The sequence below is a fragment of the Ranitomeya imitator genome, chromosome 10 (genome assembly GCF_032444005.1).
Source record: "Ranitomeya imitator isolate aRanImi1 chromosome 10, aRanImi1.pri, whole genome shotgun sequence".
NCBI classification, from domain to species: Eukaryota; Metazoa; Chordata; class Amphibia; order Anura; family Dendrobatidae; genus Ranitomeya; species Ranitomeya imitator.
This window is the reverse complement of record NC_091291.1, coordinates 72750602-72822146: the sequence shown is the minus strand read 5'-3', so window position 1 is coordinate 72822146 and position 71545 is coordinate 72750602. Positions and strand designations below refer to the sequence as shown.

At 46.6% G+C, this 71545-nt stretch overlaps 1 protein-coding gene across 1 annotated transcript; it reads right to left on the bottom strand.

The window, feature by feature from the left end:
• Window positions 1-37620: 37620 nt before the first annotated feature.
• Window positions 37621-69531, bottom strand: TTC36 (tetratricopeptide repeat domain 36). Its single transcript, XM_069740958.1, has 3 exons — window positions 69348-69531; window positions 55796-55984; window positions 37621-39372 (listed from the first exon to the last, which is right to left on the bottom strand). Exons 1-3 carry the CDS (start codon window positions 69457-69459, stop codon window positions 39110-39112), a joined length of 564 nt encoding a protein of 187 aa, XP_069597059.1. The 5' UTR covers window positions 69460-69531; the 3' UTR covers window positions 37621-39109.
• Between the last annotated feature and the right edge of the window lie 2014 nt (window positions 69532-71545).

Sequence of the window (71545 nt, the reverse complement as noted above, 5' to 3'; positions counted from 1 at the left end):
CTACGTTTTGTCTTTTCATCTTACTCACAGTCATTATATGTGGGGGGCTGCCTTTTCCTTTGGGGAATTTCTCTGGGGCAAGTCAGGCCTATTTTTCTATCTTCAGGCTAGCTAGTTTCTTAGGCTGTGCCGAGTTGCCTAGGTAGTTGTTAGGCGCAATCCACAGCCGCTTTTAGTTGTGTTTAGGATAGGATCAGGTGTGCAGTCTACAGAGTTTCCACGTCTCAGAGCTCGTTCTTGTATTTTTGGGTATTTGTCAGATCACTGTGTGCGCTCTGATCGCTAAGCACACTGTGTTTCTGGATTGCCTTCATAACACCTGTCATTAGCATACATAACAGTACAAGGAGCCAAACTAATGATTCTCAATAGAGGGAAAGAAAAAGTTCTGACATCATTTTTTTTTTTTTTCTGCTCTGTGTTCACTTTTTTTTTTCCCCTAGACATTTGGGTGATTCTGGACACAGGTGTGGACATGGATATTCAGGGTCTGTGCTCTTCAATGGATAATCTCGTTATAAATGTACAAAAAATTCAAGATACTATTGATCAGAAATCTATGTTAGAACCAAGAATTCCTATTCCTGATTTGTTTTTTGGAGATAGAACTAAGTTTCTAAGTTTCAAAAATAATTGTAAGCTATTTCTGGCCTTGAAACCTCATTCTTCTGGTAATCCTATTCAACAGGTTTTGATTATTATTTCTTTTTTGCGCGGCGACCCTCAAGACTGGGCATTTTCTCTTGCGCCAGGAGACCCTGCATTGAGTAGTGTCGATGCGTTTTTCCTGGCGCTCGGATTGCTGTATGATGAGCCTAATTCAGTGGATCAGGCTGAGAAAAATTTGCTGGCTTTGTGCCAGGGTCAGGATGATATAGAAGTATATTGTCAGAAATTTAGGAAATGGTCAGTACTCACTCAGTGGAATGAATCTGCACTGGCAGCTTTGTTCAGAAAGGGTCTCTCTGAGGCTCTTAAGGATGTCATGGTGGGATTTCCTATGCCTGCTGGTTTGAATGAGTCTTTGTCTTTGGCCATTCAGATCGGTCGACGCTTGCGCGAGCGTAAATCTGTGCACCATTTGGCGGTACTGCCTGAGGTTAAACCTGAGCCTATGCAGTGCGATAGGACTATGACTAGAGTTGAACGGCAGGAATACAGACGTCTGAATGGTCTGTGTTTCTACTGTGGTGATTCCACTCATGCTATTTCTGATTGTCCTAAGCGCACTAAGCGGTCCGCTAGGTCTGCCGTCATTGGTACTGTACAGTCCAAATTCCTTCTGTCCATTACCTTGATATGCTCTTTGTCGTCGTTTTCTGTCATGGCGTTTGTGGATTCGGGCACTGCCCTGAATCTGATGGATTTGGATTATGCTAAACGTTGTGGGTTTTTCTTGGAGCCTTTGCGGTGTCCTATTCCATTGAGAGGAATTGATGCTACACCTTTGGCCAAGAATAAACCTCAATACTGGGCCCAGCTGACCATGTGCATGGCTCCTGCACATCAGGAAGTTATTCGCTTTCTGGTGTTGCATAATCTGCATGATGTGGTCGTGTTGGGGTTGCCATGGCTACAAACCCATAATCCAGTATTGGATTGGAATTCCATGTCGGTATCCAGCTGGGGTTGTCAGGGGGTACATGGTGATGTTCCATTTTTGTCGATTTCGTCATCCACCCCTTCTGAGGTCCCAGAGTTCTTGTCTGATTATCAGGATGTATTTGAAGAGCCCAAGTCCGATGCTCTACCTCCGCATAGGGATTGTGATTGTGCTATCAATTTGATTCCTGGTAGTAAATTCCCTAAAGGTCGATTATTTAATTTATCCGTGCCCGAACACGCCGCTATGCGCAGTTATGTGAAGGAATCCCTGGAGAAGGGACATATTCGCCCATCGTCATCACCACTGGGAGCAGGGTTCTTCTTTGTAGCCAAGAAGGATGGTTCGCTGAGACCGTGTATTGATTACCGCCTTCTTAATAAGATCACTAGTACAGCCAAGAAGCAACGAAGAGTGGTGGTGGTGGGAGACTCACTACTGAGAGGCACAGAAGCAGCCATCTGCAGACCGGACATAACTGCAAGAGAAGTATGCTGCCTTCCAGGTGCGATGATCAAGGATGTGACCGATAGGATACCAAAGCTCTTCAGCTCCAAAGACGTCCACCCATTTCTTCTGATACATGTTGGCACCAATGACACGGCAAGGAAGGACCTACCGACAATCTGCAAGGACTTTGAAGAGTTGGGGAAGAAAGTAAAGGAACTGGATGCACAGGTAGTTTTTTCTTCTATCCTTCCAGTAGATGGGCATGGCACCAGGAGATGGAACAGGATCCTTGATGCAAACAACTGGCTAAGACGATGGTGCAGACAACAAGGATTTGGATTCCTGGACCACGGTGTGAATTACTGGTATGATGGACTCCTCGCCAGAGACGGACTACACCTCAACAAACCTGGGAAACACACATTCGCCAGAAGACTCGCTACACTCATCAGGAGGGCGTTAAACTAGAAGAAGAGGGGACGGGAAGAAAAACATTAGACTCGAACAAAGACGACCCAGGAAAACATACTCAGAAGGGAGGTAAGAACATTTCTAAAACAATCCACAGTGAGGAGATTGGAACAAAACAAAATCCTCTAAACTGCATGCTCGCAAACGCCAGAAGCCTGACAAACAAGATGGAAGAACTAGAAGCAGAAATATCTACAGGTAACTTTGACATAGTGGGAATAACCGAGACATGGTTAGATGAAAGCTATGACTGGGCAGTTAACTTACAGGGTTACAGTCTGTTTAGAAAGGATCGTAAAAATCGGAGAGGAGGAGGGGTTTGTCTCTATGTAAAGTCTTGTCTAAAGTCCACTTTAAGGGAGGATATTAGCGAAGGGAATGAGGATGTCGAGTCCATATGGGTTGAAATTCATGGAGGGAAAAATGGTAACAAAATTCTCATTGGGGTCTGTTACAAACCCCCAAATATAACAGAAACCATGGAAAGTCTACTTCTAAAGCAGATAGATGAAGCTGCAACCCATAATGAGGTCCTGGTTATGGGGGACTTTAACTACCCGGATATTAACTGGGAAACAGAAACCTGTGAAACCCATAAAGGCAACAGGTTTCTGCTAATAACCAAGAAAAATTATCTTTCACAATTGGTGCAGAATCCAACCAGAGGAGCAGCACTTTTAGACCTAATACTATCTAATAGACCTGACAGAATAACAAATCTGCAGGTGGTTGGGCATTTACGAAATAGCGACCACAATATTGTGCAGTTTCACCTGTCTTTCACTAGGGGGACTTGTCAGGGAGTCACAAAAACATTGAACTTTAGGAAGGCAAAGTTTGACCAGCTTAGAGATGCCCTTAATCTGGTAGACTGGGACAATATCCTCAGAAATAAGAATACAGATAATAAATGGGAAATGTTTAAGAACATCCTAAATAGGCAGTGTAAGCGGTTTATACCTTGTGGGAATAAAAGGACTAGAAATAGGAAAAACCCAATGTGGCTAAACAAAGAAGTAAGACAGGCAATTAACAGTAAAAAGAAAGCATTTGCACTACTAAAGCAGGATAGCACCATTGAAGCTCTAAAAAACTATAGGGTGAAAAATACTTTATCTAAAAAACTAATTAAAGCTGCCAAAAAAGAAACAGAGAAGCACATTGCTAAGGAGAGTAAAACTAATCCCAAACTGTTCTTCAACTATATCAATAGTAAAAGAATAAAAACTGAAAATGTAGGCCCCTTAAAAAATAGTGAGGAAAGAATGGTTGTAGATGACGAGGAAAAAGCTAACATATTAAACACCTTCTTCTCCACGGTATTCACGGTGGAAAATGAAATGCTAGGTGAAATCCCAAGAAACAATGAAAACCCTATATTAAGGGTCACCAATCTAACCCAAGAAGAGGTGCGAAACCGGCTAAATAAGATTAAAATAGATAAATCTCCGGGTCCGGATGGCATACACCCACGAGTACTAAGAGAACTAAGTAATGTAATAGATAAACCATTATTTCTTATTTTTAGTGACTCTATAGCGACAGGGTCTGTTCAGCAGGACTGGCGCATAGCAAATGTGGTGCCAATATTCAAAAAGGGCTCTAAAAGTGAACCTGGAAATTATAGGCCAGTAAGTCTAACCTCTATTGTTGGTAAAATATTTGAAGGGTTTCTGAGGGATGTTATTCTGGATTATCTCAATGAGAATAACTGTTTAACTCCATATCAGCATGGGTTTATGAGAAATCGCTCCTGTCAAACCAATCTAATCAGTTTTTATGAAGAGGTAAGCTATAGGCTGGACCACGGTGAGTCATTGGACGTGGTATATCTCGATTTTTCCAAAGCGTTTGATACCGTGCCGCACAAGAGGTTGGTACACAAAATGAGAATGCTTGGTCTGGGGGAAAATGTGTGTAAATGGGTTAGTAACTGGCTTAGTGATAGAAAGCAGAGGGTGGTTATAAATGGTATAGTCTCTAACTGGGTCGCTGTGACCAGTGGGGTACCGCAGGGGTCGGTATTGGGACCTGTTCTCTTCAACATATTCATTAATGATCTGGTAGAAGGTTTACACAGTAAAATATCGATATTTGCAGATGATACAAAACTATGTAAAGCAGTTAATACAAGAGAAGATAGTATTCTGCTACAGATGGATCTGGATAAGTTGGAAACTTGGGCTGAAAGGTGGCAGATGAGGTTTAACAATGATAAATGTAAGGTTATACACATGGGAAGAGGGAATCAATATCACCATTACACACTGAACGGGAAACCACTGGGTAAATCTGACAGGGAGAAGGACTTGGGGATCCTAGTTAATGATAAACTTACCTGGAGCAGCCAGTGCCAGGCAGCAGCTGCCAAGGCAAACAGGATCATGGGGTGCATTAAAAGAGGTCTGGATACACATGATGAGAGCATTATACTGCCTCTGTACAAATCCCTAGTTAGACCGCACATGGAGTACTGTGTCCAGTTTTGGGCACCGGTGCTCAGGAAGGATATAATGGAACTAGAGAGAGTACAAAGGAGGGCAACAAAATTAATAAAGGGGATGGGAGAACTACAATACCCAGATAGATTAGCGAAATTAGGATTATTTAGTCTAGAAAAAAGACGACTGAGGGGCGATCTAATAACCATGTATAAGTATATAAGGGGACAATACAAATATCTCGCTGAGGATCTGTTTATACCAAGGAAGGTGACGGGCACAAGGGGGCATTCTTTGCGTCTGGAGGAGAGAATGTTTTTCCACCAACATAGAAGAGGATTCTTTACTGTTAGGGCAGTGAGAATCTGGAATTGCTTGCCTGAGGAGGTGGTGATGGCGAACTCAGTCGAGGGGTTCAAAAGAGGCCTGGATGTCTTCCTGGAGCAGAACAATATTGTATCATACAATTATTAGGTTCTGTAGAAGGACGTAGATCTGGGTATTTATTATGATGGAATATAGGCTGAACTGGATGGACAAATGTCTTTTTTCGGCCTTACTTACTATGTTACTATGTTACTATGTTACTGTTAAATTTCAGTATCCCTTGCCATTGTTATCTGACTTGTTTGCTCGGATTAAGGGGGCTAGTTGGTTCACTAAGATAGATCTTCGTGGTGCGTATAATCTGGTGAGAATCAGGCAAGGAGATGAATGGAAAACTGCATTCAATACGCCCGAGGGTCATTTTGAGTATCTAGTGATGCCGTTCGGACTTGCCAATGCTCCATCTGTGTTTCAGTCTTTTATGCATGACATCTTCCGTGAGTATCTGGATAAATTCCTGATTGTTTACTTGGATGACATTTTGATCTTCTCAGATGATTGGGAGTCTCATGTGAAGCAGGTCAGAATGGTTTTTCAGGTCCTGCGTGCTAACTCTTTGTTTGTGAAGGGATCAAAGTGTCTCTTCGGTGTGCAGAAAGTTTCATTTTTGGGGTTCATCTTTACCCCTTCTACTATCGAGATGGATCCAGTTAAGGTCCAAGCCATCCAGGATTGGATTCAGCCGACATCTCTGAAAAGTCTGCAAAAGTTCCTGGGCTTTGCTAATTTTTATCGTCGCTTCATCTGTAATTTTTCTAGCATTGCCAAACCATTGACCGATTTGACCAAGAAGGGTGCTGATTTGGTTAATTGGTCTTCTGCTGCTGTGGAAGCTTTTCAGGAGTTGAAGCGTCGTTTTTGTTCTGCCCCTGTGTTGTGTCAGCCAGATGTTTCTCTTCCGTTCCAGGTCGAGGTTGATGCTTCTGAGATTGGAGCAGGGGCGGTTTTGTCACAGAGAGGTTCTGATTGCTCAGTGATGAAACCATGTGCTTTCTTTTCCAGGAAGTTTTCGCCCGCTGAGCGTAATTATGATGTGGGCAATCGAGAGTTGCTGGCCATGAAGTGGGCATTCGAGGAGTGGCGTCATTGGCTTGAAGGAGCTAAGCATCGCGTGGTGGTATTGACTGATCATAAGAACTTGACTTATCTCGAGTCTGCCAAGCGCTTGAATCCTAGACAGGCCCGTTGGTCGTTATTTTTTGCCCGCTTCGACTTTGTGATTTCGTACCTTCCGGGCTCTAAAAATGTGAAGGCGGATGCTCTGTCTAGGAGTTTTGTGCCCGACTCTCCGGGTTTATCTGAGCCAGCGGGTATCCTCAAGGAAGGAGTCATTGTGTCTGCCATCTCCCCTGATTTGCGGCGGGTGCTGCAAAAATTTCAGGCGAATAAACCTGATCGTTGTCCAGCAGAGAAACTGTTCGTCCCTGATAGGTGGACTAATAAACTTATCTCTGAACTTCATTGTTCGGTGTTGGCTGGTCATCCTGGAATCTTTGGTACCAGAGAGTTAGTGGCTAGATCCTTCTGGTGGCCATCTCTGTCACGGGATGTACGTACTTTTGTGCAGTCCTGTGGGATTTGTGCTAGGGCTAAGCCCTGCTGTTCTCGTGCCAGTGGGTTGCTTTTGCCCTTGCCGGTCCCAAAGAGGCCTTGGACACATATTTCGATGGATTTCATTTCTGACCTTCCCGTTTCTCAAAAGATGTCAGTCATTTGGGTGGTCTGTGATCGCTTTTCTAAAATGGTCCATCTGGTGCCCTTGGCTAAATTGCCTTCCTCCTCTGATTTGGTACCTTTGTTCTTTCAGCATGTGGTTCGGTTGCATGGCATTCCTGAGAATATTGTTTCTGACAGAGGTTCCCAGTTTGTTTCAAGGTTTTGGCGAGCCTTTTGTGGTAGGATGGGCATTGACGTATCCTTTTCCTCGGCTTTCCATCCTCAGACTAATGGCCAGACCGAACGAACCAATCAGACCTTGGAAACATATCTGAGATGTTTTGTTTCTGCAGACCAGGATGATTGGGTGTCCTTTTTGCCGTTGGCTGAGTTCGCCCTTAATAATCGGGCCAGCTCGGGTACCTTGGTTTCTCCATTTTTTTGCAATTCTGGGTTCCATCCTCGTTTCTCTTCAGGACAGGTTGAGTCTTCGGACTGTCCTGGTGTGGATTCTGTGGTGGATAGGTTGCAGCAGATCTGGACTCAGGTAGTGGACAATTTGATCTTGTCCCAGGAGAAAGCTCAACTTTTCGCTAATCGCAGACGCCGTGTGGGTCCCCGACTTCGTGTTGGGGATCTGGTTTGGTTATCTTCTCGTCATATTCCTATGAAGGTTTCCTCTCCTAAATTTAAACCTCGTTTTATTGGTCCGTATAGGATTTCTGAGGTTCTCAATCCTGTGTCTTTTCGTTTGACCCTCCCAGACTCCTTTTCCATACATAATGTATTCCATAGGTCGTTGTTGTGGAGATACGTGGCACCTATGGTTCCATCTGTTGAGCCTCCTGCCCCGGTTTTGGTGGAGGGGGAATTGGAGTATATTGTGGAGAAGATTTTGGATTCTCGTGTTTCTAGACGGAAACTCCAGTATCTGGTTAAATGGAAGGGTTATGCTCAGGAAGATAATTCCTGGGTTTTTGCCTCTGATGTTCATGCTTCCGATCTTGTTCGTGCCTTTCATGCGGCTCATCCTGGTCGGCCTGGGGGCTCTGGTGAGGGTTCGGTGACCCCTCCTCAAGGGGGGGGTACTGTTGTGAATTCTGTGGCTGAATTCACTCCTGTGGTCACAAGTGGTACTGCAGCTTCTGAGCTTCCTCCCTCAGGTGTTCTGGTGAGCTCGTTAACTGCTTCATTACTTAACTCCGCCTGATGCTGCTATCCTTGCTCCTTGTCAATGTTTCAGTGTTGGATCTGAGCTTCTCCTGATTGTTCCTGTGACCTGCTGCTCTGTATAGCTAAGTGCTTTTTGTTTTTTTTGTTGCTTTTTTTCTGTCCAGCTTGTCTTTTGTTTTGCTGGAAGCTCTGAGACGCAAAGGGTGTACCGCCGTGCCGTTAGTTCGGCACGGTGGGGTTTTTTTGCCCCCTTTGCGTGGTTTTGCTTTAGGGTTTTTTGTAGACTGCAAAGTTCGCTTTACTGTCCTCGCTCTGTCCTAGAATATCGGGCCCCACTTTGCTGAATCTATTTCATCCCTACGTTTTGTCTTTTCATCTTACTCACAGTCATTATATGTGGGGGGCTGCCTTTTCCTTTGGGGAATTTCTCTGGGGCAAGTCAGGCCTATTTTTCTATCTTCAGGCTAGCTAGTTTCTTAGGCTGTGCCGAGTTGCCTAGGTAGTTGTTAGGCGCAATCCACAGCCGCTTTTAGTTGTGTTTAGGATAGGATCAGGTGTGCAGTCTACAGAGTTTCCACGTCTCAGAGCTCGTTCTTGTATTTTTGGGTATTTGTCAGATCACTGTGTGCGCTCTGATCGCTAAGCACACTGTGTTTCTGGATTGCCTTCATAACACCTGTCATTAGCATACATAACAGTACAAGGAGCCAAACTAATGATTCTCAATAGAGGGAAAGAAAAAGTTCTGACATCATTTTTTTTTTTTCTGCTCTGTGTTCACTTTTTTTTTTCCCCTAGACATTTGGGTGATTCTGGACACAGGTGTGGACATGGATATTCAGGGTCTGTGCTCTTCAATGGATAATCTCGTTATAAATGTACAAAAAATTCAAGATACTATTGATCAGAAATCTATGTTAGAACCAAGAATTCCTATTCCTGATTTGTTTTTTGGAGATAGAACTAAGTTTCTAAGTTTCAAAAATAATTGTAAGCTATTTCTGGCCTTGAAACCTCATTCTTCTGGTAATCCTATTCAACAGGTTTTGATTATTATTTCTTTTTTGCGCGGCGACCCTCAAGACTGGGCATTTTCTCTTGCGCCAGGAGACCCTGCATTGAGTAGTGTCGATGCGTTTTTCCTGGCGCTCGGATTGCTGTACGATGAGCCTAATTCAGTGGATCAGGCTGAGAAAAATTTGCTGGCTTTGTGCCAGGGTCAGGATGATATAGAAGTATATTGTCAGAAATTTAGGAAATGGTCAGTACTCACTCAGTGGAATGAATCTGCGCTGCCAGCTTTGTTCAGAAAGGGTCTCTCTGAGGCTCTTAAGGATGTCATGGTGGGATTTCCTATGCCTGCTGGTTTGAATGAGTCTTTGTCTTTGGCCATTCAGATCGGTCGACGCTTGCGCGAGCGTAAATCTGTGCACCATTTGGCGGTACTGCCTGAGGTTAAACCTGAGCCTATGCAGTGCGATAGGACTATGACTAGAGTTGAACGGCAGGAATACAGACGTCTGAATGGTCTGTGTTTCTACTGTGGTGATTCCACTCATGCTATTTCTGATTGTCCTAAGCGCACTAAGCGGTCCGCTAGGTCTGCCGTCATTGGTACTGTACAGTCCAAATTCCTTCTGTCCATTACCTTGATATGCTCTTTGTCGTCGTTTTCTGTCATGGCGTTTGTGGATTCGGGCGCTGCCCTGAATCTGATGGATTTGGATTATGCTAAACGTTGTGGGTTTTTCTTGGAGCCTTTGCGGTGTCCTATTCCATTGAGAGGAATTGATGCTACACCTTTGGCCAAGAATAAACCTCAATACTGGGCCCAGCTGACCATGTGCATGGCTCCTGCACATCAGGAAGTTATTCGCTTTCTGGTGTTGCATAATCTGCATGATGTGGTCGTGTTGGGGTTGCCATGGCTACAAACCCATAATCCAGTATTGGATTGGAATTCCATGTCGGTATCCAGCTGGGGTTGTCAGGGGGTACATGGTGATGTTCCATTTTTGTCGATTTCGTCATCCACCCCTTCTGAGGTCCCAGAGTTCTTGTCTGATTATCAGGATGTATTTGAAGAGCCCAAGTCCGATGCTCTACCTCCGCATAGGGATTGTGATTGTGCTATCAATTTGATTCCTGGTAGTAAATTCCCTAAAGGTCGATTATTTAATTTATCCGTGCCCGAACACGCCGCTATGCGCAGTTATGTGAAGGAATCCCTGGAGAAGGGACATATTCGCCCATCGTCATCACCACTGGGAGCAGGGTTCTTCTTTGTAGCCAAGAAGGATGGTTCGCTGAGACCGTGTATTGATTACCGCCTTCTTAATAAGATCACTGTTAAATTTCAGTATCCCTTGCCATTGTTATCTGACTTGTTTGCTCGGATTAAGGGGGCTAGTTGGTTCACTAAGATAGATCTTCGTGGTGCGTATAATCTGGTGAGAATCAGGCAAGGAGATGAATGGAAAACTGCATTCAATACGCCCGAGGGTCATTTTGAGTATCTAGTGATGCCGTTCGGACTTGCCAATGCTCCATCTGTGTTTCAGTCTTTTATGCATGACATCTTCCGTGAGTATCTGGATAAATTCCTGATTGTTTACTTGGATGACATTTTGATCTTCTCAGATGATTGGGAGTCTCATGTGAAGCAGGTCAGAATGGTTTTTCAGGTCCTGCGTGCTAACTCTTTGTTTGTGAAGGGATCAAAGTGTCTCTTCGGTGTGCAGAAAGTTTCATTTTTGGGGTTCATCTTTACCCCTTCTACTATCGAGATGGATCCAGTTAAGGTCCAAGCCATCCAGGATTGGATTCAGCCGACATCTCTGAAAAGTCTGCAAAAGTTCCTGGGCTTTGCTAATTTTTATCGTCGCTTCATCTGTAATTTTTCTAGCATTGCCAAACCATTGACCGATTTGACCAAGAAGGGTGCTGATTTGGTTAATTGGTCTTCTGCTGCTGTGGAAGCTTTTCAGGAGTTGAAGCGTCGTTTTTGTTCTGCCCCTGTGTTGTGTCAGCCAGATGTTTCTCTTCCGTTCCAGGTCGAGGTTGATGCTTCTGAGATTGGAGCAGGGGCGGTTTTGTCACAGAGAGGTTCTGATTGCTCAGTGATGAAACCATGTGCTTTCTTTTCCAGGAAGTTTTCGCCCGCTGAGCGTAATTATGATGTGGGCAATCGAGAGTTGCTGGCCATGAAGTGGGCATTCGAGGAGTGGCGTCATTGGCTTGAAGGAGCTAAGCATCGCGTGGTGGTATTGACTGATCATAAGAACTTGACTTATCTCGAGTCTGCCAAGCGCTTGAATCCTAGACAGGCCCGTTGGTCGTTATTTTTTGCCCACTTCGACTTTGTGATTTCGTACCTTCCGGGCTCTAAAAATGTGAAGGCGGATGCTCTGTCTAGGAGTTTTGTGCCCGACTCTCCGGGTTTATCTGAGCCAGCGGGTATCCTCAAGGAAGGAGTCATTGTGTCTGCCATCTCCCCTGATTTGCGGCGGGTGCTGCAAAAATTTCAGGCGAATAAACCTGATCGTTGTCCAGCAGAGAAACTGTTCGTCCCTGATAGGTGGACTAATAAACTTATCTCTGAACTTCATTGTTCGGTGTTGGCTGGTCATCCTGGAATCTTTGGTACCAGGGAGTTAGTGGCTAGATCCTTCTGGTGGCCATCTCTGTCACGGGATGTACGTACTTTTGTGCAGTCCTGTGGGATTTGTGCTAGGGCTAAGCCCTGCTGTTCTCGTGCCAGTGGGTTGCTTTTGCCCTTGCCGGTCCCAAAGAGGCCTTGGACACATATTTCGATGGATTTCATTTCTGACCTTCCCGTTTCTCAAAAGATGTCAGTCATTTGGGTGGTCTGTGATCGCTTTTCTAAAATGGTCCATCTGGTGCCCTTGGCTAAATTGCCTTCCTCCTCTGATTTGGTACCTTTGTTCTTTCAGCATGTGGTTCGGTTGCATGGCATTCCTGAGAATATTGTTTCTGACAAAGGTTCCCAGTTTGTTTCAAGGTTTTGGCGAGGCTTTTGTGGTAGGATGGGCATTGACCTATCCTTTTCCTCGGCTTTCCATCCTCAGACTAATGGCCAGACCGAACGAACCAATCAGACCTTGGAAACATATCTGAGATGTTTTGTTTCTGCAGACCAGGATGATTGGGTGTCCTTTTTGCCGTTGGCTGAGTTCGCCCTTAATAATCGGGCCAGCTCGGCTACCTTGGTTTCTCCATTTTTTTGCAATTCTGGGTTCCATCCTCGTTTCTCTTCAGGACAGGTTGAGTCTTCGGACTGTCCTGGTGTGGATTCTGTGGTGGATAGGTTGCAGCAGATCTGGACTCAGGTAGTGGACAATTTGATCTTGTCCCAGGAGAAAGCTCAACTTTTCGCTAATCGCAGACGCCGTGTGGGTCCCCGACTTCATGTTGGGGATCTGGTTTGGTTATCTTCTCGTCATATTCCTATGAAGGTTTCCTCTCCTAAATTTAAACCTCGTTTTATTGGTCCGTATAGGATTTCTGAGGTTCTCAATCCTGTGTCTTTTCGTTTGACCCTCCCAGACTCCTTTTCCATACATAATGTATTCCATAGGTCGTTGTTGCGGAGATACGTGGCACCTATGGTTCCATCTGTTGAGCCTCCTGCCCCGGTTTTGGTGGAGGGGGAATTGGAGTATATTGTGGAGAAGATTTTGGATTCTCGTGTTTCTAGACGGAAACTCCAGTATCTGGTTAAATGGAAGGGTTATGCTCAGGAAGATAATTCCTGGGTTTTTGCCTCTGATGTTCATGCTTCCGATCTTGTTCGTGCCTTTCATGCGGCTCATCCTGGTCGGCCTGGGGGCTCTGGTGAGGGTTCGGTGACCCCTCCTCAAGGGGGGGGTACTGTTGTGAATTCTGTGGCTGAATTCACTCCTGTGGTCACAAGTGGTACTGCAGCTTCTGAGCTTCCTCCCTCAGGTGTTCTGGTGAGCTCGTTAACTGCTTCATTACTTAACTCCGCCTGATGCTGCTATCCTGCTCCTTGTCAATGTTTCAGTGTTGGATCTGAGCTTCTCCTGATTGTTCCTGTGACCTGCTGCTCTGTATAGCTAAGTGCTTTTTGTTTTTTTTGTTGCTTTTTTTCTGTCCAGCTTGTCTTTTGTTTTGCTGGAAGCTCTGAGACGCAAAGGGTGTACCGCCGTGCCGTTAGTTCGGCACGGTGGTTTTTTTTTGCCCCCTTTGCGTGGTTTTGCTTTAGGGTTTTTTGTAGACTGCAAAGTTCGCTTTACTGTCCTCGCTCTGTCCTAGAATATCGGGCCCCACTTTGCTGAATCTATTTCATCCCTACGTTTTGTCTTTTCATCTTACTCACAGTCATTATATGTGGGGGGCTGCCTTTTCCTTTGGGGAATTTCTCTGGGGCAAGTCAGGCCTATTTTTCTATCTTCAGGCTAGCTAGTTTCTTAGGCTGTGCCGAGTTGCCTAAGTAGTTGTTAGGCGCAATCCACAGCCGCTTTTAGTTGTGTTTAGGATAGGATCAGGTGTGCAGTCTACAGAGTTTCCACGTCTCAGAGCTCGTTCTTGTATTTTTGGGTATTTGTCAGATCACTGTGTGCGCTCTGATTGCTAAGCACACTGTGTTTCTGGATTGCCTTCATAACACCTGTCATTAGCATACATAACAGTACAAGGAGCCAAACTAATGATTCTCAATAGAGGGAAAGAAAAAGTTCTGACATCATTTTTTTTTTTTTTCTGCTCTGTGTTCACTTTTTTTTTTCCCCTAGACATTTGGGTGATTCTGGACACAGGTGTGGACATGGATATTCAGGGTCTGTGCTCTTCAATGGATAATCTCGTTATAAATGTACAAAAAATTCAAGATACTATTGATCAGAAATCTATGTTAGAACCAAGAATTCCTATTCCTGATTTGTTTTTTGGAGATAGAACTAAGTTTCTAAGTTTCAAAAATAATTGTAAGCTATTTCTGGCCTTGAAACCTCATTCTTCTGGTAATCCTATTCAACAGGTTTTGATTATTATTTCTTTTTTGCGCGGCGACCCTCAAGACTGGGCATTTTCTCTTGCGCCAGGAGACCCTGCATTGAGTAGTGTCGATGCGTTTTTCCTGGCGCTCGGATTGCTGTACGATGAGCCTAATTCAGTGGATCAGGCTGAGAAAAATTTGCTGGCTTTGTGCCAGGGTCAGGATGATATAGAAGTATATTGTCAGAAATTTAGGAAATGGTCAGTACTCACTCAGTGGAATGAATCTGCGCTGGCAGCTTTGTTCAGAAAGGGTCTCTCTGAGGCTCTTAAGGATGTCATGGTGGGATTTCCTATGCCTGCTGGTTTGAATGAGTCTTTGTCTTTGGCCATTCAGATCGGTCGACGCTTGCGCGAGCGTAAATCTGTGCACCATTTGGCGGTACTGCCTGAGGTTAAACCTGAGCCTATGCAGTGCGATAGGACTATGACTAGAGTTGAACGGCAGGAATACAGACGTCTGAATGGTCTGTGTTTCTACTGTGGTGATTCCACTCATGCTATTTCTGATTGTCCTAAGCGCACTAAGCGGTCCGCTAGGTCTGCCGTCATTGGTACTGTACAGTCCAAATTCCTTCTGTCCATTACCTTGATATGCTCTTTGTCGTCGTTTTCTGTCATGGCGTTTGTGGATTCGGGCGCTGCCCTGAATCTGATGGATTTGGATTATGCTAAACGTTGTGGGTTTTTCTTGGAGCCTTTGCGGTGTCCTATTCCATTGAGAGGAATTGATGCTACACCTTTGGCCAAGAATAAACCTCAATACTGGGCCCAGCTGACCATGTGCATGGCTCCTGCACATCAGGAAGTTATTCGCTTTCTGGTGTTGCATAATCTGCATGATGTGGTCGTGTTGGGGTTGCCATGGCTACAAACCCATAATCCAGTATTGGATTGGAATTCCATGTCGGTATCCAGCTGGGGTTGTCAGGGGGTACATGGTGATGTTCCATTTTTGTCGATTTCGTCATCCACCCCTTCTGAGGTCCCAGAGTTCTTGTCTGATTATCAGGATGTATTTGAAGAGCCCAAGTCCGATGCTCTACCTCCGCATAGGGATTGTGATTGTGCTATCAATTTGATTCCTGGTAGTAAATTCCCTAAAGGTCGATTATTTAATTTATCCGTGCCCGAACACGCCGCTATGCGCAGTTATGTGAAGGAATCCCTGGAGAAGGGACATATTCGCCCATCGTCATCACCACTGGGAGCAGGGTTCTTCTTTGTAGCCAAGAAGTATGGTTCGCTGAGACCGTGTATTGATTACCGCCTTCTTAATAAGATCACTGTTAAATTTCAGTATCCCTTGCCATTGTTATCTGACTTGTTTGCTCGGATTAAGGGGGCTAGTTGGTTCACTAAGATAGATCTTCGTGGTGCGTATAATCTGGTGAGAATCAGGCAAGGAGATGAATGGAAAACTGCATTCAATACGCCCGAGGGTCATTTTGAGTATCTAGTGATGCCGTTCGGACTTGCCAATGCTCCATCTGTGTTTCAGTCTTTTATGCATGACATCTTCCGTGAGTATCTGGATAAATTCCTGATTGTTTACTTGGATGACATTTTGATCTTCTCAGATGATTGGGAGTCTCATGTGAAGCAGGTCAGAATGGTTTTTCAGGTCCTGCGTGCTAACTCTTTGTTTGTGAAGGGATCAAAGTGTCTCTTCGGTGTGCAGAAAGTTTCATTTTTGGGGTTCATCTTTACCCCTTCTACTATCGAGATGGATCCAGTTAAGGTCCAAGCCATCCAGGATTGGATTCAGCCGACATCTCTGAAAAGTCTGCAAAAGTTCCTGGGCTTTGCTAATTTTTATCGTCGCTTCATCTGTAATTTTTCTAGCATTGCCAAACCATTGACCGATTTGACCAAGAAGGGTGCTGATTTGGTTAATTGGTCTTCTGCTGCTGTGGAAGCTTTTCAGGAGTTGAAGCGTCGTTTTTGTTCTGCCCCTGTGTTGTGTCAGCCAGATGTTTCTCTTCCGTTCCAGGTCGAGGTTGATGCTTCTGAGATTGGAGCAGGGGCGGTTTTGTCACAGAGAGGTTCTGATTGCTCAGTGATGAAACCATGTGCTTTCTTTTCCAGGAAGTTTTCGCCCGCTGAGCGTAATTATGATGTGGGCAATCGAGAGTTGCTGGCCATGAAGTGGGCATTCGAGGAGTGGCGTCATTGGCTTGAAGGAGCTAAGCATCGCGTGGTGGTATTGACTGATCATAAGAACTTGACTTATCTCGAGTCTGCCAAGCGCTTGAATCCTAGACAGGCCCGTTGGTCGTTATTTTTGCCCGCTTCGACTTTGTGATTTCGTACCTTCCGGGCTCTAAAAATGTGAAGGCGGATGCTCTGTCTAGGAGTTTTGTGCCCGACTCTCCGGGTTTATCTGAGCCAGCGGGTATCCTCAAGGAAGGAGTCATTGTGTCTGCCATCTCCCCTGATTTGCGGCGGGTGCTGCAAAAATTTCAGGCGAATAAACCTGATCGTTGTCCAGCAGAGAAACTGTTCGTCCCTGATAGGTGGACTAATAAACTTATCTCTGAACTTCATTGTTCGGTGTTGGCTGGTCATCCTGGAATCTTTGGTACCAGAGAGTTAGTGGCTAGATCCTTCTGGTGGCCATCTCTGTCACGGGATGTACGTACTTTTGTGCAGTCCTGTGGGATTTGTGCTAGGGCTAAGCCCTGCTGTTCTCGTGCCAGTGGGTTGCTTTTGCCCTTGCCGGTCCCAAAGAGGCCTTGGACACATATTTCGATGGATTTCATTTCTGACCTTCCTGTTTCTCAAAATATGTCAGTCATTTGGGTGGTCTGTGATCGCTTTTCTAAAATGGTCCATCTGGTGCCCTTGGCTAAATTGCCTTCCTCCTCTGATTTGGTACCTTTGTTCTTTCAGCATGTGGTTCGGTTGCATGGCATTCCTGAGAATATTGTTTCTGACAGAGGTTCCCAGTTTGTTTCAAGGTTTTGGCGAGCCTTTTGTGGTAGGATGGGCATTGACCTATCCTTTTCCTCGGCTTTCCATCCTCAGACTAATGGCCAGACCGAACGAACCAATCAGACCTTGGAAACATATCTGAGATGTTTTGTTTCTGCAGACCAGGATGATTGGGTGTCCTTTTTGCCGTTGGCTGAGTTCGCCCTTAATAATCGGGCCAGCTCGGCTACCTTGGTTTCTCCATTTTTTTGCAATTCTGGGTTCCATCCTCGTTTCTCTTCAGGACAGGTTGAGTCTTCGGACTGTCCTGGTGTGGATTCTATGGTGGATAGGTTGCAGCAGATCTGGACTCAGGTAGTGGACAATTTGATCTTGTCCCAGGAGAAAGCTCAACTTTTCGCTAATCGCAGACGCCGTGTGGGTCCCCGACTTCGTGTTGGGGATCTGGTTTGGTTATCTTCTCGTCATATTCCTATGAAGGTTTCCTCTTCTAAATTTAGACCTCGTTTTATTGGTCCGTATAGGATTTCTGAGGTTCTCAATCCTGTGTCTTTTCGTTTGACCCTCCCAGACTCCTTTTCCATACATAATGTATTCCATAGGTCGTTGTTGCGGAGATACGTGGCACCTATGGTTCCATCTGTTGAGCCTCCTGCCCCGGTTTTGGTGGAGGGGGAATTGGAGTATATTGTGGAGAAGATTTTGGATTCTCGTGTTTCTAGACGGAAACTCCAGTATCTGGTTAAATGGAAGGGTTATGCTCAGGAAGATAATTCCTGGGTTTTTGCCTCTGATGTTCATGCTTCCGATCTTGTTCGTGCCTTTCATGCGGCTCATCCTGGTCGGCCTGGGGGCTCTGGTGAGGGTTCGGTGACCCCTCCTCAAGGGGGGGTACTGTTGTGAATTCTGTGGCTGAATTCACTCCTGTGGTCACAAGTGGTACTGCAGCTTCTGAGCTTCCTCCCTCAGGTGTTCTGGTGAGCTCGTTAACTGCTTCATTACTTAACTCCGCCTGATGCTGCTATCCTTGCTCCTTGTCAATGTTTCAGTGTTGGATCTGAGCTTCTCCTGATTGTTCCTGTGACCTGCTGCTCTGTATAGCTAAGTGCTTTTTGTTTTTTTTGTTGCTTTTTTTCTGTCCAGCTTGTCTTTTGTTTTGCTGGAAGCTCTGAGACGCAAAGGGTGTACCGCCGTGCCGTTAGTTCGGCACGGTGGGTTTTTTTTGCCCCCTTTGCGTGGTTTTGCTTAAGGGTTTTTTGTAGACTGCAAAGTTCGCTTTACTGTCCTCGCTCTGTCCTAGAATATCGGGCCCCACTTTGCTGAATCTATTTCATCCCTACGTTTTGTCTTTTCATCTTACAGTCATTATATGTGGGGGGCTGCCTTTTCCTTTGGGGAATTTCTCTGGGGCAAGTCAGGCCTATTTTTCTATCTTCAGGCTAGCTAGTTTCTTAGGCTGTGCCGAGTTGCCTAAGTAGTTGTTAGGCGCAATCCACAGCCGCTTTTAGTTGTGTTTAGGATAGGATCAGGTGTGCAGTCTACAGAGTTTCCACGTCTCAGAGCTCGTTCTTGTATTTTTGGGTATTTGTCAGATCACTGTGTGCGCTCTGATCGCTAAGCACACTGTGTTTCTGGATTGCCTTCATAACACCTGTCATTAGCATACATAACACCGAAGGTGTCGGCTGACAGGTTGCACCTCAGGCCTAAGCTTCTCTGCACAGGCGGCCGGTCTGGTCCCAGGTCTATGTCCTTGAATCCAGGTGCATGGTCACTTCACTCAAAGGCTCTCATAACAGCCAGGCTGTTTGAAGCAATTTTGTGCAGTCTAAGCTTAGCTCGGTACAGCATATGTTGTGTCCTTTTAAGTAGGTTGATTGCCGCTTCTTCTGTGGGTAGAGATTTTAGTCCATCATCTACGTAGAAGTCTTTCTCTACAAAGTCTCTGGCGTCTGTTCCATACTCGGACTCTCCTTCTAGTGCGGTTCTCCGCAGGCCATATGTTGCCACTGCGGGTGAAGGGCTGTTCCCGAATACGTGAACCCGCATGCGATACTCCACCATCTCTTTGCTGGGGTCATTGTCCTTGTACCACAGGAACCTGAGGAAATTCCTGTGGTCCTCTCTGACTATGAAACAGTGGAACATCTGTTCAATGTCGGCAGTGATGGCAATGGGCTCTTTCCTGAACCTCATCAACACTCCTACTAGGTTGTTTGTCAGATTAGGATCTGTGAGGAGGACATCATTGAGAGATACACCTTGATGTTTGGCACTTGAATCAAAGACAACTCTAATTTGCTTAGGTTTCCTCGGTTGATATACTCCAAATGAGGGTAGGTACCAGCACTCCTCATTTTCCTTTAAGGGAGGCGCTGGCTTCGCATGGTTGTTATGGAATATTTTGCCCATAAAGGTGACGATGTGTTCTTTCATCTCTGGTTTATTGCTTAGTGTGCGCTGGAGAGAGTTGAATCTGGACAAGGCTTGTTCACGATTGTTCGGGAGCCTTACCCTGGTAGCTCGGAAGGGTAGGGGAAAAACCCAGTGATTGGTATCGTCCTTAAGGAACTCATTGTCCATTATCCTGATGAATTCCTTGTCTTCCATAGACGGGGCTACTTTGTTGTCATCCTTAGTGGTATGAAACACAATTCTTCCCAGGTTGTCTGCATAGGGAGAAGGGATAACATCAGGCAGCTGTACAGGATCTGGAAGCTTTTCCTTCACCTCATAGTGATGAGGACATGGTTTGCAGAAAGTAGTGCACCCGTCTCGGCGTATGTAGGTCTTAAAGGAATGGACTCCTGTTTGGTCCAAGCATACATTTCCTATGACTACCCACCCCAAGTCAAGTCTCTGGGCGTAGGGGGCGTAGTCAGCACCATTACACTGTTGGCGGAATTTATGTATCCTTAAATTATCTCTGCCAAGCAGAAGTAGGATTTCAGCATCTGTGTCCAAAGGTGGGATAACGCTGGCTAGGTGCCTTAAGTGTGGTTGGTGGAAAGCAGCTTCCGGGGTAGGGATCTCATCCCTTTGGTCTGGTATTTGATCGCATTCAATTAGCGTAGGTAGGGGTATTTCTACGTCTCCATTGACAGGAGAAGCAATGAAACCTTGTGCTCTTCTGCCTTTATTCTCTATGCGCCCCGAGCAAGTATTCAGAGTGTAGGGCGTTGCTGGTCCCTTGATTCCAAAGGCTTCAAAGAACTTAGGTCCAACTAGGGATCGATTGCTCTGATCGTCAGTGATGGCATACATTTTTACTGCCTTCTCTGGTTGCCCTTCTGGTTGCCCTTCTCTGATTAGGCATATCCTGGCACAGTATTTAGCACTTTGATTCTCCCCACATACCTCTGAGCATGAGCAGGAAACAGCTGTGGTGGACTTGGCATGATTCTGTGGCTCCCCACCATGGCTTGTAGCGGGACTAGAGGTAACTGCAACTGCTGGATTGCTGGTGGCTGAGGCTGGGTGCAAGGCTTATGGGTGTCTGTCGCTGTGACACTCTTCACACCTAATGGCAAATTTACTGTCCTTGGCCGTGTGTTCTGATGAAGCGCAGCACTTGAAACATACCCCAAGTTCACTGAGGATTTTCTTGCGCTCCCGCATGGTTTTCGACCTGAAGCCTCTACATTTGTTCAGTGAGTGTGGTCTTTTGTGAATGGGACACTCACGATTGAAATACTTATCCCTCGACGGAATAGTGTACTGCTTATCGGCAGGTACTGCAGGTTAGTCTTTCTGACGCTTACACTGTTCCTCGAGTCCTTGTGTCTATGTGCGACGCTTTCATACCTTGATGAAGGTGTTGCCGAAGCTGCAGTGTTAGACTCCAGGAAGTCGAGGCTAGGGTCGTTTCTCATTTGGGCTTGTTCGTCAATGAACTTGCAGAACTGAATGAACGGAGGAAAGGTGATGTCATGTGACCTTTTATACCTGGAGACGCACACTGCCCACTTCTCTTGCAGACTATGTGGCAGCTTTGAGACGATTTGATTCACCCCATGGGCAGTGTCCAGGTAACCCAGTCCAGACAGACGAGGGTCTCTTTTAGCAAGTTCCAGCTCCATAAGCAGATCACTTAAGTCCAAAAGTTTGTGGGCTTCCTTAAGGTTGATCCGTGGAATGTTCTGCAGTCTCTTGAATAGGGACTTTTCTATGGCTTCAGCGCTGCCATAGGTTCTTTCGAGTCTCTGCCAGGCTGCAGCGAGATCTGCTTCAGCTTGCCCCACATAAACGGTCCTAAGACTCTTAATACGATTTGTGGATTCAAGACCCAACCATTTTACTATGAGGTCGAGCTCCTGCTCCGCGGATAGGTTCAGATCAGCAATGGCGGCCTTGAAGGTTGCTTTCCAGGCTCTGTAGTTCTCTGCACGGTCGTCGAATTTTGAGAGGCTAGTGCTGATTAGCTCTCTGCTCACCATGAACCTGGCAAACTCGGACATGTCTGATCCTTCACTCCTTGTTACCGTAGCAGCTTTTGGTGCCCCTCGGGCGTATAAACAGTGTGGCATGAAAGGGTGAATTGGTCCCAGGTAAAATGATGTTGCTGCAGGGTTGAGCTGTGGTTTAACCACTGCTGCTTGAACTGTGGAGACAGGCTGGAGTGTGCCTTATGGTCCTCTTGCGGTGATGACTGCTCCTGAGGGGGTGCATCACGGCGTTGGTCTTGGGTCTCTGTAGGGGCTGTTACAGAACCCCCCAGCACCAAGAATGTTATGCAGTATATGTATGTATAATAGTTTCCATGTGAAATGCATCAGTCCACAGGCTGCGCCCCTGGGCAGAGAGGACAAGATATCCCCCTTCTGTCCTCCCCACCTTTGTAATTCCCACAGTAAATATCAGCAGGCTCCGGCCCCCTGCGGCTATTGTAATGTATGTCTGGCCTGTTTTTTTCTATTGGCCTGCCCTGTTTATCTGTGTTATATATTCTGTGTGCTGTAAATAAAGTGTGTTCTTTTAGACTGGAAATTCGTGCAGTAGCAGTCAGCTTTTATATGCTCTCACGTAACCAAGGAATTCCAGCCAGCGTCCTTCATTCAGAATCCAGCAAAAGCAGAGTGGACCTCCTGAAACACGGGGTGGTACTGAAAGAGGTACCCCAGCTTGGTAGACCCCGTTAAACTGGTCGGCTCCCCTTTTTAGCGACACGATCGGCATACACAGTCTGATCCTTAACGGATCGGTTTGGGGATGACCGAAGTTTATGGGGTTGGTACAAGTTCCGTTTGTCGACTTAGTCCATCGGCATTACCGTTTTGTTTGCCGGGTCTGTAGTGGATGGTGAAGTCCAGAGGTTGTAGCGCTAAACTCCACCACAGTAATCTGGCGTTGTCTCCGGAGACCCGATTAAGCCAGACTAGGGGATTATGGTCCGTTAGGAGGAAAAACTGTCGTCCATACAAATATGGTTGTAACTTTTTGAGTGCCCATACTATTGCCAGGCACTCCTTCTCGATGGCCGCATAGCTCACTTCACGGGGCAGTAGTTTCCGACTCAAGTAAGCTACCGGGTGTTCTTGGCCGTCCGGCCCGACTTGGCTCAGTACTGCCCCCAATCCAAACATAGAAGCGTCTGTGTGGACAAGGAAATGTTTAGTTGGATCGGGTGCGGCCAATACAGGGGTATTGATGAGGGCGTCCTTTAGCTGGCGGAAGGCTTCCTCACACTCTGGGGTCCAGGTTACCTGGCGGGGTTGGTTCTTATGGGTCAGATCAGTGAGGGGCTTGGCCACGCTGCTGTAATTGGGAACGAATTTCCTGTAATACACCGCTGTCCCTAGAAACGCCATGACCTGGGTTTTAGTGCGTGCGGTGGGCCATTTGGCTATGGCCTCAATCTTGGCTGGTTCTGGTCTCTGTTTCCCACTTCCCACCCAATGCCCTAAATACTGAACCTCTGCTTTGCCCACGTGACACTTGTTTGGGTTCAGGGTGATTCCGGCCTTGTGGATCCTGTCTAATACTGTCTCTAGGTGACTTAGATGCTCTTCCCATGTCGCGCTGTAGATGGTGATGTCATCCAGGTAGGCACACGCATAGTCCTGGAGACCATCCAGAAGCCGGTCAGCCAGCCTCTGGAAGGTCGCCGGGGCAGTCTTCATCCCGAATGGCATAACTCGAAACTGGAATAAGGCAAACGGGGTGACAAATGCCGACTTGGGAATAGCATCAGGACTAAGGGGAATCTGCCAGTAGCCTTTGCATAGATCGATGGTGGTCAAATACTTTGCCCCTGCCAGCCGGTCTAACAAGTCATCCACACGCGGCATGGGATACGCATTCGTCACTGTTTTCTCATTGAGCTTACGATAGTCTACACAAAACCGTGTACTCCCATCCTTTTTGGGCACTAACACTACGGGGGATGCCCAGGGACTATCTGACTCTTCAATGACCCCTAAATGCAACATCTCTTGTATCTCTTGTCACATCCCTTCTCGTACAGACTGAGGGACGCGGAAGGGGGGTTGTCGCAGGGGGGTCTGATCCTGGGTCTCAACCTTGTGTTGTGCCAGGTGAGTGTACCCGGGTTTCCCCGAAAATATCCTCTGTCGCTGCCTCAACAACTCCTCCGCCTGCTGTCTCTCCCGGGGACCTAAGTCTTCACCCCAGTGTACCTGGTCCCATGTTTTAGACTGAGTCCTCTCCCCTAAGACACCAGGCAAGGGAAGTCCGGCTAAATCCTCTGCTTCAGTGCACAGATGGCCACTACCTCTTCAGGGCACTCCCGATAGGGCTTCAGCATATTCACATGGAACATGCGGATAACCCTGGGGTCGTCACAATCGGCGACATTATAGGTGGTGTCGGCTATTTTCCCCACTACCTGGTAGGGCCCCTGCCATGCAGCTTGGAACTTGTTCTGCCTAGTGGGCTCTAACACCAGGACCTTCTGCCCTATTTCCAAGGTGCGCGCTCTGGCCCTCCGATCGTACCATACGCGCTGGCGCCGCTGGGCCACCTGCATGTTCCCACGTACAGCCTGGGTCAGCTCCTGTAGGCGGTCCCGGAATTCCAGCACATAGGGTACAATAGGTACCCCTTCTATGATGCCCTCCCCTTCCCAGTGTTCTAGCACTAAGTCTAGGGGTCCCCTTACCCGTCTCCCGTATATCAAATGGGGAGAACCCCGTGGATTCTTGGGGCACCTCTTGATAGGCAAACAGGAGGGGAGGCAAGAATTTCTCCCAGTCCCTGTAGGTCCTGGTAAAAGTCCCAATGAGTTGTTTTAACGTCCCGTTAAAGCGTTCACACAACCCATTGGTTTGCGGGTGGTACGGGGCGCTTCTAATGGACTTTACGCCGCACAGCTTCCACAGTTGGTTGGTCACCTCTGCTGTAAACTGGGTACCCTGGTCTGAGATATGTTAGGTAACGCAACCGCCTCTGGATACAGTGTGGCATAATCTACCACTGTCAATATATACCTTTTCCCTGATGGACTGGGTTTGGCTAGCTGTTGTGAATTCAGCTTTTGGGCTCCCTCCGGTGGTTGTAGAGGGTAATGCAGTTGTGCCTGGACTGCAGGAGTGGACAGCTGTATCTACTAATTGCAAAACTGACTGGGGTATATAGCTTTGCAGGATCCTTTAGTCAGGAAAGAATGTCGGTTATCTGGGTTGTCTGTGACCGATTTTCTAAGATGGTTCATTTGGTACCTTTGCCTAAATTGCCGCCTTCTTCTGATTTGGTTCCGTTGTTTTTTCAGCATGTGGTGCGTTTGCATGGTATTCCGGAGAATATTGTGTCCGACAGAGGTTCTCAGTTTGTTTCCAGGTTTTGGCGGGCCTTTTGTGCCAAGCTGGGCATTGATTTGTCTTTTTCCTCTGCATTTCATCCTCAGACAAATGGCCAGACTGAGGGAACTAATCAGACCTTGGAGACCTATTTGAGATGCTTTGTGTCTGCTGATCAGGATGATTGGGTGGCTTTTTTGCCATTGGCCGAGTTTGCCCTTAATAATCGGGCTAGTTCGGCTACTTTGGTTTCGCCTTTTTTTTGTAATTTTGGTTTTCATCCTCGTTTTTCTTCTGGGCAGGTTGAGCCTTCTGACCTTCCTGGTGTGGATTCTGTGGTCGACAGGATGCAGCAGATTTGGGCTTATGTGGTGGACAATTTGGTGCTGTCTCAGGAGGAGGCTCAGCGTTTTGCTAACCGTCGTCGGTGTGTTGGTTCCCGGCTTCGGGTTGGTGATCTGGTTTGGTTGTCTTCCCGTCATGTTCCTGTGAAGGTTTCTTCCCCTAAGTTTAAGCCTCGATTTATTGGTCCTTATAGGATTTCTGAGATTATTAATCCGATGTCCTTTCGCCTGGCGCTTCCGGCCTCTTTTGCTATTCATAATGTCTTCCATAGATCTTTGTTGCGGAAATATGTGGAGCCCGTTGTTCCCTCTGTTGATCTTCCGGCCCCTGTGTTGGTCGATGGGGAGTTGGAATATGTTGTTGAGAAGATTTTGGATTCCCGTTTTTCGAGGCGGAAGCTTCAGTACCTTGTCAAGTGGAAGGGTTATGGCCAGGAGGATAATTCTTGGGTTTCTGCCTCTGATGTCCATGCCATTGATTTGGTTCGTGCCTTTCATCGGGCTAATCCTGATCGGCCTGGGGGCTCTGGTGAGGGTTCGGTGACCCCTCCTCAAGGGGGGGTACTGTTGTGAATTCAGCTTTTGGGCTCCCTCCTGTGGTTGTAGAGGGTAATGCAGTTGTGCCTGGACTGCAGGAGTGGACAGGTGTATCTACTAATTGCAAAACTGACTGGGGTATATAGCTTTGCAGGATCCTTTAGTCAGTGCCAGTTGTCCATTGTTCTGGAAGGTTTCACTTCCCTGCTGGTCCCTCCAGTTTGCTGTGCTTTTCTACAAAGATAAGTCCTGCTTGGTTTTTGCTGTCCACCTGCAGTGGACTTTATAGTTCTGTGCATTTTTCATGTTTTTGTTTTGTCCAGCTTAGTCTGTGAAGGATTTTTTGCAGCCTAGATATTTCTCTGGAGATGCAGATATACCCCCCATGTCTTTAGTCAGATGTGGTGATCCGTATTTTCTGCGGTGGAGATTTTCTAGTGTTTTTGTACTGACCGCATAGTACTCTGTTCTTTTCTTTCTTTTTAGCTAGTATGGCCTCCTATGCTAAAATCTGATTTCATATCTGCGTATGTTATTTCCCTCTCCTCTCACAGTCAATATTTGTGGGGGGCTATCTATCCTTTGGGGATTTTCTCTGAGGCAAGATAGGTTTCCTGTTTCTGCCTTTAGGGGTAGTTAGATCTTAGGCTGTGCCGAGGGGTCTAGGGAGTGTTAGGTACCCCCCACGGCTACTTCTAGTTGCGCTGCTAGTTCAGGGTTTGCAGTCAGTACAGGGACCACCTTCTCCAGAGTCCGTCTCATGCTGCTCCTAGGCCACCAGATCATAACAGCTAACGGCCCTATCAGATCGACCGCTACTCGGCTAAATGGTTCCTCCACAATGGGGAGGGGGCGTAATTTGGCCTTGCATCGATCTCCCCTTTTGCCAATGCGCTGGCAACTGTCACAAGTCTGGCAGTATTGACGAACATCATAGGTTACCCCCGGCCAAAAGAAGTTTTGTGTCAGACGATGCCTGGTGCAACTGACGCCGAAGTGCCCGGCCAAGGGTATGTCATGAGAGAGTCGCAGTAACTCCTGCCTATACTTCTTGGGAACTACCAGCTGTCATTTTATAGTAGGGCTCGTCCCTGTGTGGTGCTGCTCTGTGATCCGGTAGAGGAGTCCCTGCTTCCATATAAACTGTTCCCCTTCTAGTACCCCTCTCCCCTCCTGTGCCTTCCCACGATATCCCTCCAATGAAGGATCCTCAAGTAACTCCCTCTTAAATTCATCGGGGGTGGCCCAAGAAATGTGTCTGGCTATGAGAATACGTGTAGGGCTGGGATGTCTTACCTTGGCCTCCTCTGAGTGTGATTCCGCCTCCGCAGCTCGAGCTTGTCTCCGGGTGGTCACAGGATATGTCTCAGCCAGAGGGGCAACCGAGAAGGCAGACAACATGGGCCCCAAGTCATTTCCCAGCAAAACGTCTGCAGGCAAATCCTCCATCAAGCCGACCTCAACAAGGCCATCCCCAACTCTCCAGTACAGGTGAATCCTGGCAGTGGGCAGTCGATGTATGGCTCCCCCTGCTACCCAGACTGCCACTGTCCGGTCCGTCTTCTCTTGGTCCTGGACGAGATGAGGCTTCACAAGGGTCAAAGTTGCTCCGGAATCTCTTAGTCCCTGCATGCGTTTCCCATTAACCCACACGACCTGTCGATGCTGTTGTCAATTATCTGCCCGGGCTGCCTGCACGGGGTCTACTTCATGCAGCACTTCCTCCATGTCTTCCACCCCTTGGTTAGTTGTAGCCCCCAATGCCGGGTCAGCTTCGCCTTGGTAGCAGTGTACAGCGGCCCGGCGGAAGGTAGCTGTTCCCGCCTTTGGCCACTGGGTATGCTGAGTCCAGTTGGGACATTGTCTTTGCAGGTGGCCCAGCTGACGGCAGGTGTGGCATCGAGCCCCAGGGGAACTGTGGTAGGCCGGGTTTCTAGCTGGTCCCCCTACAATCTTCGGTGGTTTGGGGCCCTCCAGGTCCATGGGCGGACCCCTAGTGACCATCTTTGATCCGGACAACTGAGGCCTCCTGGCGTCATGATGTTCATCGGCCAGACGAGCGGCTTCCTCAAGAGTCATTGGCCGCCTGTCCCGAAGCCATTCCTGTGTCTCGGGGTTTAGTCCATTAAAGAATCGTTCTAACAAGAAGAGCTGGAGGACGTCCTCCTTAGTGGTTGCTTGGCTCCCTTGTACCCACTGTAGCAGTGACCGCCGTAATTTACAGGCCCATTCAGCGTGGGTATCGGTTACTCGTTTTATAAGTCCGCAGAACTTTTGGCGGTATGCCTCTGGTGTCAGCGCATACCGGGCCAAGATCACTTCTTTGATCCGCTCATAGTCCATACAGTCCTCATCAGGTACCGTGCGATAGGCGTCCGCTGCCCGGCCTGTCAGCTTGCTGGCCAGAATCTGAACCCGTTCCTCCGGCTTCACTTGATGAAGGGCACACTGCCGCTCAAAGTCCTGCAGAAAGCCATCAATGTCTTCCTCTGCCTCCCCAACTGTCGGAAGGCATTATACTGGATCTTTTTGTGGCTTACTGTTGAAGGTACCTGGGTGGAAGCCAGAGCTCCCCCTGCTCGCTGACTCACCTCTCTCCGCTCTGCCATCTCCATCTTGGCTAGCTCTATCCTGGTCCGCTCGGCCATCTTTTCCTTCAGATCAGTACGCACATCAGCCATCACCTCTCGTATGATCTCTACTGCAGGGTTTGGCCCATAGAACGCCAGTCTGTTCTTTACCTCCCTCTGGAATTCAGTCTCTTCCACGTTCACATTGGGGGGCGCTGCACTGTCATGTTCCATGATGGTTGCTATCAAATCCGCTTTTGTTTTGTTGCTGGCGATTAACCCTCGGGCTTCCACCAGATCTTTTAATGTAGTCCTCTTTAACTTCTGGTAGTTGTCTTCCATTCATTCCTTTCCTCCTGTAGAAGGGGTATCAGATCCCACTGCTGCCACCAGTGTAACGGTGTCTACCAAGCTGGGGTACCTCTTTCAGTACCACCCCGTGTTTCAGGAGGTCCACTCTGCATTTGCTGGATTCTGAATGAAGGACGCTGGCTGGAATTCCTTGGTTACGTGAGAGCATATAAAAGCTGACTGCCACTCCACGAATTTCCAGTCTAAAATAACACACTTTATTTACAGCACACAGAATATATAACACAGATAAACAGGGCAGGCCAATAGAAAAAACAGGCCAGACATACATTACAATAGCCGCAGGGGGCCGGAGCCTGCTGCTATTTACTGTGGGAATTACAAAGGTGGGGGAGGACAGAAGGGGGATATCTTGTCCTCTCTGCCCAGGGGTGCAGCCTGTGGACTGATGCATTTCACATGGAAACTATTATACATACATATAATGCATAACATTCTTGGTGCTGGGGGGTTCTGTAACAGGGGCTGTGGGCGATACTGGCACCATAGGTTGGGCTGACTTGGACGTTTCCGCAATGTTGGGTTGAACGTCGCTGGAGAACGTGTGCGCTGCAGGTATCTGTTTCTGCACGTAGTCTCTGGTATGAACAGCTGGGTCGTCTTCTTCCTGTGGTGGCAGGCAAATCGGGTCAAGGGTTTGCTTCAATGCTTGCTCGAGCATTTTTACTTCGGCTAATGCGATTTCTTCCTCCATATCTGTTTGAAGAATCTTTGCTCGAGCCTCTGCTTCTGCTTTCTTTTCTGTGTAGGAACGTCTTAGTTTGGACCGCTCTGCGTTTAAACGGGCCTCTAGAATTCTGTCGCTGAGGGCTGAAGTTCTTGAACAGGATGATTTGTATGACCGAACAGAGTGTTTAGACGAGGCTGACCTGTGCGATCTAGTTTCTTGCAGGTGGGCGATACGAAGCTCCGCTTTATGCGTCTTGCACGGCGGTGTCCCTTTCTCTGTCTGTGGAGTCTGCCTTGCTTAACTCTGATAGGGCTTCGTCGATTTTAGAGTCTTTTAGGGAGGCAGCGTACTTTGCGGACAGTCTCTTGTATCTGCCGTGGGCCATGTCTAGCTGTCTTATAGTGTCCTGTAAACTCACTGCATCATCTTTGTGGCGTTGGACGCTTGACATGAGGGAGGCAACTCGTTCCCATAGGTCATCCAGGTTGTCATTGAACTCATCCCTTGTGGAAAAGTAATTCTCAAGGACCTTTAATGTTGGCTTGAGGGAGCGTACTGGCCGTGCATCTGGGTCTGCTGCTTCCCGGTCTTCATAATGGACAGTATTGGGTTGTATTTGCTCTGTTTCAGCATTGGGGAACTGCGTAAGGTCCTTTTCGGCCATTTTGATTTAAATTTAAACTTAGAACATTTTTTCTCACTAGTAATTTTTATGTCATTAATGACATTCTTTTGAAAACCTTCAAAAGCCTCAGAGTATTCATTTAAAGGACTGAATACCGACTTGGGCCATAAATTGGTATATGTGCCTAGCTGCGTATCATTATTGGGGGGGACTGATGGAATACAATCAATAGAGGTTTTTTTGAGGAAATGTTTTTTTTATAGCCAACTTACGCATGAATTGCTTAATGCCAATGAAAGTGTGAAATTTATTAAATGTAGTGGCCGGGGCATACTTCAAACCCTTTTGTAACAATAGGATTTCATTATCCTTTAGTGTATATTTGCAGCGCCCCAGAGTCCTGGTCGTTGCAGTAATGTCGTTCTTCCACCAGGGGGAGTGATGTTACGTCTGATGGCACCAAAGGAGTTCACCCTGCCAGGTATCACAGCCACACACACTTGACACACCGGTCCACCAGGGGGAGCTAAGGGTTCTGTTCACTAGGCCACTCCTCACATAGGGTAAAACTGGTGGGTTGGTTAGGAAGTCAGTCAGAGAGTCATTCCGAGGAAGGAGAGGGAGAGAAGCAGACTGGGCTCGGCCCAGGGAATACCTGTCAGGCAGACAGAGGGAAAAGGAAGAACATCAGCGGCTCAGTAGGAAAGAAGGACACGGAGCTGCGCCTGCAACCCATGCGGCAGCCTCCTAAGAAAGGACACGAAAGGAAGTGTGCTGTAGTGAGTGAGCACAGAAGTCATAGCAACAGGAGTGAAACATCAGTGGGAGACCAGCTAGAAGCAGGCTGCCTCCCACTGAGCGCAGATCCGGTGGCCGGAACACCAAGGGAGTAATAGATTCTACGCTTTACTTCAGAGACCAGCAGGGCAGTCAATTCCAAGTTGGCTGTCCGACCTAAAGACCTAAGCAGACAATGTGGCAATGTGGAGGAGGGGCGACACTAGGGTCCCTATAAAATAGCCTCAGGCCATCACCGTCATACGGGTATGTCCCATCCATCTGTGGGACAGAGAGAGAGAAGTAACAACAGTGAGGACCTTATGGTAGCTAATGCAAGTAGGGACCTACTACGTTACTGTGCGCAAGGGGAAGGCTACTGATTTCCACCTGGATAAGGGGACTCTGGAATTGCCATCAGACCCGCTGGACTCTGCCTACCTTGTTATCCGGCACTCTGGACTGTGGATGCTGAAGCCTTCAGTAAAGGTAAAGAGACTGCACCCATTGTGTCCTCGTTATTCACTGCGCCTTGCACCATCCACCATCATCATCTACACTTCTGGGAAGCCCTGGGGATATACTTCACCTGTGGGAAGGTATACCATCTAGCTGCCATTCCATCACCCCAGTGAGTAGTGTATCATCGGGTGGTTTCGTCAAACTCAATCTGACAGGTGCCCCGCCCCTATCAAAGTGTATCAAAGTGTGTAACCCCTCCCCTCCCCCTGTCAGCCAGCTGTCCCTGAGTATGGCTGACTTCCCCTTTTGATATAGTTTGATATAGTTTTATATTAGCTTTTTGATAATACCCCCCTATTAGATTGCTGTGGTATATACAGTTAGGTCCATATATATTTGGACAGAGACAACATTTTTCTAATTTTGGTTATAGACATTACCGCAATGAATTTTAAACAAAACAATTCAGATGCAGTTGAAGTTCAGACTTTCAGCTTTCATTTGAGGGTATCCACATTAAAATTGGATGAAGGGTTTAGGAGTTTCAGCTCCTTAACATGTGCCACCCTGTTTTTAAAGGGACCAAAAGTAATTGGACAGATTCAATAATTTTAAATAAAATGTTCATTTCTAGTACTTGGTTGAAAACCCTTTGTTGGCAATGATTGCCTGAAGTCTTGAACTCATGGACATCACCAGACGCTGTGTTTCCTCCTTTTTGATGCTCTGCCAGGCCTTCACTGCGGTGGTTTTCAGTTGCTGTTTGTTTGTGGGTCTTTCTGTCTGAAGTTTAGTCTTTAACAAGTGAAATGCATGCTCAATTTAATTGAGATCAGGTGACTGACTTGGCCATTCAAGAATATTCCACTTCTTTGCTTTAATAAACTCCTGGGTTACTTTGGCTTTATGTTTTGGGTCATTGTCCATCTGTAGTATGAAACGACGACCAATCAGTTTTGCTGCATTTGGCTGGATCTGAGCACACAGTATGGCGGCTCTGAATACCTCAGAATTCATTCGGCTGCTTCTGTCCTGTGTCACATCATCATCAATAAACACTAGTGACCCAGTGCCACTGGCAGCCATGCATGCCCAAGCCATCACACTGCCTCCGCCATGTTTTACAGATGATGTGGTATGCTTTGGATCATGAGCTGTACCACGCCTTAGCCATACTTTTCTCTTTCCATCATTCTGGTAGAGGTTGATCTTGGTTTCATCTGTCCAAAGAATGTTCTTCCAGAACTGTGCTGGCTTTTTAAGATGTTTTTAGCAAAGTCCAGTCTAGCCTTTTTATTCTTGATGCTTATGAGTGGCTTGCACCATGCAGTGAACCCTCTGTATTTACTTTCATGCAGTCTTCTCTTTATGGTAGATTTGGATATTGATACGCCGACCTCCTGGAGAGTGTTGTTCACTTGGTTGGCTGTTGTGAAAGGGTTTCTCTTCACCATTTATCTGCTTAATTGAGAATGACATAACGAAGGGATTGCCCACACCTGTCCATGAAATAGCCTTGGAGTCAATTGTCCAATTACTTTTGGTCCCTTTAAAAACAGGGTGGCACATGTTAAGGAGCTGAATCTCCTAAACCCTTCATCCAATTTTAATGTGGATACCCTCAAATGAAAGCTGAAAGTCTGAACTTCAACTGCATCTGAATTGTTTTGTTTAAAATTCATTGTGGTAATGTCTATAACCAAAATTAGAAAAATGTTGTCTCTGTCCAAATATATATGGACCTAACTGTAATTATATCCTAGGATCTGTACGATTACATACTGCATGCGGTAATCAGGGCAGTGTGTTTTATTCATGTTTTTATAACACACCATGTTTGATATTGTTAATTTGATTCTGGGATAACACATGTTAATAATTATATCCTAGTCGTGTATTTATTTTACACGTGGTTTATAGGCCACCACACACTCAACAAAAACACAAACATTTTTATAGCGTGTTTTACAACAGCGTATGCTCGGTTAGAGCTCTATTCGCTGCTGGACCGGCTGCAGGAGAGGTGCCTTTATCACGACACAGATTCAGTTATTTTTGTTCAGAGAGATGCTGAGTGGCAGCCGCCTTTAGGCGATTACCTGGGGGAGCTGACTAGTGAAATACCCGATGGTACACACATCACAGAATTTGTATCCGCGGGCCCCAAAACTTACGGATACAAACTCAACACCGGTAAAACTGTCTTAAAAGTTAAGGGGATAACACTAAATGTTGGTAACTCTCAATCTATTAATTTCAACAGTCTGAAAGATCTAGTTCTGGACTACCCGCGCAATTCTGCCGCAGAAACCCAGAAACGTATTGTCGTACAACAGCCATCCATTGTGAGAAATAAAAAGTACTGGGATATTGAAACAAGGCCATTACGCAAAACACAAAAGTGTGTTTATACAAAGCAGCGACTATTAGACGATTTCACAACATTGCCTTTTGGGTATTAGTCCAGTATTGTGATGGATACGCGTCTGCAGCACCCATTCTCTTGCATTCTAGCAGGCCCGTCTAATTCTGGAAAGAGCTATTTTGTAAAACAGCTGCTATATAATATTGAAGCTAATTTTTCTCAGAAACCTGATAATATTGTATGGTTTTATTCGTGTTGGCAAAAACTATATGATGAAATCTCTCTCTCTTTTCCCCACGCCAGATTTGTGGAGGGTCTGCCGAATACATTCGTAGATGACGAATTTTTCCCACCGGAGAAGGTGAATTTGGCGATTGTTGATGATCTCATGGAGAGTGCTAGTGAAAATTGTGAGATAGAAAAAGCCTTTACCAAGTATGTGCACCACAGAAATCTCAGCATTTTCTACCTGGTGCAAAACATATTTTGTCAGGGTAAGAAAAGCCGTACGATAAATTTAAACACAAAGTACATGGTGCTTTTTAATAACCCCCGAGATAAATTACAAATTTTAACTCTAGCTCGTCAGATGTATCCCGGAAAAACACGTTTTTTCCTAGAAGCTTTTGAGGATGCCACGCGGGCCCCTTACGGGTATTTGCTTGTAGATTTGAGAGCTAATACCCCTGAGGATCTGCGTTTAAGGACTGGGTTGTTTCCACCCGCGTTGCCCGCTGTCTATGTTCAAAAGAAAAACACTTCTAAAAAGTGAATTTTACCCGGTATCAGACATTCTACGCTGTGTGCGTTGTGATGTAAAGATGTCTGAGAGGCTCCGGCGTAACTGGGCTCTCTTAAAAACCCTAGTGAAAGCAACCCCCGCTGTCAGAAAGTCTATTTTGCGCAATGCAAGCAATGATTTAATTACAGCCATAGGCGAAATTGCTTTAAATATCTTAAAAGGCAGGATTCCGCTGAAAGAGCGCCAAAAAGGTATATTAAAGAAGTGGCGTAAAGCTATAAGAACCCTGAGCGACAGATCTCAGGCCATAAAGAAAAAGAAGCGACTACTAAAACAGGCCGGCGGGTTTATCGGCCCTCTTTTAGCTTTTGCAATTCCAATAATAACAAGCCTGATCGCCGGAAGATAATGGAGCATGCAGCGAAAATGTATCTAGTCCCCAAACAGGAGCTAGACAAACTAAGACCCGGTACTACAGATAACATACGCGACAGTGTTATTCGACGCCTTGATGGTGAAATTAGCGACATTTTACAGCGTCGTGACATTCCCGATGATGTGAAAATTAAAATGTATAGCTCTGTGCTACAACGCTACTTGGTACATACACGCCACAGCTCAAAAGAAGTAACGGCTTTAAATCTCGTTAGCACTCCTGATCCTGGTCAGCAACAATTGCCAAATACCGACTCATAAAATACCGACTCAAAAATCAGGAGATCGCTGAAATTGTCAGCCATATAAACCAAAGATATAAAAAGAATGCTGAATTTTTACTAAACAGGCTGCTGCAGAATAAAAATGTTACAGCATGGAATAATAATGCTGAATTTATTTTCAAAGGATCCGTAATACCAGGGTCTAACTTACTGGATTTGGTATGTAGTACAACGCAGAGCCATGCTCTGAACAGTAGAAATTTACCGCCGGGTTGGGATTCATTTATGCAGGCTATGGCAGAGCTAAATATGCCGTCTACAGTTGTGGGTAACCCCGCTACTAGGAAGCTTTTAGATGAATTAAAAATTACCAACAGTGAGACACGCTGTATCTACACCGCTGAAGTTAGCTCCGACGCCCCGTACAATTCAATCTTCACATTCCCCGTCATTAGGTACCACACGTGGAACTCTGCTACCTAAAAAAAAGGTCTCTACCGATACTACAAACCATGTGGCTCACGATGTAAAGAATGTACTGGCTAAATGCTGTACTCGACTTGTAACGCTATATTAATTATTTTGTAAGAAGTGTAATGATGTATGTTCATTGTACTATTTAATGTTTTTACTTTTTATATTCTGTAAGAATTTTTATAGTATTGAAATGTCTTTGAGATGTATTTATTTTGCAACAATAAAATCTTTTTAAATTTTTACAATATCTTGTCTTTGGTTTTATATTCGTATAAAACACACCGCTTCTTACTTGCGTGTGTTGTAATATGGCCACATACATAATGTGTCCATATAATGAGAATGGTGTTATAAACAACGTGTAAAATAAATACACGACTAGGATATAATTATAAAGAGGTGTTATCCCAGAATCAAATTAACAATATCAAACATGGTGTGTTATAAAAACATGAATAAAACACACTGCCTTGATTACCGCATGCAGTATGTAATCGTACAGATCCTAGGATATAATTATATACCACAGCAATCTAATAGGGGGGATTATCAAAAAGCTAATATAAAACTATATAAAACTATATCAAACTATATCAAAAGGGGAAGTCAGCCAGACTCAGGGACAGCTGGCTGACAGGGGGAGGGGAGGGGTTACACACTTTGATACACTTTGATAGGGGCGGGGCACCTGTCAGATTGAGTTTGACGAAACCACCCGATGATACACTACTCCAGTGGACCCCTTTTATTGGGCGCCCCTCATAGGGCCATGGTCCGGGTCGGGCCACCGTGACATCCTCGCTGAGGGAACTGAAGGACCCGGTACCGAGTACCCCATTGCCCTTACGTGGGGGCGATCCAAATCTTGGTCTCACGAACAGGATCTACTTAAGCCTGAAGAATCGGGTCATGTGCGCCTAAGAACTGTGCCAGAGCTGTATTGGAACTGTGATTTATTGCAAGGACTGTGTATTGCCATTTACCGCCAAAAATCCTGGCCAAAACCGCCGCCATTACCGCGCCATGAGGAGCGCAGGAGAAGAAGAAGGGCGTGCCATCGTGTGTGGGTCCAGCAGAGCGGCGCGAAAAATATGCCCACCCTCTGCAAAGACTGTGATGTGAGGAATGAGGAGGTGCCGAAAAACAACATGGCGGAGGGAGGTGAGTGGACCCCTGAGCATGGGATGGAGCACGAGGACTCTCCCAGCCAGGGCCTGCAAATACTGCACCCTTCACCGACGATGAATCCGGACCTCCTGTGGAAGAAAGAGAAAGAACGCACCTGTCAGCTTGTGTGCCAGGAGCTAGAAGTTGTGGCTGGGTGGAATTTCTTGGCTCCTACAGTGCTCCGTTCCACCGACAGGGGCACCACGTGACGTACAGGACACGTGACCCGAAGTTATCGCAGGTCCTGTCAGCTGCAACGATACAGAGCGCCGCGCTCTCACCTACTTCCTGTTGCAAGGGCGGCTGTTACCGGCCGGGACAGCACGCCGGGAACGATTACCTCTGACCACCGCAAAGGAAGCGAAGCTAAGTATGAGACTTACAGTGCACGTGTGTGCCGCTCCTACCGATACTTCTCAGATCAAACTGTTCATGCACTTATTAGTAGGTATGACCCTTCCTTTATTTCACACGCATGTCCACTCATAAAGGTATAACTCCGTAAGCCCAGTGTGCCCAGAAGTGTACCCTTTGTGCGTTTGGCATTTATATCTCTAACTGCAGATTTTTTAATACCGATCATTTTGATAGTATTTTCGGTGTATATGAACACACTTCCCAAACACTGTATATACACTTCTTCCAATTTTCTTGTCTTTGCCCTTAGATTCAGAGTGTTATACTTCTATTCGTATGCAAGTAACTTCACCACTTCTAGTGCGATCTCCTTTTTATCAGGTAAATAGTTATAATTTTATTTAATCCCTCTGCATTCTTTAGCGCAAGTATGATTTTTTAATTGTATTTATTAGATTTTTTCTTTCCCCTATGTGGTAAGGGCTTTACTTGCTGCTTTTTATGCTTCTTCACTAGCGCTGCTGCATTTCCTCTATAAACTAGTAGTTTTACGTTTTGCTGCAATGTGGTTTTTCTGTGGACAATTTAATAAACCACTACATTTTTTATGAAAATATCATGACATTTTTTCTTTAAGAGTAACGCACCTGGTAAAGTCTTGATTAAATAAATGTGCAAAATAAGCATATTTAACAGGCCCATTCAAAATGACTTAAACCATAATCAGGATCCTCACATCATGTTTCTCAGAAGCTTTGTACAGTTAATAGCCCTCTGTGTCTGTACTGTTACATAATTAGGCAGTTAGCTGGTTCAAGCCGCGTTACATGAACACCCGATCCTTACACTATGGCCGGTCCGAACAACGAAAGCAATTGTTACCATCCACCTCTCGTCTCCCCTTTTCCTCATAGTTTGTAAGCTTGTGAGCAGGGCCCTCACTCCTCATGGTATCTGTTTTGATCTGTGTTCATTGTTATGCTGTAATGTCTATTGTCTGTATAAATCCGCTCTATAATGTAAAGTGCTGCGGAATATGTTAAAAATTTATTATTATTATATTACAAAGTTGCGTATTTTCACGTGTACTATTGATCTATGATATAAATATTATTACAATGGTTTTCTTTTTAGCAGGTTTTTACACCCCAAAATAACGTCATCATTGTAAAGTACCTATAACTTTCATTATGTCTATAGCTTTGTTTTACATGTCTATGCCTCTGTCCTTGCAAATGAGCCACAAGTGCAAGGGGTTTGTTCCTGCACCCACAGCCATCTGGCCTCTCTTCTTTGCCTGTGGCCGTCATCCTGTCAGACAAGTATTCACATTAGGCAGGTTCCCAGCAAACTGGAGATCGCCTTGTTGCTGGCTGCTGGGCATGCACGAATTGGCCAAATAATGTGCTAGGTATCTCAATTTTTTCTAATTATCTAGAGCAGTAATGCTATTCATATTTCATATATTTCAAATTGACATGCTCTCCAGTTATGGCCCGGAATCCTGCACCCTGCACTCCCTCAGAAATACATACCTCATCCTCCCTTCTATGGGAACTGTATTCAGGGATCTTCTCTGTATCCTCCGGCGTGTGCAAAGAGTGCGCGCACTTCCTCATAGCATAGTCATTGTTAGGAACCATGTGTACATAGCGATGACTATGCAGGGAGGAAGTGGGGAGAGCACCTTATTGGCGCGCATGCCAGAGGTCACTGGAGCGGAAGTCGCCAGCGCCTGCGCAGAAGATCCCTGAATGCAGTCTCCATAGAAGAGAGGATGAGGTATGTATTCCTGAGGGAGCGCAGGGCGCAGGATTCCGGGCCATAACTGACGTGCATGGGAGGGGGGTAGTATTATTATGAAGACAGGGGGCAGGGATTTCTTACAGCAGGGCATGCCCCGGAGCCTGGAAAAAATCATTAATATAAAGACAGAATATAACATTTCTCAGCAACAAGACCATTAATATGAGTCATGCAGGTAGGACTAGTGTAACATTTCTATCACCTGTATGCCCATATTAATAGGTCACATATGTCTGGGGGTGACAGATTCCCTTTAAACCCAGTCTGACTGTTATCACTCCAGGATGTCCGGCTCCTGCAGTTTCTGCACCATATCTCTTAACATGCGGTTACAGAGAGCAGCATATGGGTTTAGTAGCACTAACTGCTCTCTGGCAAAGTCACTTCCTAGCTGTGCAGCTTTCTGGAAGTCCTCTCTAGCTGCTTCGTCTTTTCCTTTTAGCCGTAATATTAGTCCTCTTTGGACCAGAGCTTGACGTCCTGCGATCCCCATTCCTTTACTCAATTCTACAGCCTGGTTCAGGTCTTGCAGTGCTCCTAGAGGGAAAAAACAATCGATTTAATTATTATGTTTTGTACTTCTGATAAAACATTATACAAATTCAATTTCTGTACAAAGATGATGGGATCGTGCCCCTATACAAAGGTGACGGGATCGTGTTCCTATACAAAGAGGATGGGATCGTGCCCCTATACAAAGGTGAGGGGATCGCACCCCTGTACAAAGATCACGGGATCCTGCTCCTGTACAAAGATCACGGGATCCTGCTCCTGTACAAAGATAATGGGATTGTGCCCCTGTACAAAGAGGACGGGATCGTGCCCCGCAGCGCCCCAGGGTCCTGGTCGTTGCAGTAATGTCATTTCCCTCTAGGGGGGAGTGATGTTACGTTTGGAGGCAATAAAGGAGATCTCACTACCAGTTAACACCAACACACAACACATTTCATACTCCAGTCCACCATGGGGAGCTATGCTCCTATTTATTAGGGCATTCTTCACAATTAGGTAAAACTGGTGGTCTGGATAGAATAGGAAGTTAGTCAGAAGCTGGCTGGGCTTCACCCAGCTAGCTGCTGCCTGAGCTCCGCTCAGGTAGTTGGTCTCTGACAGGGGTGGGATCCTGTCAGAGGCCTAGACAGAAGGCCACGGAGCTGCGCCTGCCCCACGTGTGGCAGCATCCTAAGAAAGAGACACGAACAGAGAATTGTATTGTAAAGAGTGAGAAGAAGTCTTAGCAAAAAGAGTGGAAACCAGAAGGAGTTCTGCCCTACACAGGCTGCCTCCTTCTGAGGCGCAGGATCCGGTAGCCGGAACACCAAGGGAGCAACAGTTCTTTATGCCTTTCTCCAGGTTTTGTTCCTATCCATCTGGAGGACAGAGAGAGACATAACATCTAGAACATCTACAACAGTTGTGAGGACCTTATGAGAGGCTCAGCAGTAAGGTACTACAACACCCAAGCGCTAGAGGAAGGCTACCGATTTCCACCTGGATAAGGGGACTCTGGATTTGCCTCCAAACCGGCCGGACTCTGCCTGCCCTGTGATCTGGTGCTCTGGACTGTGGATGCTGAAGCCTTCAGTAAAAGGTAAAGAGACTGCAAACTTGTGTCCTCGTTATTCACTGCGCCTCACACCATCCGCCATCTACACACTGGGAAGCCCTGGGGACATGCTTCACCTGTGGGAATATATACCATCTAGCTGCCATAACATCACCCCAGCGGACCCCTAAGCAGCGTCGGTCACCCTGACCGAATACCACAGGTGATGTCACGAACATTTCCCCTTTAAAGACATTTCCCCTTTTACAACGGACATCCCGAGGGCCACGTACCAGGTCAGCCACCGTGACATCCCCCTTGAGAACCGAAGGACCCGGTACCGAGTACCCCACTGCCCTACGGGGGCGCTCCACCCCTATACAAAGATAACTGTATCGTGCCCCTGTACAAAGCTAACGGGATCGTGACCCTGTACAAAGATGACGAGATCCTGCCCCTTTACCAAGGTGACGGGATCGTAACCCTGTACAAAGATGACGGATCCTGCCCCTGTACCAAAGTGATGGGATTGTGCCCCTTTACAAAGATAACAGGATCGTGCCCCAATACAAAGATAATGGGATCCTGCCCCTGTATAAAGATGACGGAATCCTGCCCCTGTACAAGGATGACGGGATCCTGCCCCTGTATAAAGATGACGGGATCCTGCCCCTGTACAAAGATGACGGGATCCAGCCCCTGTACAAGGATGACGGCATCGTGACCCTGTACAAAGATGACGGGATCCTGCCCTTGTACAAAGATAACGGAATCCTGCCCCTGTACAAGGATGACGGGATCCTGCCCCTGTATAAAGATGATGGGATCCTGCCCCTGTACAAAGATGACGGGATCCAGCCCCTGTACAAGGATGACGGCATCCTGCCCCTGTATAAAGATGACGGGATCCTGCCCCTGTATAAAGATGATGGGATCCTGCCCCTGTACAAAGATGACGGGATCCTGCCCCTGTACAAGGATGATGAGATCCTGCCCCTGTATAAAGATGACGGGATCGTGACCCTGTACAAAGATGACGGGATCCTGCCCCTGTACAAAGATAACTGAATCCTGCCCCTGTACAAAGATGATGGGATTGTGACCCTGTACAAAGATGATGGGATCCTGCCCCAGTACAAAGATGATGGGATTCTGCCCCTGTACAAGGATGACGGGATCCTGCCCCTGTACAAGGATGACGGGATCCTGCCCCTGTACAAGGATGACGGGATCCTGCCCCTGTACAAGGATGACGGGATCCTGCCCCTGTACAAGGATGACGGGATCCTGCCCCTGTACAAGGATGTCGGGATCCTGCCCCTGTACAAGGATGACGGGATCCTGCCCCTGTACAAGGATGACGGGATCCTGCCCCTGTACAAGGATGACGTGATCCTGCCCCTGTACAAGGATGACGGGATCCTGCCCCTGTACAAAGATGACGAGATCCTGCCCCTGTACAAAGATGACGGGATCGTGACCCTGTACATTTTGATACCTTTGAACAACACAACATAAATTTCTAATAAAATAAGCTTCACATTTTTTTTCCAAGGAAAGTTAAATGGTTACTAAAGCAGAAGTATCAGGAGGGAAAACTAATAAATTATGTGCATAAATAACCATAATTGTAAACAATTTTTTAAATCTGTCTGATTTATTAGCTTATATCTACTGAACAATTATAATAATTGTCATCATTTAAAGGGAATCTGTCAGTAGCATCCACCCTCCTAAGCTGTCTATGTGGACTTGTAGGTCACAGGAAGCTGAATATAAGGATATCTGAGATCAGATGTCTTATTCCAGAGAAATCCAGATTTTTCTTATATGTATGTGCTGTTATATGTTGTTAAGATCTATGGGTCAGACAAATGGAGCGCCCGCCAGGGGGTACTCGGGCTGGAGCGGACAGTTCTTAAGGGGGATGGGTCCTGGCAGCAGTGACCAAGTCCGTGGCCCTGGGCGTCCAATAAAAGGTCAAATTAACGGGGAAATAAAGTTTATGGGGGATAGTTCGTGACGCCACCTGTGGTACTCGGCTAGGGATGGTCGACGCTGCTTAAAGAAACCGCTGGAGCTGATGGTGATGCAGCAGAGTTGTTACAGCTCTCCACAGGTAGAGCTTAGTCCCTGGGCAATTAAGGTGTTAAATGTGATGGTGGATGTTGTAGTGCAGGGCAGGTGACACAGTAATAATTCAGATGACACAGCAGGGTGCAGTTTCCACAATTTTACTAACGGTTCTTAAATGCAGTCCCAGCCAGGTGCTGTGTCCTCCGAGTCTGTGGTCCAGCCAGCTCTCAGTTAATTTGGGGTACACTCCACCAGAACGCCATTGTTATGTTCAGAGGCGTAGCTAGGGTTTTGTTTCAAGGGGACGAAACTTCTGAATGGCCCCTGTGTAGCTAGGGTTATGGTTCAGGGGGGGCGAAGCTTCTGAGTGGGCCCCTAACCAGGTAACCTTGATTACAACTCGGTGACGCACCCTAATAGTGGAGGAGAACCTCAGCAGATGACCGCGCTGTTACTAAAGATAATCTCTATATAAAGACCAATATGGATATTACCGCCATATGGTCAGTGGTAGATTCCAGCCCTACAGAACATGTAACAGATCACTGCACAGTTACAGATAATGTCTTACCGCTGACGTCCTTTCTGATGGAATTGTTCATTTTTCCCCTTCTTTTCCATCTGGCCCAGACCGACATGACATCTTCTTCCAGCCAGGACTCGGCTGCAGAGAATACAACAAAGACATATTTCACTTCTCACATTCCAGCCCCATCACCATCTATTCCCAACCTGCACAAACTCCTCATCCTGCTGATACCCCAATACTGAACCGCTGTTGCCGTATGTGTCCCTATTACTACCCCTGATACCCCAATACTGAGCCGCTACTGCCGTATGTGTCCCTATCACTGCCCCTGATACCCCAATACTGAGCCGCTGCTAACGTATGTGTCCCTATTACTGCACCTTATACCCCAACACTGAGCCACTGCTGCTATATGTGACCCTATTACTGCATCTGATACCCCAATACTGAGCCGCTGCTGCTATATGTGACCCTATTACTGCACCTGCTGTGTGGTTCTCTGTGCCCTCTAAATTCTAAAGCAACGCTCTACAATATAGTAATGCCAGATGCAAGTGCCCTAGAAAACAGTTCCCATATTTTGCCCCTAGAAACTAATAATGCCCTGTGTGCCCCTTTGATAGCCACAGTAACAATAAGTGCCCACTTTACATTTAATAAAGTCCCGAGTCTCCCCCTGTACAGCTCCCCTATACACAGTATGATGCTCTCTTATATACAGTATAATGCCCCCTCACTGTATAGTAGCACCCACACATTATACTGACCCCTTAGTAGCCCCAAACTGTTTGATGGCTCCAACAATGTATAATGACCCCCACACTGTAATCTCCATACTGTATGATGGACCCTAGATAGCCTCCATATACAGTAGCACAATGCACCAAATAGTCCACAATATAGTATACTGCACTCCCCGTAGGCCTCCATATAGTATAATGTACCAGATAGTCCTCAATATAGTATAATGCACTCCCCATAGGCAGACTCTATAGCATACGGCAGCCCCCATAGGCAGACACTGTAATAAGACAGCCCCCATATAGGCAGACCCTGTAATAAGGCAGTACCCCCATAGGCAGACTCTGTAGTATAAGGCAGCACCCCTATAGTCAGACCCTGTAATAAGGCAGCAGACCCTATAATAAGGCAGCACCCCCATAGTCAGACTCTGTAATAAGGCAGGCCCCATAGTCAGACCCTGTAATAAGGCAGCCCCCCTATAGGCAGACCCTATAATAAGGTGGCAGACCCTGTAATAAGGCAGCACCCCCATAGTCAGACCCTGTAATAAGGCAGCACCCCCATAATCAGACCCTGTAAAAAGGCAGCCCCCCATAGGCAGCCCCTGTAATAAGGCAGCACCCCCATAGTCAGCCCCTGTAATAAGGCAGCACCCCCATAGTTAGACCCTGTAATAATGCAGCACCCCCATAGTCAGACCCTGTAATGAGGCAGCACCCCTATAGTCAGACCCTCTAATAAGGCAGCACCCCCCATAGGCAGACCCTGTAATAAGGCAGCTCCCCATAGGCAGACCCTGTAATAAGGCAGCAGCACCCATTAAAAAATAAATAAATACTTACCTCTCTTCTTCCTGGTTCCTGCGCTGCTCCCGCTGATCTCTTGACAGCGGGCGCCGGGCAGTGACGTCATCGCGCCTGCTGTCAGTGTTGGCGACATCAGACGCCGACACTGACAGGGGGATGATGGGAGAAGGAGCGCAGCGCTCCTTCTCCCATCAATGCGATCAGCTGTATCGGCTAAATGCCAGTACAGCTGATCTTCCGATGATGGCGGGGGGGCCCACTGCTGGCACCGGCCCCCCCGCCTGCTCAGGGGCTGCACAGCAGCCGGGCGGCAGAGCAGGGAGATCGATTCTCCCTGCTCTGACGCAAAATGTAACTGTAGTAGTGTATCTCCGGGTGGGCCCCCTCAGAGCATCGGGCCGGGGCGCCAGCACCCTCTGCCTCCCGGTAGCTACGCTACTGGTTATGTTCCTTCCCTGGCCGTCTCTCTGCACTGGCTCTCTCCTCTCCTGCCCTGCGCCTTCACACAGAGTGTCCCAAGCCAGCAGCCTCGGATCTTGTCGGGCGCCGTCTTTCTGGTCCCCTTGGTCCTATGTGGCTGCCTTGTCAGCGAATATGTGTGGATGTGGCTGTGGCACATATAGATACCACAGCCTCCAGCTTGCTAGCTGAGCCTTGTAGTTCTCCACTAGTCTTGGGAGGTCGGTTCCCCCACTGCGACCTTGGTCCTTCACCCAACTATAGTCGGAGTGGATACAAGCCCCACGGGTGGATTACCTGTGCCCCTAGGACCCCTTCTTTCTCTTCTTTCTGTAGCTTCACCTTTCTCTAGCTCCCTGTCTCTGGGAGCTCCTTTCTGCATGTCTCACTCCATCTACTCCCCCTCATAGTCTTTTCAGAACCTTCCTGACTCCTCCGTCCTGTTTCCATAACAACTCTACTCACTCCACCCACACCCTCTACCTAGTCCCTACCTGCGCCTGAGAGGTCTGGTGTTGGATCTGATGCAAGTGTCTGGGTTCTGGATAGTGCCCCCCTCCTTATCTGAGAGCAGGGTACCACACCTTTGGCTGAGGTGCAGTACCTCTGTGGCGACTGAACCCTCAGGGGCACCACACATAGATCTCTGAGACTCCGCTTCCAGTGTTTGTTTTAAATGAAAAGGGGAATTACCAGTGTGTGACACGTAGATCAGGAGAGCAGCCATTACCTATCACACTGGGAGGGTTGATCCTAATGACAGATTGCCTTTAAGATAAACCTACAGTGGGAAAAAAGTATTTAGTCAGCCACCAATTGTGCAAGTTCTCCCACTTAAAAAATGAGAGAGGCCTATAATTGACATAATAGGTAGACTGTTGTGAATTCTGTGGTCAAGCTCCCTCCTGTGGTCATGAGTGGTACTTCGGCTGGTTCTGTCTATGAGCTTCCTCTGTTGGATGTGAGTGGGGCTGCGGCTTCTGAGTTTCCTTCCTCAGGTGACGAGGTTAAGTCGTTAGGTGCTGCTCTATTTAACTCCACCTAGTTCTTTGTTCCTGGCCTCCAGTCAATGTTCCAGTATTGGTCTTGCTCTCTCCTGGATCGTTCTTGTGGCCTGTCTGCCCTGCATAAGCTAAGTTTTGCTTGTGTTACTTTTGTTTGCTATATTTTCTGTCCAGCTTGCTATATTGGTTTTTCTTGCTTGCTGGAAGCTCTGAGACGCAGAGGGAGCACCTCCGTACCGTTAGTCGGTGCGGAGGGTCTTTTTGCCCCCTCTGCGTGGTTGTTTGTAGGTTTTTGTGCTGACCGCAAAGCTATCTTTCCTATCCTCGGTCTATTCAGTAAGTCGGGCCTCACTTTGCTAAAATCTATTTCATCTCTGTGTTTGTATTTTCATCTTTACTCACAGTCATTATATGTGGGGGGCTGCCTTTTCCTTTGGGGAATTTCTCTGAGGCAATGTAGGCTTATTTTTCTATCTTCAGGGCTAGCTAGTTTCTCAGGCTGTGCCCGAGGCGCCTAGGTCTGGTCAGGAGCGCTCCACGGCTACCTCTAGTGTGGTATGATAGGATTAGGGATTACGGTCAGCAGAGTTCCCACGTCTCAGAGCTCGTCCAGAAAGGCCGTACTGGGGGCCCACGGCACGTAAAGGGAGGCCGCCATGACGGGGTTACGTGGGACCTGGGGAGCTGGAGCAGTTAGAAGGGATACGGTGGTAAGGGGTTAACTGGGAACTTGAGGGGTGGCTTTAGGGGCATTTTTTGAAAATAAGGGGTGGAACTAGGGGACTGTGGGGAGGGGGCACATAAAAAGGGGCACGCTCCTCACGCAGGCATCCATTTTAGGTGCCTGCGTGACAAGTGAGGAATCTCTGTCACACTTACCAGAATGGACGTTGAAGCGATCCTCCAGCGTCTCCGGACGGCAGCCAGCTCCCAGGGGACAGATTGGCTGAATGCATCCGTTAACAGCCTTCTCCAGGGGACATCGGGAGCACCATCGCAGGCACCGCAGGACGGGCGCCGGCCGCGGAGGACTAGGCCTCCGGCGCGCCTAAGCCCGGACATCATCCCCACGGCCCGGCGCCGAAATAGGAGCCCCTCTGCGGACCCTCCGGTACGCAGCGCTGTTCCCTCCACCTCACAGCGCGGCGCCGGGAGGAATCCTCCAGTGCGGCGGGGCCTACAACGGGGGGTGGATCCTTCCTCCCCTCCTTCAGTGTCCGGGCGACGTGGGGCGGCAGGAGCAGGAGCCGGTACGGCGGCCGTCAGCATGCCCGCTGGCGCCGCTCAGCGTGGGAGGCAGCGACAGCCGAGGAGATGGGGGTCAGGTGCGGTGGCCCCTCAGCGCCGAGGATTATGTGGGCGGCAGTCGGCTGGCCCTGGCATCAGCGTGCGGCCTTCTGCAGTGCACAGCTCTGGAGTCTTCAACGCAGCAGCGCCCTCTGCTGGTGGTGGCCTGGATATTGCAAGTTCTGCGCCCTCTGCTGGTGTTGGCCGGGATTTTCCTGCAGCTGCGCCCTCTGCTGGTGATGGCCGGGATTTTCCTGGATCTGCGCCCTCTGCTGGTGATGGCCGGAACTTTCCTGGATCTGCGTCCTCTGCTGGTGGTGGCGGAAATTTTCCGGATTCCGGCAGGCGACATTCCGTCGCTTCGGTACGCAGTGCCGGGGACGTATCCGTGGCAAGGAGCCGCACATCTTCCATCGGGCGGCAGGATGCTGGCTCGGCCTTTTCCCTTTCCGCAGCACCAGGGCAGTCGACGGCATCACCGAGTCGCCAGGACACGGATACGGCCGCCAGGAGTTCGGCGGGCAACATCGCGGATCAAGCCGGTCGGGATGCAGGACACCTTCGGCTGGGAGCTGGATCTTCGGCTGCTGGGCTCACAGCACCCAGGCAGCTAGGTGAGAACATTTTCCCTATCTTTAATTTGCCAGGCATAGTTTCCCCTGAAGCTAGGAATAGTGACATTACTTCGGGAGTTGCTAGCGGGGGTATGGGTTTAATCCTTAGAGGTTTAGGGGAGCTAGCGGGCTTGTGGGGGTCCGGTCTTAGCAGGGGGTCTTTGCCGTCAGCTGCTTGGTTGGGAAATACGGGGTCGTTTGAGGGGTCTAGACAGTTGTCTGAAGTTACGGGTACATCCAGCAGTGCGGGTCCTGCGGCAGACACGGGGAGCTCATCAAGGGAGAAGGACGGAACAGCACCAGGGCCTGGGTCAGGAATTGATGCACCAGGTGAGGGAGCTTTGCAGGATAAGGAAAAGGAGGATGTACCGCAACTAGACGATGCGGCTAGGGGGGAGGTCTATGTCTGCTTCGAGGGCCCGTTAGGGGCACATTTAAAACAAGAGGTTAGGGAAAAAATCTGGAAAGGGGAGTACATAGAAATATTTTCTCTTTTACCCCTAGAGAGATTTAATTTGGATAGACCTAGAAGGGAGGACTCTAAAAAAGAAGATGAGGAGAAACGGAGATATAGGCTGATTCCCAGATCATTTTCAAATTGGCTGCAAGCTTTCGCTATTATGGCTAGCGTAATCGGGGAGAAGGCCCCGGAAAATTGCTCGGCATTATTTTGTTACTTAGATGCCATAGGGGAGGCTTACAGGACCTATGGGGGACAGGGTTGGTTACGCTATGACGAACAGTTTCGTCAGCGTAAGGCTTTTAGGCCAAGTATCAGGTGGGATCACAAGGACATAGCGTTGTGGATGAGAGTTATGGTCCCGTCCCGTTTAGGTCAGACTAGCCAGCCTTTTCACGGGGGCGCCGGGAGTTCAGGGCAGTCAGGACACTCGGCGGCTTTGCAGAAGGGACTGTGTTTCGCCTTCAATGATGGCATATGCAGATTCGGGAGCAAGTATAAATATAGGCACGAGTGTTCAACCTGCGGGTGGGTGCATAGCGCTTCAAAATGTTTCAGGGGTAACAGGCAAAAAGTTGGAGATTCAGCTGACAAAAGGGGTGACTCCGGTGCAGTGGGTCGTGATGGAGGCCTTTCTAAGTAGATACCCTGATAGGTCAGCTGCAGTTTTATTGCGCAACGGTTTTAAGGAGGGTTTCAAAATCCCTTATGTTGAGCAGGATGTTAGTTTAAAAAGAAAAAAATTGAAATCGGCGTTACAATTCCCGGAGGTCGTGTCGGAGAAGTTGAATAAGGAAGTTGCTCTGGGAAGAATGGCAGGCCCGTTTGTCGCCCCTCCGATTGCAAATCTGAGGGTGTCACCTCTTGGCGTGGTCCCTAAGAAAGAACCTAATAAATTTAGGTTAATCCATCACCTGTCGTTTCCGAAGGGATCTTCGGTTAATGATGGTATTGATCCCGAGTTGAGTTCGGTGTCGTACTTATCATTCGATTCAGCGATGGAGTGGGTTAGAGCATGTGGAAAGGGGGCTAAGCTGGCTAAGACCGACATCGAAGCGGCCTTTCGTTTGTTGCCAGTTCATCCTGACAGTTTGCATTTATTGGGTTGTTTTTGGGATGGCGGCTTCTTTGTTGATCGTTGTCTTCCCATGGGTTGCTCGATTTCATGTGCTTACTTTGAGGCCTTCAGCACGTTCCTAGAATGGGTGGTGAAAGATGTGTCTGGGATACGCTCATGTTCGCACTATCTGGATGACTTTCTGTTTATAGGGCCAGCGGAATCAGCAGATTGTTCGATTTTGTTGCATACAATGGAGAGCGTGACAAAAAACTTCGGGGAGCCTTTGGCGGAGGATAAAACAGTTGGTCCGGTGACAGTGTTGAGCTTCCTAGGCATTGAAATCGACACGGTAGCAATGGAATGTAGGCTACCTGCAGACAAGGTTACCGCGTTGCGCCAAGATGTGGTTAATACGATTGGTTTGAAGAAGATAAATTTGCGCAGTTTGCAATCGTTGTTAGGGAAACTGAACTTTGCATGTAGGATCATGCCGATGGGTCGAGCGTTCTGCCGCCGCCTATCCTTGGCAACAGTAGGGGTAAAGTCCCCTTTGCATTTCATCAGGATAAAGAAAGAGTTTCGGGACGATTTGAAGATGTGGGCGGATTTTCTGGACGAGTACAATGGCAGATCTCTGTGGATTCAGCCGGTGGCAGATGCTACCTCCTTGGGCATTTTGGTGCATGTCGTTGAAATGAGTGGCTTTGGTCTTTTCTTTCATGGTAGCTGGTCAGCAGCGGTTTGGCCGGAAGAATGGAAGGAGGAGGGGTTAACAAACAACCGGCTACTGTTGCATTTGTTCCCCAGGGTAGTTGCGTTGGCCCTGTGGGGTGACAAATTGAGGAATTTGAAGATTTCTTTTCATTGTGAGCATGTTGGAACGGTGACGGCGGTAAACTCGTTACACAAGGTTGCAGTCTCTTTACCTCTTTACTGAAGACTTCAGGATCCTCAATCCAGAGCACGTTTAACAGGGCTATCAGAGACCGGCCGGTCCAATGGGCACTTCCAGAGCTTCCCTCGCAGATGGAAATCGTTGCCTACCACTAGCGCCTGTGTGTTGTAGTCCTACCCTGCTGAGCATTCGGAATAGTCCTCACAACTGCTGTTCTCGTTCGTTCGTTCTCTACAGCGCTCTCTCTCTCTCTTCAGTTCCAGATGTTACTAGTTTCTCGTCCCCCAGTATGTTTTGGCTAGGACGCACCCATATGACGGGAAACAGAAAGCACAACAAATCTCAGCATTATATAGTCATATACGTGATAAAATATGCCAGATGGTAGTACCAGTTATATGCTGAGCCCAAAACAAGGGGAGAACTATAACGAAGACTAGTCGCTATACATCATAACCAAGAAAAGTGGTCCGCAAGGACTGAGAAAAAACGACCAAACAGTCAGTATAGATAAACGTAGAAAAACTTTATTAGTATTAAGATAATAAAAATGTAGGACAACAAAGAGACAGGGAAGGCTTGGAGGTCTTCCGGGACCCTAGAGACGCCCCTCTCCCAATGTTGCCCCCTATGTCTTCTTAGGAAATTTAAGGTAGACAGCCAACCTATAATTAACTGTCCTGCGGAGTTTGAAGTAAGGCCTGAAGTCAGTTACTCCAGCGGTGTTCCGGCCACCGGCTACACGCCTCAGTAGGATGTTGCCTCGGTCTCACGGCACGACTCCTACTGGTACTCCTTTTTGCTTGATCTCGTTTGCACTGTTCCACAATATCCTTCCTTTCTTGTCTCTTTCTTAGGATACCGCCGCAAGGTAGTGCAGGCGCGGTTCCGTAATGTTCTGTTCGCTAGGCACCTGCCAGGTTCCCACGCCTGACAGGGACCCCCCTGTGTCTTCTCCCTGCAACACCCCCTGCCACTGGATGTTGCCTGAATCCAACCCAGTCAGCTTCTGACTAACTTCCTCCCCAACCCCTAGTTTTACCAGTGTGAGGAGTGGCCCAATAAATAAAGCCTTTTTCTCCCCCTAGTGGCCGGAGTGTGAAGTGTAATGTGTGCTGGTGATACCTGGTCAGGAGAATTCCTTCAGTGCCATCAGACGTACCATCACTCCCCTTAGCGGCAGAGTGTCATACTGCAACGACCAGATCTCTGGAACGCTGCACCCACTGTCATTGCCAACAAAGGATATATAACAAAATATTGAGATGAACTTTTGTTAATGATAAAATACTTATTTTCCACCATAATTTGCAAAATAATTCTTTCCAATTCAGACAAGGTGATTTTCTGGATTTGTTTTCTAATTTTGACTCTCATAGTTGTGGTCTACCTATGATGTCAATTACAGGCTTCTCTCATCTTTTAAGTGGGAGAACTTAAGGTACCTTCACACTGAGCAACTTTACAACGAGAACGACAACGATCCGTGACGTTGCAGCGTCCTGGATAGCGATCTCGTTGTGTTTGACACGCAGCAGCGATCTGGATCCCGCTGTGACATCGCTGGTCGTAGCTGAAAGTCCAGAACTTTATTTAGTCGTCAGGTCGGCGTGATTCGTCATGGTTGACAGCAAAAGCAACGATGCCTGCAATGTTTTTTCACGGAGCTAACAACCAGCGAGAACGATAAGTGAGTCGCCGTTACGTCCCTGGATCGCTCCTGCATCATTCTGGAGTTGCTGTGTTTGACAGCTCTACAGCGACCTAAACAGCGACGCTCCAGTGATCTAGTTTAGGTCGGATCGTTGTCCATATCGCTGGAGCGTCGCTAAATGTGAATTGAATTGAATTGTACCTTTACACAATTGGTGGCTGACTAAATACTTTTTTTCTCCACTGTATGTAAATAAGTCTTTAGATGCAATAAAGCTTTGAGCTAAGTTCACACAATGAGTATTTTGTGGTATAGAAAGTCTGCAACATCAAAAACTCAGTTAAATTAGGTTACTTTTTTAATAGTTTTTTTTTTTACACATGCTTTCTGCTGCATTCTTGTCTCTTTTTAATATGTTATGTTCTTCCTGTTTGCTGAGCTTTGATAAAACATTATTGATGAAGTCATGTGCGGATTATATGTGTTTTTACTGGGGAAATGTAATAAAAACAATTTTTTTTACTGCCGTTTTTCCTCTTCTCATTGAAGTCTGTGGGGAAAATACACAAATAAAACACATATTTACCTCAATAGATAATGATATGGGGCAAATTTCAAATCTGCACTAATCTCTTAGATACTTTCATTTTGCTGCAGGTTTTTGCTCACAGACATGTGCAGTGGAATTAACCCACCAAACTCTCATTATTGGACCTTACCGTAGACTCCACTGCACTGTATGAGACTACGCCATTATTTTTATTTTAGATGGACCAGCATACAAAAAAGCTTAGTGCTTTAGTGTGGCGCCCCATGGTCCTGGTCATCACAGTAGCATTGCTTTCCTCACTGGGAGATCGATGTTACGCTTGAAGGCAAGAAGGGATAACTGTAACCAGGTATCACCATCATGCAACACATTCACACTCCAGGCCACCAGGGGGAGCTTTTGATCCTATTTACTAGGTGACTCCCCATATACAGTTAGGTCCATATGTATTTGGACAGAGACAACATTTTTCTAATTTTGGTTATAGACATTACCACAATGAATTTTAAACAAAACAATTCAGCTGCAGTTGAGGTTCAGACTTTCAGCTTTCATTTGAGGGTATCCACATTAAAGTTGGATGAAGGGTTTAGGAGTTTCAGCTCCTTAACATGTGCCACCCTGTTTTTAAAGGGACCAAGAGTAATTGGACAGATTCAATAATTTTAAATAAAATGTTCATTTTTAGTACTTGGTTGAAAACCCTTTGTTGGCAATGACTGCCTGAAGTCTTGAACTCATGGACATCACCAGACGCTGTGTTTTCTCCTTTTTGATGCTCTGCGAGGCCTTCACTGCAGTGGTTTTCAGTTGCTATTTGTTTCTGGGCCTTTCTGTCTGAAGTTTAGTCTTTAATAAGTGAAATGCATGCTCAATTGGGTGGAGATCAGGTGACTGACTTGGCCCATTCAAGAATATTCCACTTCTTTGCTTTAATAAACTCCTGGGTTGCTTTGACTTTATGTTTTGGGTCATTGTCCATCTGTAGTATGAGATGACAACCAATCAGTTTGGCTGCATGTGGCTGGATCTGAGCACACAGTATGGCGGCTCTGAATACCTCAGAATTCATTCGGCTGCTTCTGTCCTGTGTCACATCATCAATAAACACTAGTGACCCAGTGCCACTGGCAGCCATGCATGCCCAAGCCATCATACTGCCTCCGCCGTGTTTTACAGGTGATGTGGTATGCTTTGGATCATGAGCTGTACCACGCCTTCGCCATACTTTTCTCTTTCCATCATTCTGGTAGAGGTTGATCTTGGTTTCATCTGTCCAAAGAATGTTCTTCCAGAACTGTGCGGCTTTTTTAGATGTTTTTTAGCCTTTTTATTCTTGATGCCTATGAGTGGCTTGCACCGTGCAGTGATCCCTCTGTATTTACTTTCATGCAGTCTGCTCTTTATGGTAGATTTGGATATTGATACGCCGACCTCCTGGAGAGTGTTGTTCACTTGGTTGGCTGTTGTGAAGGGGTTTCTCTTCACCATGGAGATTATTCTGTGATCATCCACCACTGTTGTCTTCCATGGGCGCCCAGGTCTTTTTGCATTGATAAGTTCACCAGTGCTTTCTTTCTTTCTCAGGATGTACCAAACTGTAGATTTTGCCACTCCTAATATTGTAGTAATTTCTCAGATGATGTTTTTCTGTTTTTGCAGCTTAAGGATGGCTTGTTTCACCTGCATGGAGAGCTTCTTTGACCGCATGTTTACTTCACAGCAAAACCTTCCAAATGCAAACACCACACCTCAAATCAACTCTAGGCCATTTATCTGCTTAATTGAAAATGACATAACGAGGGGATTGCCCACACCTGTACATGAAATAGCCTTGGAGTCAATTGTCCAATTACTTTTGGTCCCTTTAAAAACAGGGTGGCACATGTTAAGGAGCTGAAACTCCTAAACCCTTCATCCAATTTTAATGTGGATACCCTCAAATGAAAGCTGAAAGTCTGAACTTCAACTGCATCTGAATTGTTTTGTTTAAAATTCATTGTGGTAATGTCTATAACCAAAATTCGAAAAATGTTGTCTGTCCAAATATATATGGACCTAACTGTATATGGTAGTCTGTAGGGAAAGTTAGTCAGTTCTTGCCAGGAAACAGACTGGATCAGTCTGAGGTAGAAGAGGGTTTACGGAGCTGTGTAGTCGCAGTGCAGCAGTTCCCGGAAAGAGACATTCAGAAAGCTGAATACATTGCAGTGAACGTGCAGGAGAGCAAAGCACAGGAGAGGATACCAGGGGGAGACCAGCCCCAAGCAGGCTGCCTCCTTCTGAGGCGCAGAAACCGGTGGCCGGAACACCGATGATTGTAAGGCCCTCCACGACTTACATCAGAGACCGGCAGGACAGCTGAATTCCACGTTCCCTGTCCGCCTTTGTACCCAGGAGGCACGGTGACACCCTTAGAGGCTGGGGCATGCTAGAGTCCCTATAAACCATTTCAAGTCACCAGTCATATGGGTCATGTCCTATCCTATATGAGGGACAGAGAGAACAGTAGAACACCTGTGAGGACTTTACTTGAAGCCCAAGGCAGTAAGGGACTACAACACCATGGCGCTAGAGGAAGGCTTGGATTTCCACCTGGGTAAAGGGACTCCTAACTTGCCTCCAAGCCGGCCAGACCCTGCCTACCCTGTGATCTGGTGCCCTGGACTGTGGCTGCCTGAAGTCTTCAGTAAATAAGGTAAAGAGACTGCAAACCTGTGTCCTTGTTCTTCATTGCACCTCTCACCATCTTCCATCTACACACTGGGAGCCCTGGGAATATACTTCACCTGTGGGAAGTTATTTCATCTAGCCGCATAACATCACCCCAAAGGACCCCTTAAAGCAGCGTCGGTCCCCACTGACCGAATACCACAGGTGGCGTCACGAACATAAACTTTATTCCCTTTAAAGACTTTTCCCTTTCTCATGGGCGCCGAGGGCCACGGAATGGGACGCCACCGTGACATCCCCCTGTGAAACACCGGACCCGGTACCCAGTACCCCACGGCCCTGGCGGGGCGACCCATTAATTATTTACTTTAAAGCTTAAGATAATTTAAACTTTAAAGATGATTGTTTTGAAGAATAACCTGACATAATGAAATAACCGATGAGAGTCCGATGGTGGTGGCCCAATGTGGTTGTCTCAAAGCCTACAGTGTGTTTGCTCGCGTTCTGGCACTTGCCTGATTCTGGCTGCACATAGGTGGTCCCGATCCCCCATGATGTGCTACATTTAACCCAAAAAGCACAATAGTGAGTGTAACTTTTCACCTGTCACATCTCCTTGAAGCCGCAGAGCCTGAGCGCGGTTGTTGTATGCCGATGGCCAATCAGGAAGAAGTGAAATGGCTTCACCGAACTTCAGTATTGCCGTCTTCACATCTCCACATTCTGCCGCTGTCACACCACTCAGCTCGAGTCTAAGAGCCTCTTCCAAAAGATCAGGTGGGAATCTGCGGTCTACAAGAAGGTGCAAAGATGAGCTTTTCAAACAGTATTAACACCCGACCTAAAACGCATTGCCATGCATTACAACACATTTTACATTTCTTTGCATTAAACCTGTAGCAGATAGTCTTCATCAACAATGTCCTACAAGTTTGTGTCTACAGCTCTGATGCAGATCAATGCATATCCATGGTAACCAACAATAAACCAACCCTGTGTAGTCTAACGCTGTATGCAAACTCCCATCCATCTGTGTACTGCAAAATCCTAGACTACGGTATGACTACAGGATGTGACTAATGAGCATTACAGGTGTTCGGTACCGTGCATGGGATCATCCCATGGCTTCTCTGGCCACCTAGAAGGTAAAACATGGCTGCTGTTTGACGACCTGGATCACAGAAAGGCTAGAACAATTACAATAATTCACTAAGGTCTTAATATTGGATTCATGTTCATGTTAACTCTAAGGCTGCCGTCACACTAGCAGTATTTGGTCAGTATTTTACATCAGTATTTGTAAACCAGGAGCGGGTGATAAATGCAGAAGTGGTGCATATGTTTCTATTATACTTTTCCTCTAATTGTTCCACTCCTGGGTTTGGCTACAAATACTGATGTAAAATACTGACCAAATACTGATAGTGTGACGGCAGCCTAAGGCTTCTTTCACACTAGCGTCGGAATCTCCCCGTCGCAATGCGTCGGGGAGAGATTCCGACGCTAGCGTTTAACGCTTTGCACAATGGGTGCAGCGGATGCATTTTTCCGGCGCATCCGCTGCCCCATTGTAAGGTGCGGGGAGGTGGGGGCGGAGTTCCGGCCGCGCATGCGCGGTCGGAAAAAGCGGTCCTTCGGGTTAAAAAAAAGGTTACATGTAGGGTTTTTTTTTCCCGACGGTCCGCCAAAGCACGACGCATTCGTCGCAAGACAGATGCGAAGTGTGCAAATCCGTCGCAAATGCGTCGCCAATAGAAGTCTATGGGGAAAAAACGCATCCTGCAAGCACTTTTGCAGGATGCGTTTTTTCTGCAAAATGACGCATTGTGACGGATTTACAAAAAAAGCTAGTGTGAAAGTACCCTAAGAATGTAATTTAGCCTAATTTCCCTGCAGCGACCACCGCAAGGGCTATGTATAGTTCTCTATAGCTTTCACTGGAAGTGACAGAAACTCTAGGACATTTCTGAAACTAAGCCTGAGTCAGATCAATCCAGATAGAGGTTGTCATGATGAGATGCTGAAGGTGTAGGCCTATGTCTTGTTTCCATGTACGGATGATCACTAGTGATGAGCGAGCGTGCTCAGATAAGGTGATATCTGGCATGCTCGGGTGCTACGCAAGTGACTACGACGTGCTCGAAAAATATGTTGGAGTCCTCGCCATTGCATGTCTCGCTGCTATTCAACAGCCGCAACATATGAGGGGATTGCCTGTTTGTTTTACGGCCATGTTCGGCCTTGTCTAAGCCCAGCATAGTGCTAGACTCCTAAAGGCCCCTTCACATTAAGCGACGCTGCAGCGATACCGACAACGATCCGGATCGCTGCAGCGTCGCTGTTTGGTCGCTGGAGAGCTGTCACACAGACAGCTCTCCAGCGACCAACGATGCCGGTAACCAGGGTAAACATCGGGTTACTAAGCGCAGGGCCGCGCTTAGTAACCCGATGTTTACCCTGGTTACCAGCGTAAAAGTAAAAAAAAACAAACACAACATACTTACCTACCGCTGTCTGTCCCCGGCGCTCTGCACTCCTCCTGTACTGGCTGTGAGCACAGCGGCCGGAAAGCAGAGCGGTGACGTCACCGCTCTGCTTTCCGGCTGACCGACACTCACAGCCAGTACAGGAGGAGTGCAGAGCACAGCGCCGGGGACAGACAGCGGTAGGTAAGTATGTAGTGTTTGTTTTTTTTTACTTTTACGCTGGTAACCAGGGTAAACATCGGGTTACTAAGCGCGGCCCTGCGCTTAGTAACCCGATGTTTACCCTGGTTACCAGTGAAGACATCGCTGGATCGGTGTCACACACGCCGATCCAGCGACTAAATAAAGTTCTGGACTTTGTTCAGCGACCAACGATCTCCCAGCAGGGGCCTGATAGTTGGTCGCTGTCACACATAACGATTTCCTTAACGATATCGTTGCTACGTCACAAAAAGCAACGATATCGTTAACGATATCGTTATGTGTGAAGGTACCTTAACCCCTTAGCGACCGCCGATACGCCTTTTAACGGCGGCCGCTAAGGGTACTTAAACCACAGCGCCGTTAATTAACGGCGCTGTGGAAAAAGTCAATAGCGCCCCCCAGAGGCCGATTTTCTCCGGGGTCTCAGCTGCCGGGGGTAGCTGAGACCCCAGAGAACATGATTCGGGGGGGTTTTAACCCACCCCGCATTTGCGATCGCCGGTAATTAACCGTTTACCGGCGATCGCAAAAAAAAACTAAAAAAAACGCGATCTCTTTTTAATTTCTCTGTCCTCTGATGTGATCGCACATCGGAGGACAGAGAAAAGGGGTCCCAGGTGGCCCCCCAATACTCACCTAGCTCCCCCGATGCTTCTCGTGTCTCCCGGTGGGCGCCGCCATCTTCAAAATGGCGGGCGCATACGCAGTGCGCCCGCCGGCCGGCACCGGGAGAATCTTTGGGGTCTCGGCTGCCGGGGGTAGCCGAGACCCCAAAGAGCATGATCGGGGTCGGTATTACCGACCCCTGTTTTGCGATCGCCGGTAATTAACTGTTTACCGGCGACCGCAAAAAAAAAAAAAAAAAAGTAAAGTGTAATTCTCTGTCCTCTGATGTGATCGCACATCAGAGGACAGAGAAATAGGAGGATTCGGGGGCCCTTGCATACTCACCTAGGTCCCTGGATCCTCTTGCTGCTCCTCCTGGCCGCCGGCAGAAGAAAATGGCGGGCGCATGCCCAGTGCGCCCGCCATCTGTCTCCATCTGCCGGCCGGCAGGAGAACAGCAGTTGGGGCTAACATTAGGGTTAGGGGTAGGGTTAGGGTTAGGGGTAGGGTTAGGGGTAGGGTTAGGGTTAGGGGTAGGGTTAGGGGTAGGGTTAGGGTTAGGGGTAGGGTTAGGGCTAGGGTTAGGGCTAGGGTTGGGGCTAAATTTAGGGTTAGGGTTGGGGCTAAATTTAGGGTTAGGGGCTAAATTTAGGGTTAGGCTTCTTTCACACTTACGTCGGTACGGGGCCGTCGCAATGCGTCGGCCCGACATACCGACGCACGTTGTGAAAATTGTGCACAACGTGGGCAGCCGCTGTAGTTTTTCAACGCATCCGCTGCCCAATCTATGTCCTGGGGAGGAGGGGGCGGAGTTACGGCCACGCATGCGCGGTCAGAAATGGCGGATGCGACGTACAAAAAAACGTTTCATTGAACGTTTTTTGTGCCGACGCTCCGCCAAAACACAACTGATCCAGTGCACGACGGACGCGAGGTGTGGCCATCCGTCACGATCCGTCGGCAATACAAGTCTGTGGGCAAAAAACGCATCCTGCGGGCACATTTGCAGGATCCGTTTCTTGTCCAAAACGACGGATTGCGACGGAATGCCAAACGACGCAAGTGTGAAAGTAGCCTTAGGGCTAGGGTTAGGGTTGGGGCTAAAGTTAGGGCTAGGGTTGGGGCTAAAGTTAGGGTTAGAGCTGGGATTAGGGTTAGGGTTTGGATTAGGGTTGGTATTAGGGTTAGGGTTGGCATTAGGGTTACGCTTGGGATTAGGGTTAGGTTTGGGATTAGGGTTAAGGTTAGGGTTGTGATTAGGGGTGTATTGGGATTAGGGTTAGGTTTGAGGTTAGGGTTGAGATTAGGATTAGGGGTGTGTTGGATTTAGGGTTTTGATTAGGGTTATGGTTAGGGTTGACATTAGGGTTGTTTTGGGGTAAGGGTTGTGATTATGGTTAGGGTTAGTGATTAGGATTATGGATCAGGTTGGGATTAGGATTAGGGGTGTGTTGGGGCTAGGGTTGGAGCTAGAATTGGGGGGTTTCCACTGTTTAGGTACATCAGGGGGTCTCCAAACACGATAGCCAATTTTGCGCTCAAAAAGTCAAATGGTGCTCCCTCCCTTCTGAGCTCTGCCGTGCGCCCAAACAGTGGGTTACCCCAACATTTGGGGCATCAGCGTACTCGGGATAAATTGGACAACAACTTTAGTGGTCCAATTTCTCTTGTTACCCTTGTGAAAATAAAAACTTGGGGGCTACAATATCTTTTTTGTGAAAAAAAAATATTTTTTATTTTCACGACTCTGCATTCTAAACTTCTGTGAAGCACTTGGGCATTCAAAGTTGTCACCACACATCTAGATAAGCTCCTTGGGGGGTCTAGTTTCCAAAATGGGGTCACTTGTGGGGGGTTTAGGTATATCAGGTTTAGGTCAGGTTTATATCAGTTTAGGTATATCAGGGGCTCTGCAATCGCAACAGAATGCCCACAGACCATTCTATCAAAGTCTGCATTCCAAAAAGGCGCTCCTTCCCTTCCGAGCTCTGCCGTGCGCCCAAACAGTGGTTTACCCCCACATATGGCGCATCAGCGTACTCTGGATAAATTGGACAACAACTATTGCAGTCCAATTTCTCCTGTTACCCTTGTGAAAATAAAAACTTGGGGGCTACAATATCTTTTTTGTGGAAAAAAAAAATATTTTTTATTTTCACGACTCTGCATTCTAAACTTCTGTGAAGCACTTGGGCATTCAAAGTTCTCACCACACATCTAGATAAGTTCCTTGGGGGTCTAGTTTCCAAAATGGGGTCACTTGTGGGGGGTTACTACAGTTTAGGTACATCAGGGGCTCTGCAATCGCAACATAATGCCCACAGACCATTCTATCAAAGTTTGCATTCCAAAAAGGCGCTCCTTCCCTTCCAAGCTCTGCCGTGCGCCCAAACAGAGGTTTACGCCCACATATGGCACATCAGCGTACTCGGGATAAATTGGACAACAACTATTGCAGTCCAATTTCTCCTGTTACCCTTGTGAAAATAAAAACTTGGGGGCTACAATATCTTTTTTTGTGGAAAAAAAAATTTTTTTTTATTTTCACGACTCTGCATTCTAAACTTCTGTGAAGCACTTGGGCATTCAAAGTTCTCACCACACATCTAGATAAGTTCCTTGGGGGGTCTAGTTTCCAAAATGGGGTCACTTGTGGAGGGTTTCTACTGGTTAGGTACATCAGGGGCTCTGCAAACGCAACATAATACCCACAGACCATTCTATCAAAGTCTGCATTCCAAAACGGCGCTCCTTCCTTTCGAGCTCTGCCGTGCGCCCAAACAGTGGTTTACCCCCACATATGGGGTACCAGCATACTCAGGACAAATTGGACAACAACTTTTGGGGTCCAATTTCTCTTGTTACCCTTGTGAAAATAAAAACTTGGGGGCTAAAAAATCTTTTGTGTGGAAAAAAAAAATATTTTTTATTTTCACGGCTCTGCATTATAAACTTCTGTGAAGCACTTGGGCATTCAAGGTTCTCACCACACATCTAGATAAGTTCCATGGGGGGTCTAGTTTCCAAAATGGGGTCACTTGTGGGGGATTTCTACTGTTTAGGCACATCAGGGGCTCTCCAAACGCGACATGGTGTCCGATCTCAATTCCAGCCAATTCTACATTGAAAAAGTAAAGGGCACTCTTTCTCTTCCAAGCTCTGCGGTGCGCCCAAACAGTGGTTTACCCCCACATATTGGGTATCGACGTACTCAGGAGAAATTGCACAACAACTTTAGTTGTCTAATTTCTCCTGTTACCCTTGTGAAAATAAAAATTTGTGGGCAAAAAGATCATTTTTGTAGAAAAAATTCAATTTTTTTTTTCACGGCTCTACGTTATAAACTTCTGTGAAGCACTTGGGGGTTCAAAGTGCTCACCACACATCTAGATAAGTTCCTTAAGGGGTCTAGTTTCCAAAATGGTGTCACTTGTGGGGAGTTTCCCCTGTTTAGGCACATCAGGGGCTCTCTAAACGTGACATGGCGTCCGATCTCAATTCCAGCCAATTCTGCATTGAAAAAGTCAAACGGCGCTCCTTCACTTCCAAGCTCTGCGGTGCGCCCTAACAGTGGTTTACCCCCACATATGGGGTATTGGTGTATTCAGGAGAAATTGCATAACAAAATTTATGGTTACATTTCTGTTTTTACACTTGTGAAAATAAAAAAATGGTTCTGAATTAAGATGTTTGCAAAAAAAAGTTAAATGTTCATTTTTTCCTTCCACATTGTTTCAGTTCCTGTGAAGCACGTAAAGGGTTAATAAACTTCTTGAATGTGGTTTTGAGAACCTTGAGGGGTGTAGTTTTTAGAATGGTGTCACACTTCATTATTTTCTATCATATAGACCCCTCAAAATGACTTCAAATGTGATGTGGTCCCTAAAAAAAATGGTGTTGTAAAAATGAGAAATTGCTGGTCAACTTTTAACCCTTATAACTCCCTAACAAAAAAAAATTTTGTTTCCAAAATTGTGCTGATGTAAAGTAGACATGTGGGAAATGTTATTTATTAGCTATTTTTCGTGACATATCTCTCTGATTTAAGGGCATAAAAGTACAAAGTTTGAAAATTGCAAAATTTTAAAAATTTTCGCCATATTTCCGTTTTTTTCATAAATAATCGCAAGTAATATCGAAGAAATGTTACCACTAACATGAAGTACAATATGTCACGAAAAAACAATCTCAGAATCAGCGGGATACGTTGAAGCGTTCCAGAGTTATAACCTCATAAAGTGACAGTGGTCAGAATTGCAAAAATTGGCCTGGTCATTAAGTACCAAATTGGCTCTGTCACTAAGGGGTTAAGCATTAGACCACGTTCATATGTTCAGCATTTAGGGTATGTGCACACGTTCAGGATTTCTTGCAGAAATTTCCTGACAAAAACCAGACATTTCTGCCAGAAATCCGCATGCATTTTGTTCACATTTTTTATGCGTTTTTTACACATTTTTGTACGCTTTTTTTGCGGAGCTTTCTCAATGCATTAAATAGCGGGAAAAACGCAAAAAATCTGCAAAATTAATGAACATGCTGCTTTTTATACCACAATGCGTTTTTTTGGCAGAAAAAAAACTCATGCGCACAAAAATTGCGGAATGCATTCTAAATGATAGGATGCATATGTATGCGTTTTTTATGCGTTTTTATAGCGAGAAAAAAACGCGAAAAACCCTGAACGTGTGCACATACCCTTAGTCAGTATTTTACATCAGTATTTCTAAGCCAAAACCAGGAGTGGGTGATAAATCCAGAAGTGGTGACGTGTTTCTATCAGTGGCATACCGCCGATGGCAGCAGGTCACGTGACTGCTATTAGGCCCATGAGCCGGGGGGACAGTATCAGCGCCTGCGCCAGGCCCCCGCCTCCTCCTGTCAGCACCCACACCAGATCCCCCCTCCTCCATACAATATAATGCACCCCTCATGGTCCTCCACACAATATAATACATGCGATGTGTAGAATCATTAGTGAGTAAGGTGTGCTACTAGTGAGATATGAGGTCCCCTGGTCCCAGTGCGGCCAGTGTCCTGAACCTGTATCCCTGGCCCCGATGTAGTCAGTCCTATATCTGAAATTCCCAGATACCAGTGTGGCCATATCGTAGTCCTCCGGTCCTGGAGCAACCTGTGCCTGAACCTCATCCCCTGGTCCTTGACCTGCCGGTGCCTGAACATTATTGCAGTCCGTGTGCTGCCAAACCCTGATCCAGTATCCTAGACTGGCGCATCTGAACCGAGCCCGAATCCGTTTCAGTAACTGTTCTCTTGATAGTTGCCAGAATTTACTAGTGTGAACGGAGACCTAGCCCTAATCAATGTCAGCATACCTGACTCCTGGGGTCAGCAGCTGCAGCACCGAGCTCTGCCCAGCAGTGGTAGGTGGTGGCTACCTGCAGCACAGCCTCTCTCCATCATCAGAAGCTCCAGTGAACACCATGTAGCCGCTTGCTACGCCCTTTCCTGGGCAGGCATGGCTCTGTGGCACAGTGGGTCCACAAATCCACATGTGCCACCATTGGGCCTAACAGTTTGCTTTTGCCAACCATGGTCGCAACAGTAAGGAGGAAAAGCATAGGGAGAAGAGGGACAGTAGCAGGGTGTTTTAGACTGTTGCACCAATAATGGCAAAGCATGGTAACAGTGCTCCCATTCTTTGCCACCTCCTTCCAGACTGACTGTCTTACCCGAAATAAAATGATAGAACGGCCTGGATGATGGCAAGATCAGCTCAATTTTTTCCTCATTTGTGAAATCCTGTGTATACGGCTACAGAACGTTTGTACATTTCTGGTTATAGTCTATGGTTCGGGTGCAGAATGTGTCTGCAATGCTATATTGTGTGGCCGTCAACCACCTGGACACACATGCTAGTCAGTATGGTGCTGGTCACAAGTAATTTCCATGTCAAAAGTGAAGTTGCACACAGCTCCAGAGCAGGGACTAACCAGTTCTAATGGTGCACAGAGTTGCCAATTTGATTTTTTTTTGCTGGACAGCTCATCAAAAAAAATCACAGAGAAAAGTGATAAACATTTACAGCCCAGAATTTCCGTGCTGTCGGCAACCTTGACGGTGCACTGTGTAGCCATCTCTGGGCCCCCTATCTACCAGGAAAATCTTTATGTTGGAGCAGTCTACGAGCAGTCTTCCGTACACACAATGAGCTTTTACTGAGTATTTCATGTTGCAGATTTTCTGTACCTGCTAGTTACATTATATTACTTGCAATCTCATTGTGTTTTTAGGCTGTGTGCACACGTTCCGGATTTTTCGCAGTTTTTCCCTATAAAACAACGGAAAAAAAACGTGAAAAAAACGCATCCATTAGGCATCTTATTAATAGAATGCAATCCACAATTTTTGTTCACATGTTGCTTTTTTCCGCTAAAAAAACGCATCGCGGTAAAAAACGCAGCATGTTCATTAATTTTGTGGATTTTTCACGGAATTCTTGCGATTTAATTGGGAAGCTCCGGAAAAAAAACCACGAAAAATCTGCTCAAGAGAATGCACAAAAAACGCGAAAAAAAAGCATGCGGATTTCCTGCAGAAAAAGTCCGGTTTTGTTCAGGAAATTTCTGCAAAGAATCCTGACGTGTGCACATAGCCTTACTTGTGTTTTTATGGCATTTTTGATGCTGCGGTTTTTGTCTCATCTTGGTTTATATTGTTTTAAATTTAACTGCTTTGTGTTTGATATTTCATTGCCTTTGACAAAATCTTATTGATGCAGTCTAGTGATGAGCGAGGGTACTGGTTGCTCAAGTGGTCTCCGTGTATTTGTAACTGCTCGCAGATTTAGTTTTCGTTGCCTCAGCTGCATGATTTACAGCTGCTACCCAGCCTGAGTACATGTGGGGGTTGCCTGGTTGCTAGGGAATCCCCACATGTAATCAAGCTGTCTAGCAGCCGTAAAATATTGCAGCTGAGGCAACGAAAACTAAATCTCCGAGCACTCACAAATACTCGGAGATCACCGAGCTGGGAAAACCCGAGCAACAAATATACTCGCTCATCACTAATGCAGTCATGTGAGGATTACATGCATTTGAGTGCTGCACACATGCTAAAAATGCATATTATTTGCTCTTGTCTGCATCAATAAAGTTGTCAAAAGCATGAAAAATCGCAAGTAACCTAGTTTACTTAAAAGGTGCACAAATTCTGCAGAAAATCTACAACATTAAAAACTCACGAAATAAATTAACTAATAAACTAAAACTCATAAATGCTCATTATGGGAATGTGGCCTCCAAGGAGGAATCCTGTGCATGCTGCTCTCTCCATTGTGGTGTGTGGGAGTTGTACAACACCCATCTAAACTGGAGAGAGCCACCTTCATGCCTAGTCTCCTCCTTAACCCCTTAGTGACAGAGCCAATTTGGTACTTAATGACCAGGCCAATTTTTACAATTCTGACCACTGTCACTTTATGAGGTTATAACTCTGGAATACTTTAACGGATCCCGCTGATTCTGAGACTATTTTTTGGGACATATTATACTTCATGTTAGTGGTAAACTTTATTCGATATTACTTGTGTTTATTTATGAAAAAAATTGAAATATAGCGAAAATGTTTAAAATTTTGCAATTTTCAAACTTTGAATTTTTATACCCTTAAATCAGAGAGATATGTCACACAAAATAGTTAATAAATAACATTTGCCACATGTCTACTTTACATGAGCACAATTTTGGAAACAATTTTTTTTTTGTTAGGAAGTTATAAGGGTTAAAAGTTGACCAGCAATTTCTCATTTTTACAACAAAATTTACAAAACCATTTTTTTTAGGGACCATCTCATATTTAAAGTCTCTTTGAGGGGTGTTCATAATAATAATCTTTATTTTTATATAGCGCTAACATATTCCACAGCGCTTTACAGTTTGCACACATTATCATCACTGTCCCCGTTGGGGCTCACAATCTAAATGACAGAAAATACCCAAAAGTGACACCATTCTAAAAAGTACACCCCTCAAGGTGCTCAAAACCACAATCAAAAAGTTTATTAACCCTTTGCGTGCTTCACAGGAAGTGAAGCAAAGTGAAAGGCAAAAAATTAACATTTAACTTTTTTTTTTTTACAAACATTTTACTTCAGAACCTATTTTTTGTATTTTCACAAGTGTAAAAAGAGAAAATGAACAACAAAATTTGTCGTGCAATTTCTCCTGAATATGCCAATACCCCACATGTGGGAGTAAACCACTGTTTGGGTGCACGGCAGGGCTTGGAAGAGAAGGAGTGCCGTTTGTCTTTTTCAATGCAGAATCGTCTGGAATTGACCAGCCCCAAGCAGGCTGCCTCCTTCTGAGGTGCAGAAATCCGGTAGCTGGAACGCTGAGGTTGTAAGGACCTCCACGCCTTACATCAGAGACCAGCAGGATAGCTGAACTTCAAGTTCCCTGTCCGACCCAACACCCAGGAGGCACGGTGACACCCTTCAGAGCCGGGTCATCTAAGAGACCGCATAATCAGGCTCAAGTCACCAGTCATACGGGTTATGTCATATCCTATCCGGGGGACAGAGAAAAAGAGATAACATCTGTGAGGACCTTATGTGAAGCTTCTAGCAGTAAGGGACTACATCACTACAGCGCAAAGGAAGGCTTCTATTTTCCACCTGGAAATAGAACACCTGTGAGGACTTTACTTGAAGCCCTAGGCAGTAAGGGACTACAACACCACCGCGCTAGAGGAAGGCTTTGATTTCCACCTGGATAAGGGGATTCTGGGCTTGCCTCCAAACCGGCCAGACCCTACCTGTCCTGTGATCCAGTGCCTTGGACTGTGGCTGCTGAAGTCTTCAGTAAACAAGGTAAAGAGACTGCAAACCTGTCCTCGTTCCTTACTGCACCTTTCACCATCCACACACTGGAAAGCCCTGGGGACATACTTCACCTGTGGGAAGTTATACCATCTAGCTGCCATAACATCACCCCCAGAGGACCCATTAAAGCAGCGTTGGTCACCTTGACCGAATACCACAGGTGGCATCACGAACACAAACTTTATTCCCTTAAAAGACCTTTCCCTTGTACATGGGCGCCCAGGGCCACGGACCGGGTCGCAGCCACAGTGACATCCCCCTGTGAACCACAGGACCCGGTACCGAGTACCCCAAGGCCTTGGCAGGCGACTCACTGTGGTTTAAGTACCCTTAACTACCGCCGTTAAAAGGTGTATCGGCGATCGTTAAGGGGTTAATGTAGTGCAGCGGGAGCAAGGTGTCCACATAATCCTGATGATGACCATTCTGGAAGAGGATCAGTACCTGTCCGCTATTTGCGGTATAGATTTTCAATATGTCAAATGCCTTTGCGTTTTTTTGCAGCTATTGGTAGTGGATCAGCATGACAATGGGGCCCCAGACAAGAAACGGCTATGAACCGCAGGACGGTTCAAAACGTGTTTGATCGGGTAAAGTGGTTTTTAATTGAAAAGTCATTAAATGATACCGTTATAATTACAATATCAGGTTACACAGTGGTGATCGTTGTGTGCACTGGTCTGTGAGCCGTCACGGTTACTGATTAAATGACAGGTTTCATGACATTACTTGCTTTCCTTGACCTCTGCACATAGCTTGTTTTGATGATTTGCAATCTTCGGCATGTATTCTTACACCAGTTATTATATAATAATTTGATATAGGGAAAAACTATTAAGTGGATATGTTAAAAATGCCTAAGATGAGAAAACCATTGACTATTTTATCAGGCATGCAATATATCTACGGAAATTGAAGCTTCACACCAGCAGAGAAGGTATTGGGGAAAATAATGGTTGTGGTCTCCCCGGGCCCACCAAAACAGTGAGGCCCACTCGGAGTGTTTAATGGCCCATTTAGATTGACCCATGATTGGGGAATGAACATTCATAGCAACGATCATTCTTGACTATACACCCATCTAAATAGGTTGGCAAAGACCTCACAAACATGACGAAGCTCGTTCATCAGGTGAACTGATTACTAAGCTGCCTTAGAAATACCATAATCGCTATTGGCAGCATCCTGTGTAAACAGGTAATGTGCTAACAGTAAAGGAATACTTTTTATGCACCAGACAGCCATATTATCAACTGTTCTGTGCACATAGAAGTGAGATTAGTGTGCACAGCACATGCCAGCACAGAGAAACTCTGCGGAAGAGCAGGGAGCCGTGGTCTTTCAACACTAATGCTATTTTGTAGTTGGCAAGTTGCTTTAGGCCTGCAGGATATAAAAAGGCAGTTGAGACACCTGCTAGGGCCGTGTGGTACTCGGAACCGGGTTCCACAGCTCTTAAAGGGGTGATCACGGCAGTGGTGACCCGGTCCGTGGCCCTGGGCGCGCAATGAAAAGGGATGGATGATGGGAAGGAATAAAGTTTATATAGGAAAAGGGGATTATTCGTGACGCCATCTGTGGTACTCGGCCAGGGATGCTTAAAGGAACCACTGGGGATGATGGTGATGCAGCTGGGATGGTTCTGCTCCCCACAGGTGGAGCGGGCCCCAGGGCTACCAGTGCAGTTTTGTAAGGGACTTGTGGACGTTGGGATGAAGGACTGAGGGTCCAGGAATAACTAGAGGAATCAAGGGTTGTAGTTTTCTTTACCTTTAATCCCAGGTTAACGGTGAAGTCACAGCTGGTGATGGAGATCCGGGCAGCCTAGAAGCATTTCAGGATCCTCCTAGCCAGGTTGATTTGGAGGCCTTGGAGTGCCCCCAGCAAAATACCCCACAGTGAATTCCTCCACAGTACCCAGATCACGCTGATGTCACACTTACCTTTGCACTACAACATACATCCAATGAAATATTTTTACTTATGTGCATGTGTTGTATATTAAAGATCTCACCTAGATCCTTGTCTTCTGCTGTGTCCTGGTCTTCATCCTCACAAATATCCCCGAATGGAGCATTAGGATTAAATATGGCATGCAGGATGGCTGAGTCATTTGGGGTGCACATTGTCTAATAGCAGGTAGAATAGTGTCATCTGCTATCACAGGACTGCCAGCGAGTGACCTATGGAGGCTGCAATCTCTCAGATGTTTAGGGAGTAACTGCAGCACCCAATCAATGTGAGGGGTGGAGGTGGCTTTCGTCCAGATGCTGATCACATCTGTTAGTAGTAAAATAAATAAATGAGCTTTATAGAAGGCAGAAGCCTCTAGTGCTTCAGTGGGGGAACTTCTTCACATATATGACCAAATGTGAGAAAGGCACCACACAGCTGTCAAAAGAAAGTGGCATTTTTTCACTGTACATATGTAGTAAGTCTGCAAAATTTTAGCATAATTAGAAATGTTATTTATTTTAGCATGCCCCCTTCATATGCCCATTGAGGAAAGGTATATCAAATAGAGAGGGGGTACCCAGCTAGTACAAGTCCATTTTATATTATTATACAGTAGAGTACAGAACTGACATGTTTTTCCATAATTGTGCTACAATGTAATCTCTGTATGAGCGCAGAGGTTTTTTAGGAGTTTTTCAGCCGATCCCCTCTAAAATGCTCCTCAAAAACTCTTGAAAAACTTTTCCAATTCATTTCTATGTGAATTCTACTTTCCTGTTCATTTAGGAAGTTGTTTAAAGGGACACTGTCACCTGAATTTGGAGGGAACAATCTTCAGCCATGGAGGCGGGGTTTTTGGTTGTTTGATTCACCCTTTCCTTACCCGCTGGCTGCATGCTGGCTGCAATATTGGATTGAAGTTCATTTTCTGTCCTCCGTAGTACATGCCTACACAAGGCAATCTTGCCTTGCGCAGGTGTGTACTATGGAGGACAGAGAATGAACTTCAATCCAATATTGCAGCCAGCATGCAGCCAGCGGGTAAGGAAAGGGTGAATCAAACAACCAAAAACCCCGCCTCCATGGCTGAAGATTGTTCCCTCCAAATTCAGGTGACAGTGTCCCTTTAAGCTTTTTTTTTTTCCCAGGGCAGGTGAGGAACGTGAGAGGGGAGTGTGAGGGGACAGTATGAGGGGTGATATGTGAGGGGATAGTATGGAGGAAAGTGTGAAGGGACACTAGGGGGAAGAAAAGTGAGTTTACAATATAGGCAATAGTGCGAGGGGACAGTATGAGGGAGAAAAATATTGGTGACCACATGGGAGGTGTGTGACGTGAAAGTATGGGGGGTAAGTGGCATTATATTGCGGGAATATTGAGGTAACAGTATGAGGTGGGAAAAGTCTGAAGGGGAAGAGGTATAAGGGGAGATTAATGTGTGAGGGGACAGTATGAGAAGAAAAGTATGAAGGGAAAACAGTATAAAGGAAAAGTGTGATGTGACATTGTAATGGAGAATAGTGTGAAGGGACAGCATGGAGTGAGGAAAGTAAGTCAACATTGTGGGGAAAAGTGTGAGGGGAAAAGTGTGTGGGGGACTTGTATGTGGGGTTATGCGAGACGACAATTTAAGGGGAAAGTGTAAGGGGATATAGTATGGGGGATAAAAGTGAGGACAGTATGTAGAGAGAAAATTGTGATGAGACTGTATGAGGGAGAAAAGAGTGAGGAGAAATTAGGGGGGAGGTGAGGAGATATTACAAATGGGAAAAATGATTGGACAGCATGGATGGGGAATAGTGTGAAGGGACAATGTGTAAATGGAAAGTATTGGGAGAAAAATGTGTGAGGGGACAATATGGGGGAAACACGTACATTATTTACCGGTAACATGTTTTTTCGGAACCCAAGACAGCACCAATGAGAGAGGGGATGTGCCCTTCAGGGACAGGAAACCTTCAAGATAAAAAGGGCAGTGCATCTTTCCACATCATTAGGTTTACAGAGCACAACAGGACCTCCAGGATTAGTGTACACACATTATATATTATAACTATATATATATATATATATATATATATATATATATATATATATATATATATTTTTTTTTTTTTTTTTTTTACTTTCACCACAAATGAATAACCTAAACCACACCCAAAAAGGTGAATAACTTCGTAAAGGGAGGGAATATAATGGTGCTGTCATAGGTTCCGAAAAAAACACATTATCAGTAAGTAATATACATATTTTTCT

Bases quoted from the DNA above. Each gene is read 5' to 3' on its own strand.
- TTC36 (XM_069740958.1), bottom strand. From the start codon at position 69,459: ATGTGCACCCCAAATGACTCAGCCATCCTGCATGCCATATTTAATCCT. The intron at 55,985-69,347 runs GTGAGATCTTTA...ACCTTCTTGTAG, and splicing joins AGCAGAAGACAAGGATCTAG to ACCGCAGATTCCCACCTGAT. The intron at 39,373-55,795 runs GTGAAAAGTTAC...TTTTCCCTCTAG, and splicing joins GCTTCAAGGAGATGTGACAG to GAGCACTGCAAGACCTGAAC.